The sequence below is a fragment of the Azolla caroliniana genome, unplaced genomic scaffold, assembly GCF_043228905.1.
Source record: "Azolla caroliniana isolate FFs.n. ecotype wild unplaced genomic scaffold, voAzoCaro1.0.p SCAF_9, whole genome shotgun sequence".
NCBI classification, from domain to species: domain Eukaryota; kingdom Viridiplantae; phylum Streptophyta; class Polypodiopsida; order Salviniales; family Salviniaceae; genus Azolla; species Azolla caroliniana.
The window spans coordinates 18,059,523-18,131,611 of NW_028230444.1; the positions used below are offsets into that span (position 1 = coordinate 18,059,523).

A 72,089-nucleotide genomic window follows, 5' to 3' on the forward strand; every position below is an offset into this window, starting at 1 on the left:
AGACAAAATTTGCAATTTCTGTAGTCACCCAAGAATGTTGATAAATGTTGAAAGCATATATACAGGAAGAATGGATCAATGCTACATAGTTTTATAACGACATTTAACTAGTATTTGATTCATAAGTTGTTTTCCCCATGGTACCTAATTTAAGAATTTCCATAATTCATAGATTCTCTCTAGCTAATTCCATAGCTTATGCAACAAAGGAGCAATTTGAGTCTTATTAGATAATTTATCATAAAGGACGTAACATTTTCACAGCAAGAGTTTCTTATGGACATTGTTGTTCTAAGTCTTGTTGATCAATTTCAACTCAAATGCTTAAGATCAATCATAATTCACCACTTAATGGACTTTTCTAATAGTGCATTGGACTACTTAGAGTGGCATCACCCACTTGAAAGGGATACACAAATTCTTTGCAATCCGAAGTGTTTACAAACCTCTCATCTTTTGGAATGGAAGGAAAAGCACTCTCTTTTAGCTGAGTTTAATTGTATGGAATACTTAAGCTTGGTTAACGTACATGATGTCATGTTCAAATCCTTAACAAGAAAAGTGGCTTTTCATGTAGTCAAGAGAATGTCAATATTGCAAGACCCAACACAAGATTTGTTTGAGGCTACATTAGAGTCTTCTTTTTTTTTCTTTTTTCTTTTTGCCATAAAAATATACTCCATTGGTATTAATAAAAAGCCAAATGCAATATACAAATAGTACATAATATTGTTTCCTCTGCACAAATACATATTATCAAAAAACTACATTGTTGCCAATAACACCTTTGCTAGCAGAGCACATATAAACCTTGAGAAAATTCCATTGCTACGTCGAGCTATAAGACGACATATAAACCTTGAGAAGGCCTCCACTTTAGCACGAATAATTACATTAGAGTCAACTTGTGCATTTTCATGTTAAATAAAACACACACACTAAAAACAACTTATATATATCATAAACTAAAATGTATGCTTACATACATATATGGTAGAATGGACAAGTAAAAAATGGGGCTTTTTTTGGGGAAATAAATAAATAAACAGAAACTAAAAAATGGGGCTTTATCTCAAGGTTTAATAGTTTGTGGCAAATTGTGTGCAAATAAGGTGGTAGTCTTATCTTCCTCTCAAAGTTAAAGCATTCATTTAGACGATCACGGAAGGTGGATTACCTCTAGTAGTTGTGTTGCGATGAAAGAGTATCGTGTTTAGAGTGTGTCTTTCTGAATAGTTTGAAAAGAACATAGAGGTTGACGGGAAATCCCCTTGCTAATCGATCTTGTCTCAACTCGAGTTAGTAATGCTTCTCCACATTTTGACTTGTGTTTGAGTTCCTACAGTATTAATGGTTATGGCATAATTAGCAAGAGTGATGCATCCTATCTTCCAAACCATCGCATTCCATCCAAAACTCAAATTTTTGTTGTTTTGTGTCTTTTGGAAAAACAATTACTTGCGATGACATGGTTTGGGCCCAAAATCTTACAAGCATGTATAACACTTGTTATTGACAGGACATTATTGACAAGACAAAGCTTCATAAGGAAGTCATTTAGACCTTTTCAAACTCTTTCCAAAACACGTGCGCTCATTTGTGTGTGTGAGAGGTTAGATTTAAAACCAAGTTTGGTCAAAATGAACCATCAACCACCCATACAACAAAACGGTCTCAAAAGGATTTATCACCATTGGAAATGACACTACAATGACCCTCCATAATGCTACACAACCCACTCCTAGCCCTAGAAGCATCCAAAACTAAAGTCTAGCTAGGTAAAAGACTTGGTCAAATTGATTAGCCATTGTCAATGTATTCACATCACTCAAGTTAAATGATTTAATATTTCTAATACTAATTTCTTTATATATTCTTGGAATACCCTTAGCTTGATATATCTTTTGGCCTTTCTCTTTCCAAATTGTTTACTTTCCCTACCAATTGAGCACCAATCAGCTTCTCCCTCCCACTTCTTTCTCCAATCGAGTTACTTCCTCCAAGACGCTTTGACATTTTCCTCTACCTCTTCCATATCTTATTATTGATATTTACATTTTTCACAACTACTACCTTCACTCTAGCAAGGCATAACCGATTTGCCATCACCATCAACAACTCTTTAGTACAACCTATCAATGAATTGACTATAGACACATGTTCAATGACTCAACTCCACCTCCTACCAATGAGCCAATGATTGGCACTATTGATGACACCTACCCACTTGGGTACACTCATTATTCACCTATATAACATGTATTGGTAAATTGTTGAGAGATGCTTTAGACTATTCCTCATCATTCTTCTTTACCTACTAATGTCGAATCGTTTATAAATCTTAGTGAAAAATCCTCTATAAATCTTAACTCCATATTTTCTATAAATTTTTATGTTGAATCATCCATAAATAATATCAACAAAATTGTCTATTTAAATTATTGATTAATCTTTTATAGAATTGCCGACAATTCATTGATAAGTACTCTCAAAGTTATGCAAGCTCTCAACATCCATAAATCACCCTCAAGATCTGTCAAACCTACCTCATTGTTCAACATGGAGTTGTCTAAGCCAAACCCATGCACTCATTCTGTCATAACTTAGGGTAGGGAACCTCAAGATAAAAGCTCGAGCAAGAATGCAAATCCCAAATGTTTGGATACAAAGAACCAAGAACATTCCAAACATTGGTTGATTTACTTAGAACTTATATGATATATTTTCAAAGGGTATGCTAAATCAACACATTGTGTTAATATGAAATTCTTAACCAACTACTACTCACCTTTCAGTTGCTTGTGGAGGCGATTTGCCAATTCCTTTCCCTACTTGAAAGAGGTGCACCTACTCATGTCAAGAACAACCCTTCCATGATACTAAATATCATACTAAGGTCTTTCGAGGAACTTAAAAAGAAATGAAGAGTAACATCTACTAGAAATACTAATAGAAATCCATGATAATTGTCGTGCACTCGCTCATATTCAGGATCTTGTCACTACAAGAAATTATTCAATGAATAAAATAATGGTTTGTGTTATGGGGAACAAAAGCTAAATTATGGACTAGCCAATACAAATCTTTGCACGAATATAGGAATATAAAACCAAAGGCAATCTCTATTTTGAATTTTGTGTGGTTTATGACCCAATATCTCTACACCAAATTTAATGTGGTTGATGATGGATGATATGAGTACATAATTATGGAGGATAAGAGAGGTGGAACCCAATGCACCAAGATGCACTTACTATGAGCATGTTAAGTCAACCACGAGATGTTAAGTCAAGAAGAAAATGAAACGATACCATAATTACAATAGAGACAAATGGAGTTTCAATTTGTGGGAAAAACAAGCCAACCTACAACGTATAGAAGATGACATTGAGGAGATCCCATGACCTAATAGTATCCAAGGCACACCTATGCCTCATAAAGAAGTTACAATTTAGCTCAACCATATTACATGATGTCATTACCCTAATCAATCCTAGCTCTTCGAACTTTTACTTCCATTTATAGGTTGCATACACGGAAATTGACCTAGCATGACAATTGAAACAAATTAACCTTGCCATAAGACATAATGTACATACACTTAAAGAAGGACGAGAGTAATAGCGTATCATAGTGCCAAACTCGTGAGTAGAGAAAGAAAGAAACACATCACTAGAAAACATGGTTAGTAAAGGAAAAGCCAAACATTATGGACTTCAGAACAAAGTCGATGTGTTGATTGCCTAACATCCTATTGAAGAAAAAAATGTGAAGAATATGTATACAATCGATTGGTAGAAAAGACCTTGTGATTAGCAAAATCCTTCAATCAACCAACCAGAAGTTGGTCGCCTAGCCATGTTTCAACAAGTATGTGACATGATCACAATGCATCATGAAGAAGCCCAAATCACATCAAGTAAAAAGATAGTATGGCTTGAGAAAGGTAGAAGAAGGCTTGGCAACAATATTGCTCGAAAATAAATAAACCAATGGATGGCTTGAAGAACTACAAGGCAAACCATGGCAAACCTAAAGGAGGAGTTCCAGAGCTCAACTTGGAAACATAAACTATAATAAAGATCACTAAAAGGATGAAAGTTCTTCATGTATTTGATGTAATCCCCCTTTTCTCATCCTCCTTTCTCTGTCATCGACAATTATACCAAGCATAATTCATCTTTTGAGCTTGCTTCTTCCATGATATTGATAACCATGACCTAGACACAGCTAAGTAGGATTTAGGGTTAGAAAGAGGTTCAAACATATACACATTTTCCTCCACACACACGTAAAATATAACAAGCATACATACATACATAAAAACATTCATTCATATATTTATACACATTCATACAATTGTTCATTCATAAACACATAGATACATTCATACAATCATTCACACACACATACATTCATACATTCATACAATCATTTATATACATATACACATCCCTTTTTTCCCAAAATAAAAACTCCTTCTGTTAGTTATAAAATTTTACAGATGAGAGTGTTATATACAAATCCTTGTAGGGACGCAATAGTTCCATCTTATATATACACATCCCTTAAATCACATACATATATATATGCATTCATTTATATTTTTATACACATCCATACATTCACACACATTTCAATTCAATCATACACAAGCATACATTCACACACATTTCAATTCAATCATACACAAGCATACATTTTATACAATCATAATATCATTCATTCAAACAAACAAACACACACATTATATATGGACATACATATTTGTACATGCATTCATAGAATTGTTCATTTATATACATATACATATATACAATCAATCGTCACAAAAGAAGTCCTCACTCAAACTTGTGAATCAAAAGTCAAGGCATTTTGTATATTATAATTGAACAATAGCCCCAAATATCTCAAGAACTCGAAAATAATTTGGAAACGGGGTATTACTCCATTGTTCTCCGTATATGCAGAAACCCAATCGAATAAAGAGAGCCTTACTATAGTCAAAGAAATCCACACTAAATTGATACACCACCAAAACATTATAGGCATCAAATATGAAAGAAATTGATGCCAATTGTAATTCCATTGAACAAAAGAAACACATTCCAACTAGCAATCTTTCTTTTGTTTAATGCATCCCCCTATGGTAAAGCTCCAACCACAACTCTCCAAATGAACACTTTAGCTTGTAGCATCAATTGTGAACACCAACCCGTCGTGATCATATGAACAACCATGTAATAGGCTTTTTTAAATCCACTTATGTTTGTCAACCAACTTGTGATAAGCTACATTTGTTGATACCATAGTCAAAATCTAATTTTCAACAAACGCCCAATCAAATTCTTGGAATTTGGTCATGCAATGATAATAATCCTTATAACTTATCCCAAATATAGTTGTAACCTCTTGAATACGAAATGTTGATCTTATTGTTCACAAGGGCATTGATCTTCTTTGTGGCACCAACATAACATCCTTCACTATTACTAAACCTAATCTACCCATTCCATTAAATTGAAGGTTAAGAAGTTGTTTATCTCCCTACCCCAACAACCTTGATGTCGTTAAAACCTCCATTTGTAATAAATTGGCACATCCCCTTTCTAATGAACGATGCCATTGCTCAACATTCTCTATTAACATGTCAACAAATGATTAACTATAATAGACATTGCACATTCTACATGCATTAGAATTAATGAGATTCCACCTGAAGTAGTTTCAACTGTGATGTTTCCAAGATAACTTGTCTTCTAAATAAAAGATGTCACCATTTCCCTCCAAGAATGTACATCACCAAACATTAATCGAATGAAGATAAAGCAACGAGCTACCATATACTCATAACTTTATATTAATGCCCCACCAAGACACTTAGAAATACAAACATGATCCTATGCTAACCACGATATAGCACTTCCCCTAAAGACCATAATTGATTTCAAGAGCTTTCTTCAATCATGGTAGCAAAGTAAGATAATAAGATACCATAAGGGCCATAATCGATTGAACCACCTTGAGCCGTACATAAAAAGGTTAGAAATCGAAACATCCAATACATTAACTTATCCTCCAATTTTTTAGATACCCACTAAAGAAGCTTCACATGAGAGATTTCCTCTGGATTGGATATCCAAGGTGGTGATGACAAATCATACTACAATGCACATCCACCCTAACCCCAACATATCTTGTTCTATCCATGAAATTAGGAAACATTTATCCATGATTTCAAGAGAGACCTTTAATTTCGCCTTACGTCGATACAAAGCTCTTCAATGCCAATACGTTGGAGTTTGAGAAGTGTCAGGTAGCATTGGTGCATGAGATCTTGAGCATGACTTTGGAGAATAAGATTTTGTTTGACTACCTTCTTCACTTCAGGAAAGAGTATCTAGATTACCTCAAAACCTTTTGGCCATGGTTATTTGGCACAATTCAATATTCTACATGTCGAGAAAAGGTAGCCGATTTGTCGTTTTTCTGAAAGAGGCTTATGATGGGACTAATTTGCTTCACAAGAATGAATGGATCCTTCTCAAAGAGGAGTATGCTGGCTTAATGGATGGCAAAAAGCCTCCAAATTTTGAAGAAAACAGGTTCATAGAATCAAGTATTTGTTTACATAAGAACAATACTAATGTTGCAACCACGAAAGTGTTGTCGCCTGCTGATGAAGATGCTGAACTTCATGCTCTGGTGAGCCTCCTTAAGAATATGAAGGAAGAAGATGTGGATCATTACTTTTACATTTATTTTTCTGTTTTAGTCAATGCTGTCAAAATTGCTTTCCATCCATTCTTAAAGGAATCTTTTGGACGTTTGTAGTTACAAACATGTTTGGAAACTAAAAATCTTATGGAATTCTTACCAGATAAAAAAAAAACACTGTGCTGTAAAGCTGGAATGTGTACCAAAAATTGCACTTCAATCCTTCGGAGGCTGGGAAATTGTCTTCTTCTCAAGCCCTTTGCATGCATGTATGCAAGAAGAACTTACCGGTTACCCTCCACTAAGCTGAATTACATCTGAAACCAAAAATGAGTTGCTCATATGCTGGAATGTCACTTCAAAACTCAACCCATGCAATAAGGGCCACCTGGGGGGGTGGGGCTATGCAAATTCAGAAGGCTCAATCAGATGCATGTTGTTGGCATTCATTACTTTACTTCTTGGTATTGGGTTGAAAGCCAAAAGAACAGGATATGCCTCACAAACAGATGAGATTATCAATAGTGTTCTGTTTGAGTTGGAAACCTCATCATACTTCGTCTCTCTTGTGGTGTTTGTCAACCCATTGGCTAAGTTTCTGACATTCAACCATGCTGGCTAGAAATTTAGCCAAACTAGACCCCACTATAATTGTCAAAAACCAGCCTATGAAACAAGTCAAGGTTACAAATATGGGGGATGTCAGTTTATCGACATTTTTCAAAAACAAAAGCTCTTAATGTATGAGATGGCTTTACATTGTGAAACATTCAAGATGGTTTTACAAGATTGAACTGCATGACTATTCCATATGGGTTGAATGGGTGGTAAGTGGATGTGGAATCTATTGTTTGTTGGTGTCACGGTGGAGTGAGGCCCGTCAACTGTTTTGCATTTTGGATGTCCGAGGGTAGTGTATTTGGGAAAGAGTGTGGGATACTTCTGTTGAGTATGTTTATAGAGTATACTCTCAGCATATCTATACAGTGTTTCTTGCTCCCGACCTCAATGCCAATTAACTTGCAATGTTTGTCGCCCCTAGGTATGTGGACATCTCATTATGCTTCAGTCTCTAGGTGATGTGAGGAAACTTTGAGCTGGCCTGTATTGCTCTACGAGCAACCATGGGTTATAAGCACATCAATGTACTGCAGTTTCTACAGGAATCAATCCTTTGAGAAGCTCAAGAAATGATCTTTGTAGTAGGCCATGTGATCCAAGTCTTTTGGGGTGTGGAATGACCATAGATCTTGTCGCAATACCATGTTTTTCTCATTATCATTGAGAAGCATAAATTATTGGCTGAATGTTTGATGTTTGGCTCATTATTGTCATCATTTTCCATTGATACATATCAACTAATTATTTGAGGTGACATGGTTCGAATGTGATTGATTGATTGTCGAAGAATAATCCTTTTTACCGTTGTATAGAATTCAGGAAACTCTGTTTGAATGATCTTTGTGGGATATACTTTGCAATTTATCATCCATGACAACATGATGGAATAGATGCTGTAGTTTGATAGTTTTTGATGCGGAGGACCTGAAGCCCACATGAAGGGGTTTAAACCATAGTGATGAGTAACCATACTTTGGCATCCAGTTAAGAAGGAAAAGGATTACATAAATCGACTTGAAGTGCTTGAACATAAGTGCTATCTAGCCATGTGTTTGCTACATTTCCACCCAGCATATTTTTCCACTATTGTCTGCATCATTGCAGAGAATTGTCTTAATTATTTATTAACCTGGTCTTGTTGGTGAAATATTGAAGGATTAAAGTTAAATGCATAGGAATTTTTAGATTAGGAATAGAATTTATATTCATTTTAGCATCTGATGAGAGATTTATATTCATTTCAGCAGAGCAGAGACTAGATGAAAAAGAAGTGGAAGACATAAGAGAGAAGTGATATATAAGAGTTATTCTGAGAGGGAAACCAAACCCTAAAATGCTATTTCAGGAAAGAAGAACGCACAGAGAGAGAGAGAGAGACAATGAAGAGAAGCCCTAGAGGTTTTGCTTGATAGTTTGCTTTAATCCTTTGTAGCAGAAGAAGGAAGGCGCGATGGAGTCTCAAAATTTTCTAAGGTGTTGGGTGTTGTAAAATTATTTATATAGGAACCCTAATTAATTAGGTTTATTAAAACCTGTAAATTATATATGTATAGGTCGCGAAGCGCCTACCAGAAGCAAATGCCCAACCTTCTCTTCTGCTCTGCTCTGTTTGTGTTCTGTCTCTCTGGCAGCCCAAGTGAGAAAAGAAAGGAAAACACACAGAAAGAAAGGTTTCCATTTCCATCAATAAATTATGGGCAGCCATCCCATCCCATCGCATTTCATTTGTCCCACATACAACGGCAGAATGGGGGGGGGGGCAGGCATGAAGAAGAAGGAGAAACCCACAATCATATATGTATGTATGTATATGTAATGGACACACAAACTTTGGGCCTAAATGTCACGATACATGTGGAAATGGGCAGCCATATGCCCATCCCATATGTCCCACATACAAATGGCATCTATCCCATATGTCCCACATACAATGGCATATGACCACGAACCCTATAAATAGGGACTAGGGGGCCACTTGTGCTTCACATACAAAAATCATGGCTAAGAACAAAGTCCTCTTAGCTATGAAAAAGGCCATGGCTTGCATTGAGCAAGATGTGGCTTATTGCCTCTTAGTCCTCTCCGTCCTCTCAGCCTTCAGAAAAGTGGAGCAAGAAAGAAGGGAAGAAAGGAGTAAGAATAAGGCCAAAATATGGCCTCTCCCATAAATCGGGAGTGGCCATAACTGGTATAACGCCCATCAGGTGTCCAGGGGACACCACCCCCCCCAAAACCCTAAACCCAAGGAGGAGTAAAAATATGGCACCCTCCCATAAATCGAGAGTGGCCATAATTGGTATACCGTAGTAGTTCTTACCATAATTTTCTACACGCGAGGACAAGAAGGTTAATTAAGAATATATAAAAGAAGGGAGGATTAGTTTTACATCCTCGAGATTGGGACAACCCTTAAGAGCCAAGTTTGAAATTGCGTAGGGGCCAAGGGGTCAAGCTATCAATATGACTTTGACGTGTGGCTGACCTCATTAGGGGATCAGACAACTACATTGAGATTGTGATCTTGTGGTGAACAGACTCTTGTGGCAAGCACACACTAGTACTAGTTGAAGCCCATAATAGTAGTGGTAATTTTCTCCTACTCCTCTTTGTGGTGGTCAGGCATCATTTTCTTGTGAATATAGTTTCTTGTTTTTTGTTTATCTCTAGCTCTGTCACGGTCAACTCTCTCTCTCTCTCTCACACACACACACACACACACACATCTTCATTCCCCCACATAGAATCATACACTTGATTCTTTACAACAATTATGAGCATAATTGCCCATTCTCAACAATATTTTTAACACACACTTTGCTTTCTTTCAATTATGGACCCTACGGTTGAGGTTTTGTGTAGAGTCTTAACTCTTGGATGTACATAAATCCATATACTTGGTCCCATAAATGTCTTGGGTCCTATAATAAGAAGATAATGCATTGATGCTAACAACCACTAAATGTACCACCCACCGCCAAAAACATTCTTAAATCCCTTTTTAGCCTTTCAACATGTCATGTATTGGTAAACTCTTTATTAACTTTTGATTGTTTGCAAGTGACAAACAATCAAGAGAGATTGTACAAGAGAAATTGTCCTATGGCGTAAAATGTACAAGAGGAACTGTTACAATCAATAACTTAAAATCGATATCGTAAAGAGGGTCCAAAATTTACAAAATTTACTATGATATTGTTTGAGTGTAGTTGGATATCATAAAATCTGAGAAAGGCTCGTTATCAACATTACTATTATTATTATTTCATTGAGAGAACAAATTATGGGTAGCCATCCCATTCCATTTCATTTCAATTGTCCCACATACAAAGGCATATGTCTATGAGCCCTACGCATGAGAATTCAAAAAGATTTTATAGGTTTATTAAGAGGAGTGAAAAGAAAGGAAAACACAAAAAAGGTTTCCTAAATACACCCACCCAAATCCTCTATCCATGCAAATAACCCCCTAATACATATGCGGAAATCACATGATTTCTCAAATCAATCCATGGTCCTTGTCATGCAATCCCAACGTCTCTAGATATGTCTCTAGATATAATTGTTTGTTATCTTTGTCCATTTGTTTCTCATGACTTTAGCACATGGAAAGCCAAAACTAATTCATCTTCCACACGAAAACGGATTGGCGAACCTCATGTTCCAAATCCTTTGCAAATTGTGAGAACGTCATTGATCTTCTCGTGTGTTTACAATAGCTTTGCATAGAAACGATGCGATCTTCAATGGTTTCAGATGGTCTTGTGGAAAAACTATCGTTGAATATATTGGGTTGTTTCAACCAAACCTAACCCACCATCTCATCTCATCTATGTTGAATCACTCTTCAGTTCGGGAGGTACTTACATGAAAATTATTTCACTATGATCCCATTCATCATAATTTGACCTAAAACTATGAAGATAAAGCCTAGTATTATTAGAATGGTCGTCGCGAGGTGGCAATGATCCTTCCCTATGAATATCCCATCAAATTCCACAATCTCTTTGATTCTCCTCATTGAAATTCTTGGCACAATCCTTCGTCACTTTTTGAACTTAGAGTCAAAACAAACCTTCTCCCTCTTGTTCCATATCTTTTCCTCGTGCCTTTGTGTTTCTAGTAGCATAGAATGGTTGCATTCATTAGTCATTGACGTAAACTATGAGTCTAGTTTTTCAATGCCAATTGATATGTAATGTATGTTATAATCTACCACAAAATCTAGTTCATCTTCGAATATAATCTTCTTGTTTAAAATCACTGAATAAGGGAGGTCCCCTCAATTGTGACTTTGAAGGCGAGCCTTCCGTTTAGAGACCTTAAGTGGCTTGCAATTTGGTTTGGGCATAATTTTCCTTACAAACAACCACTATGGACATAAACACATAGGAGGTAAAGCATTGGTGGTTTTTAGGGTTGGGTGAATCCCCCAAATTAATAGTCTCCTTGATCCAATTGTTGTATGCCTATTGTGACAACAATTTGTCATTGAGACTTGATGTTTGTAAGTCATGCTCATTTAGCCATGATGAAAATAATTTAAAACGTTATAAAGATTATTCAAATGTAAAAAACGTGCAATATTCCTTATAGTCAATCGTGACAACCAACACGAACAAACAAAGAAAAATGGGGGATGTTTAGTAATGGGGCATTAACTACATACAACTTTTCTACACTATATTTTTGGAAACAGAACAAAATGATGAAATGGATTCACCCATAAAACATGATTCAACCAAAATCTGTACAACAACTCTAGAAATATAGTAGAACCATACATAACATAAATCCAATAGTTAAGTTTAGAGTCACAAATATTGCCCATCATCAATTCAAAAGCCCCAACTTAATTTCTAATAACAAAGAAAGAAAGAAAGAAAAAACGAACATGACACTAACATAAAATTTTGCCATGACATAGGCAGTAGTAGCATAACAACTTACTACTAGGGTGAGCTAATTTCTAATAACAAAGAAAGAAAAAAGAAGAAGAAAAAGGAACATGACACTAAGAAGAGGATATGAGAAAGTTGGGAATTGAACCCAAGACATAACTTAGAATAACACAACAATTTACCACTAGGTTGTGCTTAGTTCTAATAACAATGACAGAAAAGAAAAATAAAAAACTATTATTACACTAATCACATGGTACTAATGAGAGAGAGATGAGAAAGTTGGGAATCGAACCCAAGACATAAAAGAAAATAACACAACTCCTTACCAATAAGGTAAGTCAAATTTGTTATAATTGCAAATGAAAAGAAAGATAAAAAAAGGAGCACATATTTTTCCCTTTTCAAACGTGTTCGTTTCCAAACGTTGGAATGCTTGCACGAACACTAATATTACGTTCTATGACTAGCATTATGTATCTAGTATATGCCTTACATCCCTCAATACGAGTTTACAACCCATGTCCGAGAGACCAAGGCTACATCCCCTATGCCAACAGCCTCTGTCACAACGTGGTTGGCCATTTTGACTTTACCAAAGTCACCACCGGTATATGACTCAAACATCTCTTGATACGGGGTGATGTGATATGAGGGTCCCAAGTCAATGACCCAATAAGTTTGTTGGCATGCTAAACTATCACAACGATCATCACAGACAATAATAATGTCACCATCACATGTGGTTGTTATAAGGTCATTTTTCTTGTCATTAGTGGTTCCATTCTTTTGGTCCTTGTTCTTCTTTTCTACAATCTCTTTCGTAGTGATTTGGACCACCACAATAAGGACATGAGAAATCTTTCTTGAAGTCTTTCCTACTTCTAGATTTTGACCTCCCCTCAACATTATTGATATTGTGGACCCTGGGGATGGCTTCTTCCTCTATTGGGGTTGTTTTCTATGACCAAGGCTTCACACTCATGGTTGAACTCACTCTCCTTTCACCATGCTTCTTCATGTTAAAGACTCGACTTAAGTATGTCCATTGTCAACTTTTTTTATTGTGTTGCAGTCCCAAGTGTCACAACAAGGGTTTCCCAACTATTTGGGAGAGAGCCTAACAATAACAAGGTCAACGCCTCATTTGCTAGAAGTATATCTAACTAGATAGTTTGACTTATTAGTCCTTGAAACATGTTTAGATGCTTTGTCATACTAGAGCCATCATGATATCTAAGTCTTACAAGTTTCCTAAACACAAAGACTCTATTTAAAACATTTTTGGTCTGAAACATACTTTTGATTTTCCCCCATAACTCGTTTGCTTTGGTTTCATCACCAAAATTGTTATATAAACTCATGTCTATAAAACAACGTATATATGTTGTTGTTCTTGTTGTTGTTGGTGCTTAGGAAGAGACTGTTGGTTAGGGGGCGGCTTAGATGCATTGCTTCCCAAGTCAAAGCATCTATGTTCTCGGGTTTGTTTGTATCATGTAGTACGGGCAACCACAAGTCCTTGCATACTAGCATGTCCCTCATTTTGGACTTCCATATGGGGTAGTTAGATTCGGTCAACTTAATCATCCCCTTAGTGCTTCATCCATATTCCAAGTTTCGTGGAGGGTATGAACCTCGACTCTGATACCACTTGTAGGAATATGGGACTGAATCGGAACTAGCTTGGATTACCAACACAATTAACAATAGATGAAACCACAAGAAAAAAATGAGAGTACACCAAAATTTTAACGTGGAAAACCCAAAATAGGGAAAAACCACGGGAACCATAGGTTCCGAACAACTTCACTATGTTTTGGGTACAACCTCTCTAGATTTTCACTAGAGGAATGTATCTACCTCAAGGCAATGGCCTTGGTTACAACCTTCACCCAACCGGGTGGATAGAATAACAAAGATTTCAACTGAGTACAACCTCTCTAGGTTTGGACTAGAGGAAATGTACTAGCCTCAAGGCAATAGCCTTGGCTACAATCTTCACTCAATTGGGTGGATGAAACAACAGTAAGTACAACTGAGTATAGTCTCTCTAGGTTTTGGCTAGATAAAATATATTAGCCTCAAGGAAAATTTATCTTAAAATAAATAGCTTTTCCCTAATATGTTTTCTCACTTACGCAATTACGATTGTTTTTTCTGGAACTACGACTACATGTGCTTAAAATATGTTTAGGAACTATGTTGCCTTTAAGAATGACCCTTCACAAGTCATCTTTATTAAAACAAGGATCCACGGTATCTGGGATTGTCTTGACCAAGACCAAGAGGTTGGGGCAAAGCATATTAATGAAACCGAAATGTCCCAGTTGACCTCCAAAGAACCGATGGAACCTATAGACGAAGGAGGGGACCTTCTTATCTTGAGGATGTACTACAGTTTGAACATATGCTTGATTAAGCTGATATGACACAACAGTTAGCTGATCTTGAAGAGCAACTAGTTCCAAAATTACTAATGAAATGAAACATATATATATATAGTGCTTCGTATATGAATTGTAACAACTTATAATTTCCTAATAACATTTTGGCTTTACTCTATCCTTTTGGTGTCTCTTTTCAATGTGTCTTTAAATGTGTTTTAACTTGTAAAGCTCATGGTTAAGTATAATTTTCATTGAACATTTACTTTTTGCTCTATTATTTGTTTGACAATGGTTGGTTATTATTGTAACTTGGTTATTTTCAACTAGAATGGGCGACTCTTGTTAATGTGTAAATTAGGCATTACATATGATTTGTTGAACTTATTGTTTAAGCATATTTGATATCCTGGCAATATGATTTATGTTGTCATAATTCTCAGCACACTAGTTTTGGGTAATCACAATGATATTAAGCCAAGACGGTTGTTCATATGATTATGTGTTGACGTTTTTTCATATGATTGAATCATATGATTATGTGTTCACGTTTTTTTATATGATTGAAATATAATTTTCGCAGTGGTTTTTTGCAATCAAGGTATCTCGTGAGATTTACTTTTACAAATATTTCTCTAGTTATAACCTTAAACCCTAACTACAAACACGACTTATCCCTCTTTATAAGTCTTAAGAGACAAATATACACACAAAATTGCATTTCAAAATTTGTTAAGTGGGATTCGAATTTAACATTATGTACAATGAAGCATAATACAATTATAATTGCATAGATTCCCATTATCTTATCTAAAAATCAGATAAATTTATCATAAATTAAATACATTAATTAGATTGAATACATTAATGTTGATTTTGCAATCTTAAGATCATTAACTGCAGATTTGAGTGGTGTCCTAAAAAATCATGTAGGCATGCGTGATAAAGTTCGCAAAAAAAGGTATTTCTTGACATCTAACTTGAGTGGTGTCCTAAAAAATCATTTGGGCATGCGTGATAAAGTTCGCAAAAAAGGGTATTTTTCTTGACATCTAACGTAAATACAAAAAAACTATTACATGTTCAAAATGTCTCGATGTTTAAATACTTCATCCATTAATTCCATTTCTTGTTCGGAAAAAGGCTCTATCATCACGGTCATTGAATGTTCATTGAAGTACGGTGTAATATAACCAAGATCAGATAAATCAAAAGTATCTATATCTGATTATTTCCCCACATGCCACACAGTAGCAAGGTATAGATCCGACTTGCATGCATTCACATTCATTCAAGGAACGACACTCTGTAGATACTCTTTCCAAGAGATTTTTAAAAACAATTTAGATGTTTGTATTGACAAATCACTAAAACTTGCATTTCATATTTCCAAACATGGTATAAGATAGAGTAAGGTTACAGGATTCAGTCTAGATGATACATGGTATTAAGAAGTTTTTGAAGCAAACACATAGACAGAAAAAGAGTACTTGCTTATACACAAAAGGCAACTCTTTTACAATTCCTGATTCAACGAAGATACATAGGATTATAACAAGGAGTAACTCGGGACACTTTTGATTCACTGTTGCCACTAATGACTGATATTATTCCTCCACTGAAACAAACGATCTCTGGTGGTGATTGATAACAATTAATTCACCCCGACGAAATGTCAATGGTGCGAACCTCAGATTTTGGCTCAGGCGGTGCAGCCTTGGGGACAGTGACGGTGAGCACACCATTCTCCATGGCCGCCTTCACCTCCTCCAACTTAGTGTTCTCAGGGAGCTTAAAGCGTCTAAGGAAACTCCCCTGTGATCTTTCTACTCGGTGCCACCTGTCTGAAGAAGATGTCTCCTCTTTCTTACGCTCCCCACTGATCTGCAGCACACGCCCTTCCTCCACCTGGACCTTCACTTCCTGCTTGCTCAGACCTAAACAACAGATGTGTTGCATCATAAGTCAGATACCACATACATTAGAAGAGACGAAATCGGATGAAATCAGGTGTTAATTAAAAGTACTTTAGGAGTAGGAATGAAGCATTTAGATAACTTACCAGGCAAATTCGCCTTGAAGATGTGGGAATCGGCGGTCTCCTTCCAATCCACCTGAGTGTTAGCAACAGCGGCAACATCTCGGGCAAAGCCGGGATGGTCAGGGAAAGATGAGATTGTCCAAGCAGAAGAGAGCGGGAAAGAGGGGAATAGGAGGGAGTCGGAGAAGAAAGCATCGAGGGGATCCTCTGTTGCTTTGCGATTGCCACGTCCAAAGAGAGAAACAGCCATAATTTGGCAATGGATCCGATGTAGATAAGAGGCAAGGAAAAATCGCTCTACTGAACACAGGGAAAGAATTCTCTGTTGTACGTGGAATGGTGAAGATTGGGAGTCGAATGGATAGTTTAGTGATTACAGGAAATATTTGCAGCTACTTGGAGATGGCAATGAGGAACTGTACTGTATATATATATGTATGTATATGTGTCTGTTTGTGCAGGAGAAGAAGAAGTTTCCTGATGTTTCTAGAACATTCGCGACGTATCCATTTGCTGATGTTTCCAGAACATTGTAGAGGAAATTCATGTGCCTTGCTTGAACTCGCTTTCATAAAACGTGCCCAGTATGAAAACCAAGGACAAGTATTGGGATCTTGGAAGTCCTCCTCTAAGGGAATAACCGTGTGCAGTTCAAGTACTAGTAAGGGAAACTTAAAAACACCCACAAATTTAGAAACTAAACAAACATACCAAACCTTTGTTTACCGTCAAGGTTGGCCTGTTTGATTCGGGATTCGTTGCAAACCATCGTGGCGGTAAGAGACACACATGTTTCATACATCATACACATAGACTGACAGGATTAAATGTAATAGATGTTCGCATACAAGCTTTGATTCAATTTAATCTATAGGTTATGGGTTTATCGTTTATGATTTAGGCTAAATATTGGGGTTATGTCATTGCATCAATAAACTTTTAGATATATCGAGGGGTGGTAAAAGTATTTGATTAGGTGTCATCTAAACACATGTAGTATGACCCAGCAGTAGAGAATTCTCATTGAAAGGATTTTGATTGATGAGATTTGGATTTGGATTTGGCTAATGATGTTTTCTCCCAAAAAAACTAATCGTAAAGTCCGACAATCAAAGCCTCTCTCTTATGGTTTGAGAGAAATTTGCTTGAAAAGCCCAAGAGTGAGTCCAAATTTCGCCAAATGAAATACTTGTTGTCAATACTACCTAATATCCTCATTGAAGTATGTGGTATTATGATGTACTTCTCGTTGACTTTATTTTTCTCCATGATATTGCTTATCATTGACCTTTACATCTTTACTTATTGGCAATGGCAAAAAATGAATATTAATACTATAGGTCTATGATTGAGAAGAATCGTCTTCTTAAATGGGCATTCTTGTATGATCTTAACCAATCATAATTTCTTAATTCAACCAACAAGGCCATATTTATATGGTTCATGTCACACATCCTATTTATATTCTTACCATAATAAGTTCTTCTTCACACAAGGACATACATATAGTTTAGATTTAATATTTAGGAAATTTTAATGTTATATAGGACTTTTACATTATTATTACCATGACATCAAAGGAAGAATGTGTCAAGCACATGAAGATGATCGTGATGGAAATTGATGAATCATGAAGTTCACTCCCATGCACCCAAGATCATGCATGGAAATACCAATATTGTCTTCATGGAAAAATGGCGATCATTCACTCTAAGGGCCACAAAGCAACAAGTCATGACCATTTTGGTGTAACCAAAATATAATTTTGACTACTATTATCAATGGCTTGTTGGAAGGTAGGGTGTTGGTTAGTTTGGAGCTAGTTCACTTTTGGCTAGGGAAGTTTGAAAAGGTGTCACACGGTACCAAATTGCCCAATTTTTGTCCCATCTTATTTGACAAGTTATCCATAGTATGTACTATGAACTATCTAGATGTAGCCAAGAAAATATTAGGAATCGACCGATCGCAACCGATTACACGTTCGTATTCGTGTGCAAAAACCAAGAACTAGTACACGGACAAAAAAGACGTGAAGACAGAGAGACCGATATTTTACGTGGAAAACCCGAAATGGGAAAAAACCACAGGGGTCCACAAAACCCGAGAAAACAAATTGATATAGTAGAGAGGAAGTACAAATATGGAACTCAGAGGCAACGGCCTCGAGTTTTCCTTCGTCTGATAGACGGCTATAGAGTTACACACACACTCTCTCTCTCTCACGGTTACTGAGGCAACTACCTCGTTCTAACTTTACAATAATGATAAACTACACTTTACTAATGTGTTGCCCTAGTTGCTTATAAACAAAAGCAACCTTCTGGCTATTTACGAGTATAGCCCGCAAAAGGCATTTTAGACTATTTACAATTATAGTCTTCCAAAATGATTTCGGTTTTCAATTTCGGTTTTGGTTTTGGTTTCGGCCTCAACCGAGTTACTCACCAATTCGATTCTTCTCTTCCCATTCAGAGGGACCTGTTTCCCAACAGAAAACACTAAGGTTCCCCGAAACAAACATGTTTGAACCATATCTCATTGCATAATGTGCAACTTCCCTTGATTGTAAATATAGACAAAAGTTTTTAATTTATCTTTAACCATTGGGCCATAAACCATTAATATCCCATATAGTTTTCTCGGTACTACCTACCCTCTCCCAAGCTTTGTGTGAACTTTATAAACTTTATTTTGTGTGGTCACAATCTATCTCATAACCCCATGGTGCTCACAATAATTGAAATGATTCAACTATGACTTCCCTTGTTCCATGCAAAAACGAAATTTAAGTCACTATAGTGTGGCATCGGCAATATTGTATTGCTTAGTTTATTAAAGAGTTGGTTAATGGGAAGGATCGGCAAAGATTCAATGTAGGCTTAACCGGTTTGGCCTTATCCAAGCTAAACCCGTTAAGCCAAAACCATTTTGGGGTTCTCTAACCTGGAACCAAACCAATCCATAAACCAGTTTGTGAACTGGCTTGGAAACCGCCCTCCCTCCCTCCCTCTCCCCCTCTCTCGTTTCTAACTAATTTCTAACTTTGAAGTTTTTCTTTAACCTAACTAGTAAACCACATAAACGGCTTTTTGGTTTGAGCCGGTTTGGCAAGGCTCAAGTTGAGCCAAACCGAGCTTAAACCGTTTAGTCAAGATGAAGCTTGAGCTGAGTCGCTAAGCCGTTTAAAGCTGGTTTAGTTCAACAGTTTAGGCTTGAGCCGAGCCGTTGCCGATCCCTACCCAAGGGTATGAAGTATTGATATTTACAACAAAACGAGGGAACGAGTGTTAGTATTGATATTTTCCCTAAAATATAAATCCTTTGTGTTTGTGTAGGTTGATAATGTTGGATAATATCTCATCAATTTGTCTTCCCAAGAAATAGTTACCTATAGACATAATAATTGGTAGTGTAAAATATCACCGAAAACCCAACATTTTGGTAAAGTTGAGGACATGGTCAACATTTAGATATTAATTTGTAGGACTCTTATCATATTAAAATGTTGTTCCCTTCTCTGTCTCTATCTCATTCACTTAAATTCGATAAATGTTAAGAATTGTAGGACTCAATCATATTAAAATTTGTTGCCTTCTTCGTCTCTCTCTCTCCATTCACTTAAATTCGATCCATGTTAGTTGTATCTTGATGGATCCTCTCGTTGTATGCGTCAATGTGGTGTGCATGCATACATACATCATTATCCTTACATAATGTCTTTGGGGGATGCACTCTGGGAACGTTCGGGTTGGTCAAATGCTATTGAACAACATGACCACAATGGATGGCTGAACAATGGCAAATGCCATGATGGCCCCACACATCGGTGAATGACATAAGGTATCCAATGATCGCCGCAATGGCTAGAGCCCAATGAAATAGAGGGGCCGGTTTTATTGGATGCAAGCCTAGGTGGAGCCCCTAGAGATCACTAGGTGTCCATGGCCATATATATGGCCGCTTGTGTGACCGGGCGAGGCCAAATAACTCACTATCACAAACACATCAAGGTGGGCATGTTGTTGATATTTATTGTGCATAAAACATATACATTTATATTGAGTGCAAAATATTTATATGGGAGTCAATAGTTTTTTTGTGTTAAAGAAGGACAATGGTTGTGCGTCTTTTGAAACGGGAGTCTCCAGGTTTCGCGAATGTTCCAGAAAGCAGAAGACGTTTCTCGAAACATCTGCCCCCCCCCCCCCCCCCCTTCTTCAAATACCCCATAGCTATTCGATCAGTCATCCATCGCAGAAAATCATCGAATTTCTTCAATCAACATCTATCCATCGCAGATAATCATCGAGTTTCTCACTGAGCATCTATCCATCGCTGCCATTTTCTCTCATCGATCTCTCTCTGTATCCAGAACCTCAACCATTTGACCATGTCTGTTTCGCTCTTTGGACGTAGCAATCGCAGGGGGGGAGCATCAGAGGGCCCTCTCGATGCTTTCTTCTCCGACTCCCTCATCTTCCCCTCATTCCCTGATCATCCGGGCTTCGCACGTGATGCCGCAGCTGTAGCCAACACGCAGGTAGATTGGAAGGAGACTGCGGATGCTCATGTCTTCAAAGCAAATTTGCCTGGTAAGTAGTCAGCCATACGACTAATTAGAATATCTCACTTCGCAATCGCTATTATACTGGGAAGGATCTGCTTCTCTTCTGTATCAGATATGTTTAATCTGACGTTTCCAAATAATGAATCATTTTCAGGTCTGAGCAAGCAGGAAGTGAAGGTACAGGTGGAGGAAGGGCGCGTGTTACAGATAAGCGGGGAGCACAAGAAAGAGGAGACATCTTCTTCGGACAGATGGCACCGTGTGGAACGCTCGCATGGTAGCTTCCTCCGCCGTTTTAAGCTCCCTGAGAACACACAGGTGGACGATGTAAAGGCGGCCATGGAGAACGGCGTCCTCACTGTCACTGTCCCCAAGATTCCTCCCCCTGAACCAAAATCTGCCATTCGAACCATCAATATTTCTTAGGATCAAATTGTTTTACATTTTTGCTTGCTATCTCTCTCAATCAGAAACCATGTTGTAAGGATTCTTATTGTAGCTCATATTGCTAAATATGAGTAACTGCTTTCTAAATCAATTGCAATAGAATCATTTCAGTTTGGCGTCCAACACTTTGTTGTCCAAATCTCTTCTTTAAGCACTTCTGTTTTTTCTTAATTGTAGCGTTGTGATCTTCCGTGTCTCCTTCAATTGGGCAGAAAAAAGGTTTTTAAGATAAACGTCTTGTCCATCATTTTCTTCTTCATGTGGCCCATCGTGAGGAGAACTATGATGTTCTCAATGATCTTCAACTTCTTCTTCACCATGTGGCACATCAAGGCCACAACTATGATGTTATTGATCCTCTTGTTAGCCTCTCACTGTCTTGATCCTCTTCTTAACGCTTTCTCTTACCTCCTCCTCCATCTCAGAGAGCCTCAAAAACTCGCAAACACTAGTACAAATTAGGTGCTGATGTATTATGCCATCTTCGCCCAAATATGAAGATATTCAATGTAAACAATTTGGAATATTTAACAGCATTCACTTATCACATTCTCTATGTATAAGGTAATTTGCGAGAAATGTGTAAAAGTCATACTCAAGTGTCCATCAAGAAGAGTCAGCATATGTGTATGTGTCATTATTTTCACATATGGAGTTTTTATTGCAGAGTAACACCTCTTCTTAAGAAGGAGACAAGATTCTATGTATGTTGGATTTGGTTCCATAAGTCCAAATTGGCCTCCTCATAGATATGATAAAACATCTATTCTATTCCATTCTATTCTTCTACTCCTCCCAAATGAGTTTAGATTGGAGGTTGTTTACAGTGAAAAGTAATAAAGTGAAAAGGGGAGAATGTGTATAGATTGGAGGTTGTTTACAGTGTGTGCCATTTACAATATGCCAATATTGTTTGCCTAGCCAACAAATCTTCCTTTTGTTCATATGCAACTATTGTCAAGGGTTCCAACTATTATGTTAGTCTATTCAAACATATTTTCATTATTCCAATATTGTTCACCTTCATAGAAATCAAGGTAAGAGTGCTATAGAAACTTTTCAATCTTCAAGTTGTAGTTGTGGATAGACATACCAACCTTTTGTTGTATTATTATTCAACCCTTGTCAGTGTTGAAGCTTTGCAATCTTCACTTTGTAGTTGTGGATAGACATAGCAACCTTTTGTTGTATTATCATTCAACCCTTGTCAGAGTTGAAGCTTTGCGGGCATGCAGGTTGGGGACTCACATATTCCTAAGATTGTTCCACTCATCACTTGCTAAGATTGCGGGCATGGGAGTCTTAGCATACCTTGCACTTGGCCGAGCATGTGGTCATGCACATGTGTTTGTTGGCAATAAATAATAGTAGTTTTGCCTCTTGCTTTGAACCCAAGAAATTGATGTGTACCCTAAATTGAACCCATGTCCTCTAAATATTGGTCAAAATGTCTATTATGGCTAAATAAAAATTGGGGAGGTTGGGAGCTAATAGGCCCCCAAAGATAACACAATTGCGTAAAGACTTTGGGTTTTTCTTGTAAAATTTCATTCCAGGTTGGTATATTGGTACATTCTTATATGCAGTACTTTAGGGTTGTAGACAAGCCCAAGTGCAATGGGAATGAGGATGGACCTCTTCTTGAGCTCACATCATGGGATCCTTCTCTATCAACCACACATTTTGGAGATTTGAGCTAGAGAGACAGGTAACTTATTCTTAGGGGTAGCCCTTGTTAAAGATGTATGTCTCACAAATAATACAAACATATAGGATTGATAATACAAACATACATAAAGGCACATCCACACAACCATGCACAGAAATTACAATAGTTGTTCCTTTGAGTTGTATATGTTGATCCCAATGTGGATTCGGGAAAATGTTGTTGTATTCTATTTGCTATCTAATGTGAAGTAGTGTTTTTTCGGAAAAAAAGTATGGATGTGTTCGCATATGTTTTATGTGTATTTTATGTGTTCTTGTGTATATGCAAGGGTGTGTGTGGGTGCTAGTCATATGTGTGACACTCATGCAAGCATGTAGAAGAGAGAATAAAAAACATGGGATCAATATGTTGAGATGTAAAATGTGTAGGATATTGTTAACAATATGGTTAATGGAAACGGTTCGGTTCAAAGTTGCATTATACATGTATGTGGTTATATTGGCACAAGAATTCGAAAAGATTTTATAGGTTTATTAAGAGAAGTGGAAAGAAAGGAAAACACAAAAAAGGTTTACATTTCCATCAAAAACATGGGCAGCCATCCCATTTCAATTGTTCCACATACAACGGTATGAGACCTATGCACGAGAATTCGAAAAGATTTTATAGTATTATTAAGAGGTGTGAAAAGAAAGGAAAACACAAAAAAAGTTTCCATTTCCATAAAATTATGGGCAGCCATCCCATCCCATTTCATGTTATTTGTCCCACATACAAAGGCATATCGATGAAACCCATCCCATTTCATTTTATTTGTCCCACATACAAAGGCATATCTATGAAACCCCTAACACACAACATGTACATACACATAGAAGAACAAGGCAAGCCCACAATGATATATGTAATGGACACACAAACTTTGGCCCACACACAATACATGGGCAGAAATATGCCCATCCCATATGTCCCACATACAATGGCATATGGCCAGGAACCCTATAAATAGGGACTAGGGGACCACTTGTGCTACACATACAAAAATCATGGCTAAGAATAAAGTACTCTTAGCTATGAAAAAAGCCATGGGTTGCATTGAGCAAGATGTGGCTTGTTGCCTCTTGCTCCTCTACTTCCTCTTTGCCTCCAGAAAACTGGAGCAAGAAAGAAAGGAGGAGTAAGAATAAGGCCAAAATATGGCCTCTCCCATAAATTAGGAGTGGCCATACTGGTATAATGCCCATCAGGTGTCCAGGGGACACCACGCCCCCAAAACCCTAAACCCAAGGAGGAGTAAAAATATGGTCCCTCCCATAAATAGAGAGTGGCCATAAGTGGTATAACGCCCATCGGATGTCTAGGGGACACCACCCCCCGAAACCCTGACCCCCCCCCCCCCCCCCCCCCCCTTAATACACTCACCCAAATCCTCCATCCATCGAATGTCATGATTCCTCGAATCAATCCATTGTCCTTGTCATGCATTCCCAATATATTAGGTTGTTTCAACCAAGCCTAACCCACCATGTCATCTATGTTGAATTGCTCCTCAGTTCCAAACATACTTACATGAAATTTATTTCACTATGACCCTATTCATCATAATTTGACCTAAAACCATGAAGATAAAGCCTACTATTATTAGAAAGGTCATCACAAGGCGACGATCCTCCCCGATGAATATCCCTTCCAATTCCACAATCTCTTTGATTCCCCTCATTGAAATTCTTGGCACAATCCTTCGTCTCACAAAGAAGTGTGGAACAAGGTCCTCAAAACTCCCCCCTCCTCCACAAATGGGCGAGATTAGCGTTTGTTTCATTTCATGGTCAATGGATGATTTTTATCATAGTCTAATATACTTGACATCGTCAACAAAATAGAAACTTCACCTAGAATTGATGTCATTTGGGAAGACATATTTGATTTAGATCCTATGGAACGAGCCCTCTTTTTTATATACCGCCACGAAAATGCTCATAGCTTTAATCAAATAAATCTACCAAATATTCTATCGCTAATCTCACTTAAGCCATTGGTTACAAAGAAGGAGATAGAGAGGAGGCTTAGGGCTTTAATCATTAGGAGATTCTTGAGAGTGAGAAGACACTAAAAAGAAAGCACAAGGTGGGTTTTGTAGCTTTTACATCATATGTGTGGTTGCTTCACACTGGACTGCTCACTGGTTTGCCCATCCCCCTATTTGGCTAGTTGTACTCCCTTTTGTATAGTTTCTTGGTTGCTTGGTGTCGTTTGTTGGTGCACTCTTCTTCAAGATCATTGTGTTGTGTGCCATACGTTTACAAGTTCCCATGATTCTCTCTCCCCACTTTCACATACTTCACATAATGTGTTATCATCCATCATTATTTGACATCTACTAGTGTCGCCACACAAATCAATCACAATGGTATTGTAATGTTCCTACAGTAGTTATCCAAAGCTTGAGAAAGTGTGTCTATTGCTAGTAATGCTAATAATGCTTGCTCTTTAAAGTGTCCTTTAATCATGTTTGAAGTGGTCTAAAGTTGTTGATTGATGTGCTCTTGTTATTAAGTAAATGTGCAAATGTGATATTCTTTAACTTATTATGATGTAAATCTGTAAGTTTGATGTTCTTTTAAGTAGATTTAACATGAGTTCACATTAGAACAAGTAAAAGGTCTTCATGACCAATAATGGCCTTTCTCCATTTTCTATATGGCATACTCCACTCGGCTGCTGCCTCATAGCTCACACCCATCTTGTTCACGTCCAAAGCATCATTAGCCGTCACCGTCATCGTCACCATGTTCTTGTTTCTCGTTTTAGAAGATGAATTCGGCCTTGAGGAAGTCTTGTTCAGTAGATCTTTAACCTGTGGGGGTCACCCATGAACATGTTTGCAATGTTGGCGGTCATGAGGGAGTGGTAGAGGATGTTGAGGTTCTCTTGGGTGATCTCTTGGGGTGTTACGGTCGTGGTCACATTGGAGACAACATTGATCCGGACAAGCTCCAACATCGGGACGTGGTCGCGATTGCACTTAGCGTCATAGAGGAGGGTCTCTTTGATGGTGAAGTAAATGGGTGGATTAGGATCACTAGGCAGCTCAGATGGATATGATTGGAATGAAATGGAGTCTTAAAGTGTACTTCTATTTTGAATGATTGGAATGAAATGTGGTCTTAAAGTGTAATTATGTATGTAAATGAAAGCTTTGATACAATAAGTATGGTATAATTATGGTGAGGGAACCAAACAAGTATTGATTCAATAAAATGAATGAAATACTTTGAAGCTTGAGATGTGTGTGTGAGTTTATATATGCTAGCATTCATACATACATGTGGGTGTGGTAGTTATGCACACTTTTTGAACTTTACAAAGAGAAGAGTTAAGAGAAACCTTCTCCCTCTTGTTCCATATCTTTTCCTTGTGCCTTTGTGTTTCTAGTAGTATAGATGGTTGCATTCATTAGTCATTGACATAAACTATGAGTTTGGTTTTCCAATGCAAATTGATATGTAATGTATGTTATAAGCCACCACACTATCTAATTCATCTTCGAATACAATAATCTTGTTTAAAATCACCTAAGAAGGGAGGTCCCCTCAATTGTGACTTCGAAGGAGAGCCTTCCGTTTAGAGACCATAAGTGGCTTGCAATTTGGTTTGGGCATAAACCTCCTTACAAACAACTACTATGGATATGAATATGTAGGAGGTAAAGCATGGGCAGTTTTTAGGTCTGGGTGAATCCCCCAAATTAATAGTCTCCTTGATCCAAACATTGTATGCCTATCGTGACAACAAATTGTCATTGAGACTTGATGTTTGTAGGTCATGGTCATTTAGCGTTGATGAAAATAATTTAAAATGTTATAAAGATTATTCAAATGTGAAAAACGTGCAATATTCCTTATAGTCAATTGTGACAACCCAACACGAACAAACAAAGAAGAAGGGAGGGGATGTTTAGTAATGGGGCATTAACTACATACAACTTTTCTACACCATATTTGTGGAAACAAAACAAAATGACGTGTACAACACCTCTAGAAATATAGTAGAATCAAGCATAACATAAATCCAATAGGTAATTTTAGAGTCACAAATATTGCCCGTCATCAAGCCCCAAACATCAACAGAAAAGCATTTTTAAGTGGATGTTTAACACAAGGATATCTCCCAATAATATTATATTTGTTAAATAACTCCCAAACAAAACCCTTATTCGAAGCCAAATAAAAGGAAAGCCTAAACTATTAAGATGGAAAAACTAGTACTTAGGCATTTGATTGAAGTTGAGAGAGAGAGAGAGAGAGGTTGATGAAAGCTGTACAACCTCTCTTAGGAAAGTGAAGAAGAAGTGAAACAAGCCCAAAAGTTAGCTTTTCTACTTACCTTACATTTACTTGATTTTATATTTGTCTCCTTCACATAATGGAGACAAATGATTCTTCTCTAAGTTATGCATTTTGTCTTTTTTCCATTACATTGTTTCCTCATGTGAATACTCTCATATGAATACCAATGGTCGTGTTGGTGAAGTGTACACAAGTGACAAGGTTCTTAACCATGCGGTCAATCCGCATGGTTGGATATTTGCCAATCATGAAATCATCCAATGAGATCGATAATGTGGTTGGGACATCCTTAAGAAAATGAACCATATAGTTTGTTTAACCGACTTGTCCTTGTGTATCATGCATGAACTTGGTTGTATGGCTCATCACGAACAACAACATGCCATGTGTATCATGCCTAGAGTTGGAAGCACAAATAGTGACTACATGCTATCCATGGCATAAACTCTTCTCCTTTTGACAATTCACCTCCATGTGACAAGGTTCAATACTATACCAACATTATGGATGGATGTGGTGGTTTCGTCTTAATTGCCCCTTGTTCTAAAAAATTATCTTCTAGCTTTTGCTTTCATCTAGAATTTCATAATTTAAGTCTCTTTTGGACGCAAATCTTGCCTCCTTATTACTATTCCATGCACCCAGAAATCATGTGATCATGCATACATGGTGCTTGGCAATAGCAATTGACACGGTTTCATCTCGAACCAAACCGAACCGTTAAGCCATTGTGGCTTAACGGTTTGTAGCTTGGCAATACATGCCATGGTATTATTTTCTTCATCCTAGTAAACCCTAAACCCTAAATTGCTTCTGTTCTTCTTCTTCTTCTTCTTCTTCTTCTTCTTCTTCTTGTGGACCGATATCGTAGGCCAGAATCTAAGGGATTCTTCTTCTTCCTGCATTCAAACGGAACCTACCTTCTTCTTGGTATTCCCAACAACCTCCCGTCTTATGTAACCTAATTTATTTCTTTTCCGTTCATATTTTGCAATATAGGCGTAAGCTTGCTTGTTGGGGAAGCAGAAGACAATACCACTTTTCCACACGGAAGTTAACAAATCTTTTCCCCACTTGTGTTGTAAAATACAAGGTAGTAATCAAAACCAAAACTAATCTTGACAACAATTCAGCAAGAAACTCCATATTTGAACACTAACAAGGTCAAAGAGACACGAGATTTACGTGAGAAACCCCGATATGGGAAAAAAACCACGGAACCCTTCACAACGGTATTAAAACTCCACTAATAAACAATAATATAGTGGGTACAACAAGCTTTATCTCTATTTCAAAACTAGAAGCTTTACAATCTTCAAGGTAAGTCATTGGATTAACAAATCATCACATATAGTGACAAATTTCACAAATTCATAAATTCTGATTAGAGCAAAATCTATGAAGATAGAGAGATAAAAAAAATTCCAATTGTTGGATTTGAAGAAGATAGTATCAGGAACAAGTCATTAAACTTTGGCCACGATCGGAGGGCTTTTGATCATGGATTGGGGCAAGAATAGTAGCTGGCTACCCTACTTCTATATTCTCTCTCTCTCATTTCTTTTTTGTTGCATGTTCTTTTTAGTGTATTCCCCAAAAACAAAACCAGTAATAATAAGGGTTATGTTTCTAAAAAAACCCTTATTACCCCTAAGAAAAAAAACCTATACCCCAAAAACAGAACCAGTAATTTTCTATAAAAAAACCCTTATTACCCCTAAGAAAAAAAACTTATAAGTAGAAACTTTATTTGAGCCCGTTTCATACTAATTTGGACCGGGGCATTACAACATACACATCCACATACTAATGTGGAGAAAAGAAAAAATAGACCCAATGAAATATTTGGACCTCTTCCAAGACTACTTTCATGTCCATTTCTTATCTTTTTTGAAAGATCATCCTAGATTAGTACCTCTCTCCCTCTCATAAGGACAAAATCAGGGTTACTTTCTTTGACAATGGGATGTTGTTAAGTTTAGTTCAATTGCTTTTGTCTGTCACGCGTAGGTAACAATCGACAACGGTTCGGTTTGAACCGAACCGAACCGCGAAACCACGGTTTAATGGCTTAACGGTTTCAACGGTTCTGTTCTGGTTTGGGTTTTTAAAAACGGTTCAGTTCGGTTTCAAGAGTCAAAAACCGCGGTATAAACGGTTTAACAGTTTTTTTTAAAAATTTTAAATTTTTTTTAAAAAAATTGTAAAAATTTTAAAAAAAATCTAAAAATTGTTTTTAAAGAATCTTTTCATTTTTTGACCTTATTCTCACATTTTAGGAACATCTTAAAAAATTAAAAAAATGAAATATTATAAATTTAAAAAAATTAAAAATTAAAAATTAAAAATTTGACCTATGTTGAAAACCGAAACCGAACCACAAAACCGCGGTTTTTACGGTTTAATGGTTTAATGGTTTGAAAAAGGTTTACCGGTTCGGTTTAATAGTTTCGCGGTTCGGTTTGGTTCAGTTCAGGTTTCAAAAAATTTAAACGGTTCTGTTTGGACACTCTCAAACCGAACCGAACCATTGCCGATTGTTATGCGTAGGCATCAGTTTGAATCCCTGCAAAATATTTTCGTATTATGCCCATTGATTTCTTGGTCTAGTTTGGATTAAATTAGTTTCTTTCTCCTGATATTGGTTTTGCCATCTCTGAGGTTCTTGTGAACCGAGATATAGATGTAGTTTAGCGAAAACTAATGAAAGTAAGCAAGCTCGCTTATCGCAAAAGGTAGAAAATTAGAGCATTTAAACCCAACTAACATTGCCCACTGCTCTTGGTAGGGAGATATAATGAACATCTTAACGACATCCACTTGAAGCTTGAGAGAGAATTCATGGAGCTCCGCCATGGCCACGATCCAAGCTCGTGAAGCGAATCTAACCAGAATGAATCTGCATCAAAACCTCTGTATCTATTGTGTGATTCTATTACCCTAAACGCTCTTTACCTTTTTTTTTCCTCCATCCGATATTGCAAAAGTAAGGCTCTTTATTTACCCTTTCGAAATTTACACAACGTATAACATAAATTGATTGATTGAAGTCATCCACGATAAATAGAAATGGAAAAAACTTACTGCAATGAGGCCTACTTCACAATCTTACAACGTGACATAAATCAGTTGGTGGTTTCCAATGTAAAATATATATAAAGAGGCAAACCAAAGGTGAATTAGGAATACATTGTTCAAAAGTGGTTTCAAACGAGGCCTAATACACAACCTTCATATTGAAGTGGCTTCTCTCCCCTTTGTATACATAATTAACACAAAGAAATGGATCAAAAAATACCATTGTGTTTTGATCATTATTTAGGCAACGCCATTAGTTTCCGCCTGTTATTTAATTGAATGCTAGTTTTACTAGCAATCCGTTAGGGTTAACATGAACCAAATAACGATCCATCAAGCATATCGTCCACTTCCAGTAATTGATTGTTGTGATCGTAGCGTTGTTACAAGGAGTGTGAGCGAACTAGCACAACTATTGAGATAATATGTGAAGAGTAAGAAAAGAAATAAAGCAATGATGGAAGTGAAACTAAGCTGAGTAAGATTAGAGGTGAACAAGAGTAAAAGAAAAGGAGACAATGAACTGAAAGAAGAAGAGAAGAGTGAGTGAGAAAAAAGAAAAGCTTAAGAAATTTTCATTAAAAAGGGCTTGTGCAAACTAGTTTTGCTCATCAGTGCCAAGGTCATTTACAACAAGAGGGTAGGTTTATATGTATAGGGGGAAGAGAGAGAGAGATAGAGATAGAGAGAGAATAAGAGTTAATGAGGGGAGAGAGGGAAAAGGGGAATTGTGAAAGGCAAAGGATTGATAAGTGGAGGTGGGTTAGAGGGGGGTTATATGTATGTATATGATAAGTGACAAGAGAGGGTGGGCTCTAAGAAGAGAGGGAATTATAGGGGTGGGATATAAAAAGAATATAGTATTAAGTGGGAGCACAATATGAACCATACGTAATATACGTGCATTTGTGTAAGAAAATCACCCTCAAAGAATGATAAATACCATACTTTTGGATTAACTATTTATTATGAGGTAAATAAGCCTAAAAATAATAAAAAAACATTAAAAAAATGGGGAAAAACAAAACAAAAAACACAAGAATGTTTGAATAACATTCGCATTCATTTTCCAACGTAAGAAAACGAATGTTATGCTAGACAAACATGAATTTTACGTATTATGAGTGGGAGTATTTATAGATTTATATTTAGTTTTGACAAGAAGGGAATCAATGGACTTAGACTTAGTCCAACCTATGAAGGGTCGCGGTAGTTCGGATAGTTGGGGATCAATAATTGATTATCTAACATTATTGTTATTATTGTTCAATTTTTTTAGCCTCTCCAATTTGCAAGGTGCACTAATCTTAATTTGTCCCTCATATTATTTGGCAATTAGAATTAGTTAAAATGAATAAAACAAGACTCACGCAAACTTCACTAGATTGAACATATTTCGAACAATTAGAAAGTTGAGTTTACCGTGCACAAACCCACAACCAAATCAACAATAAAAGTATTCATTCCTGTTTCTGCACTCCTTTGACTAGTCATCACATTTCCCCAACTAGCCTGGTTCAACATCTTTACCGCCTCTATGCTCTCAGATATTGAGTCTATTTTGGTTCACCTACACATATAGCTTACATTTCAGTTATAAAAAGGAATCCAAATCCCACGAAATCCTTGCATATCTAGCAAAAATTTGCCAAACATTGAGCCAAAATCCACCAAATTCACATGCAACCACCATCACACCCCTCTATTCAGCCTCTGTACTGGAAAGAGCGACAATCAATTGCCTTTTACTGCTCCATGATATTGCTCTGTTGCCGATGGAGAAAACAAAATCCGGATGTCGATCGTCTAACGGTGTCATGATGTGGCGTGCTCGAGAGTGGGAAAAACCGGCGAAAGGGGGGGTCAAAAATGTGCATGTGCAATGTGTGTGCACACAAAAACAATTAATTGTGCATATGCAAAATAAAAAGGAAAAGAAAGGGTGAAATGGAGGTATAGAAGCTCGTGCAAAAAGTAAGAGAGAGGAGAGATAAAAGGTAGAGGGGAGACATTCTATGAATTTATAGAGATAGATTTATATATTATATAAGAGAGAGTTAGTGGGCTAGTGGATAGTCACATTGACTACTAGCTAGAGGTGCATGATTTGATTTTGGACTTATAGTGCAACGTGATTTAAGGAATTTTATTCCTTTTTCATTGAAGATAAATTTGGTGACCCCCCCTTCTTTTTTCCCTATAAAAGGAGGTCGAGGGGGGCTCATTCGAGAGGACGTTTTGGGGAGGAGGAGACTATCGCCAATTTTCCTTCGAAGCTCTTCATCTTCTTATTCACATCGCCACATGATTGTCTTCTTCGCGTCGGCACTCGAAATGCTCGTGAGCCCAAGCTTCGTTGGTTCGACGTTGCTCCGCCCCGTTCGTCGTTGCGAGCCCGTGTGCTTGCCGTTCGAGTGGTCGTGGTTCGTTGGGATTGGCATTTTGGTGGTGCTCGTGTGTTCATCTTCGCCGTGTTCAGATTTGCTTTTGTCTCTAAGGGCATTTAATATTTATGTTTTGATTGAGCTTGTGGTTAACTATAAGTTGCCATTGTTGGAATCGAACACGTATTTCTCTCTTTGGTCGATATCATTCGTGTTTCTTTCTCTCCTTCTTTCTTTATTCATGTCTTCCTTGTACGTTCGGCTGTCTTGTGATGAGGGGACCGTTCGGGCTTGCCCATGCACCTCTCCTCCTCATAAAGGCGTACGAGCATTTTGTGCGTGTGTTTGTGTCTTTCTTGTACGTTCGGCCGTCTTGTGACGAGGGGACCGTTCAGGCTTGCCCATGCACCTCTCCTCCTCATAAAGGTGTACGAGCATTTGTGTGTGTGTTTGTGTCTTCCTTGTACGTTCGACCGTCTTGTGACGAGAGGACTGTTCGGGCTTGCCCATGCACCTCTCCTCCTCATAAAGGCGTACGAGCATTTTGTGCGTGTGTTTGTGTCTTCCTTGTACGTACGACCGTCTCGTGACGAGGGAGCGTTCAGGCTTGCCCATGCACCTCTCCTCCTCATAAAGGCGTACGAGCATTTGTGCATGTGTTTTGTGTCATCCTCGTACGTTCGACGTCTTGTGACGAGGGAGCGTTCGGGCGTGCCCATGCACCTCTCCTCCTCATAAAGACGTACGGACATTCGTGTTTGTGTTATCGTCCCCTTGTGCGTTCATGTTGCGTGCTCATCTTGCTTGTACCTATTTGGTCACTTGGCTCGTGCGGTGATCTCGGAAAGTCGACGAGTTGTGATCAACGAGAGCCACCGGCCTCACAAATCAAAGGGCAACGAGACCTTGCTTGGGAAGGGGTCGGGAAGTAGTATTGTCGTAAAGCAAACCTCGGGTCTTCTCTATCCCTTGAGTACTCCCTAGTCCAAGACCCCCGTGGTCCCGCCCAAGTAACACACGTGCGTAAAACTTCGCGACAACGGTGCTATAACTAGCCAAGTCGTCATCTATGTACCCTTCGAGTCGAATTGGCTATAGAGAATGTCGTAGTCCATCGTTCCACTCACGTATCGTAACATTTGCTTAGCACAATCCAATTGAATATCTCGTGGAGTTTGCATTAATTGAATAAGGAGATTGATCGGATAGCTTAGGTCGGGATGAATGATCGTGAGGTAGATAAGACTGCCAATGAGTTGTCGATAATGGGTCGGCTCACACACCGTGGTGCCTGAGTCGGCATCTAGTTTGAGGTTTTGATCGAGAGGGGTTACCATAGATTTGCACTCAATCATCCCAAACTCTTGTATACAAGTTGAGGATGTAGTGTCGTTGGGAGATCATAATGTTGTCTAGAGTCCGAATTACTTCAATACCTAGTGTTGAGCGGCAAGCTCAACTGGAGCCGGATCGGGTGAATAAGCACGAGTCGGTAAGCGAGAGGAATCGGTATGCCGGTGAGCAACCGAGCCGGTAAGCAGTAAGGACCGGTAAACAAGAGGAGCCGATATGCCGGATCCAATCCGTAACCGGAAGCCTAGTATAGATTAGACTACTAGGCAGTTATATTCTCGTAGTTAGTGTCAGATGCTCGTGTGAGCATTGAAGTACGTCGTACTTCAACAGTCCCGTGTGGACTTGTATAAATAGCGTTGATGAGCGCGTTGTAGATACAGAGCACAGAGTATTAAAATAATCTTGGGAAATAGTGTGTTTTGCTCTGTCACTCTCTGTCTCTCCCGCGTACTCTCTCTCTCTCTCTCTCTGTGTGTGTATTGTTCTTTCTAACGCTTCCGCAAGCAATCTTTCACATGGTATCAGAGCGCGTGGGTTGAGAACCTCTGCTGTAGACATCTACGCTTGTGAAGGAAACCCTAATAGATCGGAAAACAGACACAAAAGGAGAAATGGACAGAGGTATGGCTACGTCACTCCCGGTGGAGAAACTCGACAGAACCAACTACGCATCTTGGTCATACAAGATGCACCAGTACCTGCTTGGGCATGGCTACTAGAGTTATGTCGACGGAGTGAACGACTCAACACCGGAGACGACACACAAGGACTTCCTAGTGTGGGAACAGGCGGCAAGCAAGGTGATGTACTGCTTTGCGTCCAGTGTCGGTGACCAGCTACTCAACCATATCCGTGACGCCAAGACACCGAAGGATGCTTGGGGAAACCTGAAAAAGGTTTTCGCCGCAAGCACCACTGCCCGGAAGCTGCAACTCAGACAGGAGTTGAGCAATGTTCGACAGAAGAACATGTCTGTGGCAGATTACACAGACCAGATCAAAGGGATCTGTGACTCGCTTGCCTCTATTAACGTCACCGTAGAGGAAGACGAGATGGTGCAGGTTTGTCTTGGTGGCCTGGCGTCCAAGTTCGGAGCTTTCCGGACTGCGGTTTGTACAAGGGAGAATACACCCTCATTTTTCGACTTACAGTCGATGCTCCTTGTCGAGGAGAACCACGTCGGTGCATCTACTAGTGCATCCCCAGACAACCGGATGTTGTACACGGGAGCGGATCGGTCTCGCGGGCGTGGTGGACGAGGCATGTCGGCACGCAATGGAGGCGGCCAGCAAGAGCAGGAACGAAGGCACAATGAGCGTGCCGATAGCAGTTCCGGGACTTCCACAAGTAGGGGGAGTCAAGGTGGTGCCGGAGGCCGGCAAGACAAACCCGCTACGGAATGCTGGTATTGTGGCAAAAAGGGCCACAGGGAAAGCGAGTGCTGGAGAAAGCGTGCCGATTCGGACAAATCCGGATCCGGCAAGACCGGTAAGGAAGGCCGGCAAAGCTCGCACTATGCAAACGGATCGATGGGATCTAAGAACGGTAAGGGGCTAGCCTTGGTGATGAAGCACAAGGCAAACTCAATGAAGAAGACCACTTCCAAATCGGAGGAAGTGTGGTACGTTGACTCCGGCGCATCAAACCACATGAAGAGCCACGGGGAGTGGTTCTCCTTTTTGGAGAAGCCGGATCAACCGGGAGTTGTCGAAACCGGAGACGACACTCCCCACCCGATCGTGCACGTCGGAGAAGTCCCTTTGAGCCACGTCGGACAGAGGGGGAAGCTGATGAATGTATTACATGTTCCGACGATCACGAACAACCTGGTGTCGGTCGGACAGATCGTCGACTAGGGGATGCAGGTGTGGTTTACGCACCTCGGGTGCTTCATTGAGGATGAAGGCGAAGTTATTGCGCAAGGGCGCAGAGATGGGAGGATGTTTATCCTCAACACCAATGATGTCGGCACCGCACTGTTCGCCAAAGGACAGAAGGTCGAGTCGGATATCGACCTGTGGCACAAGTGCATCGGCCACGTCAACTACCGGACGCTTCAAGACCTGCAAATGGAATAAGTCGTTTTGGGTTTGCCAAAGTTTAGTGGCCGGAGAGCCCAGATTTGTGAAGCCTGCCAACTCGGGAAGCAACACCGACTTCCATTCCCCACTGAAAGAAATCAAAGCCATAACAAGCTCAATCTTATCCATTCGGATGTGTGGGGATCGACACAAAATGTAAGCATTGGCGGGAGTCGATATTTCGTCTCCTTCATCGACGACTACACGCGGCATACGTGGATCTACCTCATTGAGCGGAAGAGTGAAGTCTTCGAGTGTTTCCGGAGCCTCGAGAAGATGGTGGAACGAGAATCAGAGAGGAAGATCAGATGCCTATGGTCGGATGGCGGAAAAGAGTACTTTTCCGGCCAATTCAACAACTATCTGCAACAAAAAGGAATTCGGCGAGAATTCAGCTGCAGATACACACCGCAACAGAACGGTGTGGCCGAAAGGAAGAATCGGTTTCTAATTGACGCGGCTAGGGCAATGCTGGAGGAAAAGAGCATGCCCAAGTTCTACTAGGCGGAGGCGGTCCAAACGGCCGTTTACATCCAGAACCGGATCGGGGACAAGGTGTCAGCTCACGAGCTGTATTTCGGGCGCAAGCCGAATTCATTGTTGTTAAAAAATGCGTATTTTATAGATAGAGTACGTTTTAGAATACCCACACGTATTCTAAACGTATTCAACCTTTTGGACTTGTCATTTTTTCTAAGGCTAAATTTGTAAATAATTTAAAAATTATTTTTCTAGGGTATTTTTTACTAGAGAAAAAGAAAATAATTGGGGGTTTTTTTGTAACAATTTCCTACGTTTTGCAGACACTAGGTTTTTCAGCAGGATATGGAAGCTATCTACAGGAAATCTGAACTCTGAAGCTTCCAACAACCTAGGTTTTTACGCATGTATTATGGTATATGAACTAATATTGCTTCTTGAATCTTGATTATATTATATTAGTATACAGAATACAGTAAACTCTAGCTTTCAATTTTAGTGTTAATTAATCTTACACAGTGCACACATAGAGAGCATAAAACAGAGTTTTATTTTTGGCCTAATTTGACCAAAATTTCATAAAATTTGAAAGCAATTTCGATTTTAAATAAACTATATATAGTAGATACATTTTTAATCTTTGATGACTATTCATATTGACATGGAATAAACATCAAATTGAGCTTAATCTAGCCCTTTTAATGGCTGGTTATGATTGAATAACCAACCATTAAAAGGCCTCCCGATTTGGAGAAGAAAGAAGAGGGAGATGAGGAATGCCTCATCATTGGAGAATGTCTTTTGTGTGAGATGGAGAGGGGTAGAGTAGAGGGATGGGGTCCGGGGAAGAGCTAAAGCTCAGCTCTCGACAACGGGCGGCCATTATCTCATTCTTTATCTTGTGCTAATTTGACCGGAATTTCATAAAATTTCAAAGCAATTTTAATCATAAATAGACTATATACAATAGATACATTTTCAATCCTTGATGACATTCACATTGACATGGAATAGACATCAAATTGAGCTTAATCTAGGCCTTTTAATGGCTGGTTAATTCAATCATAACCAGCCATTAAAAGGCCTCCTGATTTGGAGAAGAAAGAAGAGGGAGATGAGTCTTGAGAAAAACCTCATCATTGGAGAATGTGTTCAATGTGAGATGGAGAGGCATAGAGCGGAGGGATGGGGAAGAGCTAAAGCTCAACTCTCGACAACAGGTGGCAATTATCTCATTCTTTATCTTGTGCCTTCCTTTGGCCACGCAAGAAAGAAAGGAAGAGAAGAAGTGAGCATTTACAATACAATACACACACACACACATATGTATATGTATTGTATTGTATGTATGTGTGTATGTACATGTGTGTGTGCGTGTTTGTATTGTATTGTATACATGTATGATTCATGATGCATACAATTGTGACACTCTTTACATCTATTTCCTAGTCATGATATCTCACTAAATTTTCACTATCACACTTGAGATTTTGGAACAAGTATTTTGGAATTTATAATAGACTATAGTATAATACAACATGTTACATGTATGCTTTGGTTTTATGTGTGTCTATCCCTTCTTTAATACAACAATGTTGGTGGCAGATAGAGACATTGATAGCTTGTGGTGAATTATCAAAGAATAGTGTCTTCATACAAGAGCATACCGACATCACAGGTAAATGTTCCGTGATTATGTGCTCTTTTATAATTCATTTATAATGAATAATAATTTTTTCCTCTTGATGGGGATGGAATGCCATTTTCTTAGGCAAGTATCTTCCATTCGAATTTGCCATTTGCTTATGCTTATCATTTAAATTTTAAACAATTTCTTCTTGTTGGGATTTCGGTCCCTCCGGATGGGATGTCCGGAGATGAATGACGGCGAAGACCCGGCTACGGAGTCGGATGACGAAGACCCGGCTACGGAGCCGGATGACGAAGACCCGGCTACGGAGCCGGAAGACGAAGACCCGGCTACGGAGCCGGATGATGAATGTACCCGGAGAGAGATCCGGATGCGGGGACATACTTATAAATATGTTTGCCAAGGGCCCTTGAGGCTATATTTGTAAATAGCCCGAAAGTCATATGTGTATAAATATGACTTAGGGCAAACAGTTTTATGTTGTTGCTCATTTTTATGTTTTCAGCCGAGAGAGCGAAGTGAGAGCAGCCGAGAGAGAGAGAGAGAGAGAGGAAGAGGTCGACGCCTCTGTGTATTACCGCCGCCTGTGGCGAAGACAGTGAGCTCAAGGTTGTTGCCTTGTAGCTACACCTTTGTACATCTCTGTTCATAGTGATAGTTGGAGTCTGAGGACTCCCGTGGTTTTTCCCGTATAGGGTTTTCCATGTTAATCCCTGTGTTATCGTGTCTTTCTCTGTGTTTCCTATTTTCTGCTGCATTGATTTGTGATTTCTCGGTTGTGGCCGAGGACGGTGAAGGCGAATCAGAGCGTTGATTCTCAAGAAAGTGGTATCAGAGCGACGGCAGTGCAGAAAATGGAAGGCGGCAGCAGCGGGCAGCCGGGAATGATGGTGCTGAATGCGCAGAATTACGCCGACTGGAAGATCAAGATGGAGGATCTTCTGATTGTTCGGGACCTGTACGAACCGATTGACAGGTCGGAAATACCGAAGGGGGTACTTGAGACGGAATGGAGGCTTCTGAACCGGAAAGCCGTTGCAACCATTCGGCAATACGTCGACGTGAGCGTTCTACAACATGTGGCGAACGACACCAACGCATACGAGATGTGGCGGAAGCTGTCGGGTCTCTACGAGAGGAAGAATGCGTTGAACCGGACCTCCCTGATGAGGAAGATAGTGAACCTCAAGTACCACGACGGCGAGAGTATGGTGGAACACGTAAGCACGTTCATGGGATTTGTGAACCAGCTTGCGGCGATCAAGTTCCCGTTGGAGGATGCAATGCAAGCCATCATTCTGATGTGTACACTGCCGGAAAGCTGGGAGAACTTGGTGGTGACTCTCAGCACCTCCTGCACCGAAGATAACTTGTCTCTACAAACGGTAAAGACAAGTATTTTGAACGAAGAAGTGCGTCGGAGAGATAAAGAACCGGCCTCCGACTCGAAGGCGCTGCTTACCGAATCGGAACGGGGAAGACAATGGAACCGGAGTCCGCAAAGACGGGAGAAGTCGGGGACCCGGTCGCAGTCAAGAGGAAGACCCACATGCTTCCACTGTGGGAAGCCGGGGCACTTCCGGAAGAATTGTCGGCATTACCGAAAAGACAACGGAGCCGACGACACCGATTCGAAGAAGTCACCGGAGCGAAACGGTGCATACCGGGGAGCCACGGACCGGAGAGGTCCGGATCGGCGAGGGCAGGACCGGAAAGGAACGACGGCACTCGCGGCAAGTGAAGAAGAGATAATGCTCATTACCGAAGAGAGGGAGCTGAACCTTGCCGGTGAAGAGATGACCTGGGTGGTCGATTCCGGAGCGTCGTTCCACCTGACCCCGGAGAAGAAATACTTCTCATCCTACACAGCCGGGGAGCACGGCTGTGTCCGGATGGGAAATGAAGGTACATGCCGGATTGCCGGCATAGGAGACGTGTGGCTGATGACATCAACCGGATGCAAGATGCTGCTGAAGGATGTTCGACACATTCCGGAGGTTCGATTGAACCTGATTTCAGCCGGGAGGCTAGATGATGAAGGCTACACAGGTAGCATCCGGAACGGCGTAATGAAGTTCAGCAAGGGGAGTCTGATAGTGGCTCGGGCCCGGAAAGTTAACACGTTGTACCTGATGAATGCCCGGTTATGTCCGGAGGAGCTGAACGTGGCAGCCGACACTGCCGGTGAGCTGTGGCACAAGAGACTGTGCCACATGAGTGAGAAGGGGATGAAGAGGCTTGCAGAAGACAACCTCATTCCAGTGAAGCATGTGCACCTGGAGAAGTGCACCGATTGCCTGGCTGGTAAGCAGAACCGAGCCTCCTTCCACTCAAGGCCACCGATGAGACGTAGCGCACCATTGGAGTTGGTGCACACTGATGTGTGTCAGGTAGAAACGAAGTCACATGGCGGAGCCCAGTACTTCGTAACATTCATAGATGACCATAGCCGGAAGCTGTGGACGGCACCGCTGAAGACAAAGGACCAAGTATTGTCCGTCTTCAAAGAACTCCACGCGAGAGTGGAAAGAGAATCCGGCAAGAAGCTGAAAGCGATACGAGCGGATAACGGAGGGGAATACCGGGGGCAGTTCGCGGAGTACTGTCGCTCGAAGGGAATCCGGCTCGAGTTTACTGTGCCGAAGACGCCGGAACTGAACGGGCTGGCCGAGAGGATGAACCGGACCATAATGGAGAGGGTCCGGAGTATGCTGGCGCATGCGAAACTACCCAAGGGGTTTTGGGCTGAGGCAATGTCGACGGCGACATACGTGATAAACAGATCACCCTCAGTACCTTTGGACGGAGACACGCCGCAGAGAGTATGGACCGGTAGGGAAGTATCTTACCGGCATCTGAAGGTGTTCGGGTGTCTCGCATACGTGCATGTGGCAAAGGACCGGAGAGGAAAGTTAGATCCAAAGACCCGGCCATGCATATTCCTCGGTTACGGCGACGACGAGTTCGGCTACCGAGTATGGGACCCGGTCGACAAGAAGATATTCAGGAGTCGAGATATCATCTTCATGGAGGACAAGACACTCGCCGACTGGGAGTCGGAGAAGAAGATGAAGAGCTCCAAGTCGACCGGTGAGAATCAACTCTACGAGGAGCAGTCCCGACCGGCAAGGGACCGGTTAGCACTCGAGGATCCGGCCGAAGACGGGGAAGAAACAGAACCGGCCGAGGAAGATGAAACAGATACCGGAACCGGCCCCGATCCCGAAATGGATTCGGATGAAGAGGAAACGGAGGAGCCGGTTACCGAAGCTCCGGAACGGAGATATCCTCTAAGAGAGAGAAGGCCCCCCCGGAGATTTCCGGAACCAGAGCACGTGCTGCTAACCGACGAGGGGGAGCCGGAGAGCTTTGAAGAAGCGAAGCATGACACCCATAGCCGCAGGTGGCTAAGTGCCATGCAGGAGGAGATGGATTCCCTGCATGAGAACCACACATATGAACTTGTGGAGTTGCCGAAAGGAAAACGGGCACTCCGTAACAAGTGGGTGTTCAAGCTGAAACCGGGAGATGCCGGAAACCCCCCGAGATACAAAGCCAGGATCGTGGTGAAGGGGTTTCAGCAGAAGAAGGGCGTCGACTTCGACGAGATATTTGCCCCGGTAGTGAAGATGACCTCCATCCGGACGGTGCTGAGCATAGCGGCAAGCATGGACCTCGAGGTAGAACAGATGGACGTGAAGACGGCATTCCTTCACGGTGACCTCGAAGAAGAGATCTACATGCAGCAACCGGAAGGATTCGAGAAGAAAGGGAAGGAGCACCTGGTATGCCGGTTGAAGAAGAGCCTTTACGGTCTGAAGCAGGCTCCCCGGCAATGGTACCGGAAGTTCGACTCCTTCATGACAGACGAAGGGTACCACAAAACGCAGTCCGATCACTGCGTGTTTGTGAAGAAGTTCGAAGGAGGAGACTTTCTAATACTCCTCCTGTACGTGGACGACATGTTGATCGTCGGACGGGACCAGGTCAAGATACGGATGCTGAAGAAGGCTCTTCACCGAACCTTCTCAATGAAGGACTTGGGTCCGGCGAGGCAAATACTAGGGATGCACATCATCCGGGACCGGAAGAAGAAGCAGTTGTGGCTGTCACAGGAGAAGTACGTGACAAAGGTGCTTCACCGGTTCAACATGTCGGAAGCTAGACCGGTCGGGTCAACACTCCCGACAAACTGCAAGTTGTCCAGCAAGCAAAGTCCCAAGACAAAAGTTGAAAAGGAGGATATGATGAAGATACCATATGCCTCTGCCGTCGGGAGCTTGATGTACGCAATGGTGTGTACCCGACCGGACATTGGATACGCAGTCGGAGTGGTGAGCCGGTACATGAGTAATCCCGGCAAAGAGCACTGGAACGCGGTCAAGTGGATACTCCGATACCTGAAGGGCACGGCAAATGTGTGCCTCCGATTCGGCTCCGGTAAGCCCGAACTCGACGGCTTTACCGATTCGGCTATGTCGGCTGATGCTGATACCAGCCGGTCCACATCAGGGTATGTGATGACGTATGCAGGGGGAGCTGTTTCGTGGCAGTCGAGGCTGCAGAAAACGGTTGCGTTGTCAACCACGGAGGCGGAGTACATGGCGGCTGTTGAAGCCGGCAAGGAAATAATATGGATGAAGGACCTCATTAGAGAGCTCGGTATCCGGCAGGAGGAGTACCGACTCTACTGTGACAGTCAGAGTGCCATCCACCTTGCGAAGAACGCGGCCTACCATTCCCGGACGAAACACATCCAGCGTAGATACCACTGGATCCGGGAAAGGATAGAAGACAAGGAGTTCGTGCTGACGAAGATCCACACGGACGAGAACGGGTCGGATATGCTGACCAAGGTGCTCACACCCGACAAGCTGGAAGCATGCCGGAAGAGGATCGGATTGGAGAGACATCCCATGCCGAAGTGAAGGGGGAGTTTGTTGGGATTTCGGTCCCTCCGGATGGGATGTCCGGAGATGAATGACGGCGAAGACCCGGCTACGGAGCCGGATGACGAAGACCCGGCTACGGAGCCGGAAGACGAAGACCCGGCTACGGAGCCGGATGATGAATGTACCTGGAGAGAGATCCGGATGCGGGGACATACTTATAAATATGTTTGCCAAGGGCCCTTGAGGCTATATTTGTAAATAGCCCGAAAGTCATATGTGTATAAATATGACTTAGGGCAAACAGTTTTATGTTGTTGCTCATTTTTATGTTTTCAGCCGAGAGAGCGAAGTGAGAGCAGCCGAGAGAGAGAGAGAGAGAGAGGAAGAGGTCGACGCCTCTGTGTATTACCGCCGCTTGTGGCGAAGACAGTGAGCTCAAGGTTGTTGCCTTGTAGCTACACCTTTGTACATCTCTGTTCATAGTGATAGTTGGAGTCTGAGGACTCCCGTGGTTTTTCCCGTATAGGGTTTTCCACGTTAATCCCTGTGTTATCGTGTCTTTCTCTGTGTTTCCTATTTTCTGCTGCATTGATTCGTGATTTCTCGGTTGTGGCCGAGGACGGTGAAGGCGAATCAGAGCGTTGATTCTCAACACTTCTTGCATTATTACATCACATTATTTCCTTATTCACACATTTAACATTGTGGATTCATGAATTTAGGACAATATAAAAGGCAACTTCGAGTCTCTAGAACTTGTTGTCCTCAATCAACCATGCCACGCAAGGAATCTCCCTTATGGGATAAATATTGTTTGAACAAACAAGCTGGGAAGTCATCTGGGAACTATTATTGGGATTGCAAATTATGTGGTTTTCATGGGTCTGGGACACTAACACGTTTAGTTGCTCACCTTGCTAGAATTAAAGGTGAAGGTATAGACAAGTGTGAGCAAGTAACTCTAGAGGCATATCAAGATGCTATAGCAGTAGCACAAGGAAGTGAATTGACTCGCAAGAAGCTAAAACGCATTAAAGAAGTAGAAGCCATGGAAAAACAAATTGAGCAAGAAGGCATGGTGGATTCAATGGTTGATTCAATGTTCCAATCACAACCTTCAATGGATAGCATATGTGCCTCATCTAAGAAGGATTCAATAGACCAAATTCCTATTGATATTGAAGATACAGAAGGTTCAAGAAGAAAAAGTCTCACTCAAAGCACAATAAGGAGAGGATCAATTGCCGCTATGTTGATCAAGAAAGACCATGCAAACACAATGTTGGTTAGATGCATTGTGGAAGGTAATCTATCTTTTAATCTTTTGAAAATGTCATGTTGGAGGAACATGTTGTTAGCTTTCTCTGATATTGGGGAAAAGTATAGTGGTATTACCTACAATGATTTAAGAGTTAAATATTTAAAGAAAGAGCATTTGAATGTGCAACACAAAGTGGAAAATGTGAAAGCCCTTTGGCCAAAATATGGAGTTACCATACTTTTAGATGGATGGATTGACACTAGCAAGCGAACACTTGTGAATATTTTGGTCTCATGTTGTTATGGCATAATGTCCCTTAAAACTATTGATTGTAGTGGTGTTTCTACAAGGGTTGATGGTCCATGGTTGGCTGAAATGCTATCAACTGCGATAAAGGAAGTAAAAGTAGAAAATGTGGTGCAAATTGTCACAGATAATGCATCTAATTGTGTTAGCATGGGTCACATTCTAGAGACTGAATTCCCAAGCCTTGTATGGACTCCTTGTGCATCACATTGTTTAGATTTATTGCTAGAGGATATTGGGAAGTTGAGTTGGGTTCGTCAAGTGCACAAGAGAGCAAATTGTGTGGTTAGACTATTCTCCAAGAAGAGGAATGCACGAAAAATTTTCAGCAACTATTCATCTCTTGTGCTCCTTAGGCCAAGTGCCACTCGATTTGGCTACATTCTTATTGTCCTTGAGAGGCTGGCAAGAGTTTGGAGAGCCCTTGAACAAACTGTGGTTAGTAACTATTGGGAGGATTGGAATGACTCCAAAAAGCCAGATGCGGTCAAGGTGAAGTCCATTGTGCAAGATAACTCTACTGTGCCGTCAATTATGATTGTAATTTCGATTATGCGTCCACTGTTTTCTGTTTTGCGGCTAACTGATCATGAAGGATCTACAATGGGCTTACTTTATGAGTTCATGAGGAGGGCTAGAGACAAATTGCAACAAGGCGCGAGAGAGAATACATTAAACAAGGACAGGTAATATGTTTCTATGTACTATGTAGTATGTACATTTGTTGTTTATTGCATCTTTTTCATTTCTTTAAATCATTGATATCAACTACGTTATGCATATTTTGGTAACTGTTTACGAGTTTTAATTCAAATTCAAATGTTAGTGCAGATATAAAGAGGTTTTGGAACATTTTGATTGTCGTTGGTCGTGGTTCAAAAAACCAATTTATATTGTTGCACATATTTTGCATCCTTTATGGAAGCCCAAAGATCAACCAATAGTTATGAATGAAGAGATGACAGATGGATGGCTTGCATATATTCAAAAGGTATATTCTATAGATGAATGTGAAATCTTGCAAGATCAATTTGACATGTATAGGAATGGTGTGGGCTGATTTAGCAATGAACTATCAAAATCACACATTGCAAAATGTAAACCTGTCTCATGGTGGGAAAGATATGGGGACAATGTGCCCTTACTACAATCGTTAGCTTGTAGAGTATTGTCTCAGGTATTATATTTCATTTTTTATTAATGTTTCAATTTTATTAATCTTCTATATAGTACAATGACATATATTGTTTTCTTAAAACTTTGTTTGTTTTTTTTTTTTTTCCAAAAAAGAATATACTCCATTAGTTAAAATATACATGAACACGATCCCTTTCTCAGGTAGGCCGTGCCAAGATTATCCTAGCCTACATACGAGATCTCACTTATTTATCTTACACTTTTACATATGACTCAAGCCATCCTTTCAGATACATCACCTACCTTCACTATCCCACTTGCCATGTCTTTCACGCCCCTCGTTCAACTAATGGGAGGGGAAACAACCATCTAGGTACATCATACTTCCATAGTATATCCATTCCATTTGCTGCGGCCATCGGTGTCGTACACCATCTTTTTCGAAAATTCAGCCTCATTAGGTCTGCAGCATCATTAGTACCATTAATCCGCTCATATTGAGCTCTTAGTGTAGTTATGAGTGTGTGCCAAATTAGCTTAATCGATTCAGCTCGAGGGCGTTTGTGTGCGGAAAATACCCTGGTACACCTTGCTGTCCATATATGCCATATAGTAATGGGGGCAAGCAACATCCGAAGATCTTCAAGTTTTTGATTCTGTACACAAGTTGTAGGTACCCTGTTGTCAGGGATCAGCCGAACAATGCCATTCTCCCCTCTGTACTTAGCATTGCATGTGCTATCGTATGTCGCCACATCAACGTCAAGACACATCCAACAAGCATGTCCCCAGTTGAGGGTGAACGAACTAGAGGCATGGCAAAGCAAACGAAGTGCCCTTCCCCATACAGCCATTGCATCACGACATTCCCATAGACAATGGGAGATGCTTTCTATCTGTCCACATGCAGTACATCTAGGGTCTACATTGGGGCCTTTACCCCATGTCCCTACCGGCAAGGCTCTATGTGCAATAAGCCATAAACACATCATTATCTTGCGGTCATATTTGTCATGCCATATCATTTTCCAGAATTTATCTAGTCTCCTTTCACTTATGCCCTCCTGCATCCAAAATTTCCTTGCCGCAACCTTGTCATGTTTTTGTTCTAGAAGAATTTGCCTCCCAATCTTCGTGTTATACCTGAAAAATTGAACCAGCTTTTCCCCATCAGTTTGTCCTTGAGTTCTCCAAAAATACCTGGTTGGGTCCCATGATAACTGATCCAAATGCCCTTCTATAGGCCAACACACTGTCGCCGGTGTGATCTCCCTTGGCTTAGGGTCAATAATCATATTCTTGCCAGTTTTTACGATCAGCCTAATCGGCTTTTCTCTTTGAAAGACTGGTTGCTCACCTCTTGCCCTTCCGTGCTCTAGTTTGTAGTAGCATACCTCGTTCGATTCTACTTTCATTCCCTTAATGCCAATTAAACAGTTTTCAGCATCTATAAGACCTGTCCACGCAATTTCAGAGGTTGTTACTTCTTCCTCTTCCAATGTATTCTTGTAGCATGCAATGGCATCTGTAATTCTCTTGAGCATGCCTTTACCCCTGCTTATTCTCCATATTCTAGCCTTTTGAGTGCCCACCTCATTGGACAAAAACCTCTCCCACTCCACTAATGCATTCCCTTGGGCATTGATTAACTCAGCCCATTTGAAACCTGTTTTTTGGCCTATCATCAGCCCATCCACATCTCTAATCAATGGGTTCCACACAATTGGCATGTATATCCGCGCATATGCATCATTTCTCCACCTACATATGATCCCCTTTCTGATTTCTTGCCATGCTTTCATAATTCCGATAGCACAAAGACTCTGCATACTTCCCCAATATTTGGGCCTCATATCTGGCACAAAGCCCCAAAATGGGCTGCTAGGCCAACATCCACCTTGTCTTGGCAACCACATCTTCCATCTACTCCGCCATAGAACTTTCCAAGGTGCCTCAGGAGGTTGTAGGCTCCGGACCACTAGTTTGCCTAACAAGGCCTTCGTTTGCATCACGGGATCTATCAATCCCACCCCCCCTTCACTTTTCCTTTTTATAAGTGTGGTCCAAGCAATCTTTGCAACGGCTTGTTTTTCCTCTGTGCCCCCCCCATAAGAAATTTCTAATGATCTTTTTTATCAATTTCATCGACTTGGGCACGATTATCCAGCATGCAGCAGTGTGCCATATAGTGGCCATTAGAATCTGATTTGCAATCACAATCTTTCCCGCAAAGGATAGTTTTCTTGCATTCCACCATATTAGCTTCATTTTTATTTTATCCACTAGTAGATTGTAGTGTTTTGCCCGATCAATGTCCATACCAATTTTGAAGCCCAAGTATCTAGTAGCTTCTCCTTTCCTCAACCATCTAAAATTGGGGTCGGGGACCCAGTTTAACATGGGTTTATTACTGATCCAAATGCCCACATATTTATTCCAATTTATTTTAGCATCAGATCCCCTACAAAACTCATCAATTGCATTTTGCAATCTGCCCAAGTTGTGTGCATCACCTTTGACATAGGTCATTGTGTCATCAACATATGTCGTATCAAGCACCATAACTTCAACATCGGGTAAGGTAAGGCCTTGTATTTGCCAAGATCTATCAGCAATTTGATAATGCAAAGCTTCTGCTGCAATTATGTATAAATACGGGGCTAATGGGCATCCTTGGCGTACCGAACGTAGCATCTTAAAGCTCTTCCCCATACTTCTAGCCATTAACACTTGGCTGGATGCACCTCTGTAGAAGGCACCCATTCCACGGATCCATTGTTGTTCAAAACCTAGGGCTGCCATCATTGCTTCTAGGAAATCCCATGAAATCCTGTCATATGCTTTTTCGAAGTCAAGTAGCATTACTGCTAGGTCCACTTCTTGCTCCTCAGCCCATGTTGAGTATTCCCAGAATGTTATCACATTGTCCACAATACTCCGGTTTTCCAAGAAACCAGTTTGCGTTGTATGTATAATGTCCCCAAGTACCATTTTCAATCTCTTACTTACGACTTTGGCCATTATCTTATATGTATTGGTAAGGATCGTCAATGGTCGCCAATTATCAAGCGTTGCTAGGTCTTTACCAGCCTTGGGTATTAAATAAATCATGCCTCTACACATTGTTGTGGGCATTAGTCCTTCTACCATAATGTGTTGCATCCCTGCCAGCATGTCATCCTTAATTAGATCCCAATACTGGATGTAAAAGTATAGAGGAAGTCCATCAATTCCTGCACAACTTTGTTTGTTCATATCCCCAATAACATCCCACAATTCATGCATACTTATAGGGGTATTTAGTTGGTCCATCATTTGAGCCGTAACTTTCCTTGGTATCCTCTTTATTATATTTCTAAAGGCAACCTGATGAATCAGATCCTTATTGCATACATTTAGTAGTTGAGTATAATAGCTTGTGGCTATTTCAAGCATTTCCTCTTTGCATGTGGTCATTGTGCCATCTGTCTTTTTTAAGCATGAAGGTTGAAACCCAGATCCTTTGCATTTAACACCTTCAAAAAAACCTTTAGTAACCTGATCTCCTACCCTCATCCAGCTTGCTGCCCTACTTCGATAGGCATAGGTACTCCTAAGTTTTTGGTACCTCTCTAATTTGCTTTTGGCCTCCTCAAGTTGCGCCTCAATCCATACATTATGTGGGTATAATTCTCTTAGTCGTTGCATAGAAGCGAGTGACCATTGCATTCTTTGCATTTTCTCTCTTATCTCTTTTCTAATTTCAATCGCTTTTTGTTGAAAAAACCCTGCACATGCCTAAAGTTTCCCAGCTAGCCTATGAGCAGGGTCAAGGTACCTCCATCTGATATCATACCATATTTTCCGTATATCATCGGTTCATTTAGTATCCATAACCAATTCCTTACAAACCTTCACATTATGTGGCTTGCAGCGATTGTTTTCTTGTATGTGTAACAGAACTGGGGCATGATCAGAGAACATTGTACCCGGGCAAATAATGCATCTACCTTTCCTATCCATGAGTCAAGGGTCCAAATACCATCTGTCCAGCCTAGACATCGTCCTCCCGTGCACACTTCCTCCTACTCCAGAGTAGCGAAGAGATTTTTCTTTTTGCATTTGAAAGTTAGGGGCATTCCAACAATCTATCACATTATATGCTAAACAAAACTTATCCCATGCATTCTTCTCTGCCCCCTGTACCATTCCATTTGCATTGCCTCTTCTATCTTCTGGATGCTCCACCATATTAAAGTCTCCTCCAATGATCCACAACTCAGCATCTAGTTTCTTGGCCACTAGTTGCAACCAGAATTCTTGTCTTTCAGTAGCTGAATTTGGGGCATAAATGTTCAGTATGCCCAAGTGCCCACAACTGTGTTTTATCCTTATGTAGATAGCACGACCCTCTATTAAACTACCCCTGCCTGTACAGTCAGCAGTAAACTTAGCTTTCATAGCTATAAGTACTCCCCCCTGAATCTGCCTATCTCCCGTAGCTGCTGACCATGTATTGGTCCAGTTTCCGGGGCAAATGCTTCCTATTTTATCGATCTTGTCCCCATCTAGATGGTGCTCCTGCACCAAGATAATATTAGGCAACACTGCCTCAGTGCATCGCTGAATTTCAGCAGCCAACACATTCTTTTTCATCCGGAATTGGGTGCCACCAATTCCTTGTATATTCCAAGTTAGCAAGTTGAGATTCATATAAGCTGCACCTTCTGAGGCCCAGCCAATGCATTTTCCGCTTCCAATATGGTAGCTAATATCCGATCTTGGAGATTTTCCTCTTCCAACTGTGTCAGCATTTCAGGGATGTATACCATGAACTCCGTTATCAGATTAGGAAGCTTCCTAAATTTCACATTTATGAAGCTAAAACTTTGTGTCATAGGATTGCTCTTCTGGAGCTGCTGAAAGAAATTGGAATGCACATGCATCAGCACATACAAAAAGGAGGAACCGTTTGAAGGTGAAACAAGTGGAGAGATTAGTATATGTTAGAGAAAACTTAAGGCTTGTTCAAAGCTTTCAAACTCATGCAGGTCTTCCAATGTAGGTCTACATCTTTCTTATTCATGTTTGATATTTGATGTTTAGAAAACCATTTGAATTTTGTAGGTTAATTAACAAGCCTTGTTAATTGGTTGTGGTTTAAATATTGTAAATCATTATTATGATACCAAAATATTATTTGATTTCGGTAAATCCAAATGAGATAGACATTGACAAGACTCCTGAAATGCCTCCATCAACAACCAATATTGATACTCAATTCGCACAAGCATATTTTGAGGAAGCTGAGGCTATGCATATTGGTCGGGTTACTCGAAGTAGATCTAAGTTTACCGATATGATAGTGGATGAAGGATTGGTGGAATCAAGTTCTAACACTATTAGAAAGGGTCGTGGATATGTTCGTAGTCATGCTTGTGCAAGAGTTGCAAGTACAAGAAGGATAATTACTCGACAAACTACAACTGAGGCTTGCAATGCTGAATTTGGTAAATGATGATGGAGATAAAGAGGATGAAGACATTGACAATGCCATAGTTGATTCATCTTCTGATAGTGATTATGTGGACAACTATGATGATACAACAACGGAATCTTCTAATGATGATTTAGAAGAAGAAATATAATCGAAAATTGCATGGAGATATGTATTGTTGGTTTTAACTTTTACATATCTATTCTAATTTTGATTCAAACTTCAAACTTCAAACTTCAAAGTTTAAACTTCAAACTTCAATTTTGGTTCAATTTTGATGTGTTTTGGTTCAAACTTCAAACTTCAATTGTGTTCTCGAATCTCAAATCTCTAGTGTCCACTTTCATTTAAAAATATGTAAATCACGTGTATAATGTATAAATGTATTGAAACATAGATAACTATTTATCCAAATTACAAGTATATAGTATTCAAGTTACAAGTACCTTTGCAAATTGGTTTTTAAGTATTTGATGTTTTTAACGTATTCAAAACATACTCAACGAACTCAATGAACTCAACGTATTTTACCTTTAAATACGTATTCTAAGAGCTTATAAATTATTTTTAGAATACTTATAAAATACGTAGCATACGTATTATACGCGTACGGTATGCTATGTATGTTACAACCATGGCTGTCATGAGATGGCAAGACTCGAACCCATGACCTTATGGTATATGGGTCGAGCTCTTAACCATCACACCATCTATTGTAATTCATAGGATATTATTTTCATTTATGTTTTATTATAAGAAAGTAATGTATATTCCAGATTTCTCTAGAACATTCTAGAAGTTTCAGGATTACTCCTGACAACACTATAAAAGAAGGCACTAGGCATTATGTTGAACCAAATTGGTTCAACACCAGTCTTAAGCCTCTTAGCCGATTTGTACTTATCTTTCATATAATATAAGAGTTGTTGTCATCATCCTCTCTCTCTCTCTCCTCTACTCACTTCCTCTCTCTCGGGAATCTTACGCAGTCTCGTCCTCTTAGTACTAATAGTACTGTTCTTCTTAGTACTAATTCCATCTCTGCTTTAGTACTATTCCTGACAGTTTGAACCAATTTTCCTTTCCTCCAGCCTACTTGTCGTTCTCCCTCATCCTCCTACCCTTTTCCCTATACTATGGCTACTGTTAGCGCCCAAGAATATCAATCCGTTTTCTCCGAGTTACAGTGCCTAAAAGAAAAGTTTGTTGCCCTGGAACAAGAAAACCAACGGTTGATAGGGGATCTGCAACAAATCGCTCTCGAAAAACAACAAACGCAACAACAACATGGGGAGTTAGCATTACGGGTACAACAACTCGAAGCAGCGTTGCAACAACAAGGATCAAGTCCCCAAGGATTTCATAAAGAGCCCAAGATTGGACTTCCTGTGAAATTTGATGGAGCGTGATCGCAATTCCGGGGATTCCTTAATCAGGTACGCTTAGTCATCCAGATGCATCCTTCCCGATATCCCACTGATGCATCTCGAGTCGGCCTAATAGGCACGTTACTTAGCGGTTCAGCCTTGGCATGGTTCGCTCCGCTTCTAGAAAAACAATCCCCCTTGCTTAATAACTTTGAAGATTTTATTGGTGAGTTTAAAGCCTGCTTTGGAGACATCGACAACATCAGGACGGCGATCAACAAGATCCGGCGATTGCGTCAAGGCGATCGTCCAGCCTCTGCCTACGCGGCGGATTTCCGCCTACTCGCTTCCGACATACCCTGGGATGAGCAAGCACTAATGGAGCAGTTTCGCGGTCCGATGTGACAACCGCCTCTTCGAACGGCGTTCGGAACGTCAATTACAGATACCACGCGCTAGGCCGGAGCCCACTTACGCCGCAGTCGCGGCTAGACCGTTTGCACGAGACATACCTCAAGCAAATACTTCGACACCAATGGAGATCGATACCATGCGTCGACGCGGCCCGTTATCAGAAGAAGAAAAGCAACGACGACATGCAAATCGATTATGTCTTTATTGCGGTGGACCAAGGCATATCGCAATCAATTGTCCCCATAGGCCAAGAAGACAGGTAAATCAAATTGTAGCCTGTACTAAACCTGAGTCAATTCTTCCCTTAGGAGTGTTTGATAGTATCAATAGTACTAATAGAGTGTTTGATAGTATTCATAGTACTAATAGCCCAAGTATCTCAAATAAATTTGAAATCCTTGGTCAATTAGATGAAGAGTTAAATGATTGAGTCCAGCCAAAATAGGAGCCGTTTGGTTGGACAGCAGCCCTAGATCTGTACAGCCCATTAGTGGTTCCATTCCTTCCAAGCAAGTTAGCAATGTGTTCCTAGCCCAAGTCATTGTTAGTACTAAAAGTACTCCCCCAGTACCCGTCCTAGAACTTTTAGATTCCGGAGCTAATTCTTGTTTCATGGATCGAAATTTTGCCCAAGCTTCTCAGATATCCCTAAGAAAACTTCCCTGTCCCGCATCTGTAGTAGTCATTGATGGTCGTCCCATTGCTTCCGGGAATATTGTAGAAGAATCAGAACCCATTCAAGTTGTCCTAGGTAGTTTTGTGTGTGTAATATCATTTAATATAATTAGTAGTCAGCCATAGATTGGAGAACAAGAGAAGTCCGCTATCGACCACCCCAAGAATCTACTCACCGAGTTTCGACCATTTCACTCCATCAATTACGCGAAGAAGGACACAAGGAGGCAATGTTCCTATTTGCAATATCAGTACATCCTTCCAGCACTATTAAGAAGGACTCCTTAGTACAACTTCCGGCAAAATATCATCCTTATGCCGATGTATTTGACAAGGTAAAACCCAGTACCCTTCCTCATCACCGTCCCTATGACTGTCCCATCGATTTACAACCAGGAACCGAGCCACCATGGGGACCAATTTACAACTTGTCACCCACCGAGTTAGATTCAGTCCTTCGAGCCTACATAGAGGAGAACTTAGCAAGCGGGTTCATCCGTCATTCGAAATCTCCGGCCGGTGCACCCATCTTCTTTGTCAAGAAGAAAGATGGCTCACTTCGTCTCGTCGTTGATTACCGCGGATTGAATAAGGTCACCATCCGGAATAGGTATGCACTTCCTCTTATATCAAGTCTTTTGGAGCGAGTTAATGGTGCCAAGTTTTTTACCAAAATCGATCTACGAGGAGCGTATAACCTCGTGCGGATCTGACCGGGAGATGAATGGAAGACCGCCTTTCGCACGCGGTATGGGCATTTCGAGTATACTGTTATGCCGTTCGGCCTAACCAATGCACCCGCAGTCTTCCAACACATGGCAAATGATATATTCAGAGACCTCTTGGATATCTGTTTGATCATCTATCTTGATGATCTATTGATTTATTCGAAGACCCAGCAAGAGCACGATTCTCATGTACTATTAGTACTAAAGCGATTCCGTGAGAATGGTCTTTATGCCAAGCTAGAAAAATGTAGCTTTGATTGCAAGCAAGTGGAATTTCTAGGCTACGTCATCTCCTGAAAGGGCATCGCCATGGATCCAGCTAAAGTCCAAACTGTACTAGAGTGGCAAATTCCACGGTCGGTACGAGATATACAATGTTTTCTAGGTTTTGCTAACTTCTACCGTAAGTTTATACAGGATTACTCGAAGATTATCTTACCCCTCACACAACTTACGAAGAAGGGCCAAGCATTTCTTTGGTCCATTGAAGCAGATATGGCTTTTCGGCATCTTAAGAAAGCCTTTACATCAGCACCGATTCTAGCTCATGTGGATACTAGCAAACCATTCATCATGGAGGCCGATGCTTCAGATTTCGCCCTCGGTAGCATCCTTTCTCAACAAGGAGATAAAGAAGAGTTGCATTTGGTGGCTTTCCATTCACGCAAATTCGATGTTGTGGAAATCAACTATGAAATACATGACAAGGAGTTATTAGCCATCGTGGATTCATTTGTGCAATGGCGGCATTTCTTAGAGGGCTCTCCACATCAGGTCATTGTCTTTAGTGATCATAAAAATCTTGCTTATTTCCAGAACGCTCGCGTACTAAATCGACGGCAAGCTCGGTGGGCGCAATTCCTCACGCGTTTCGACTTCAAAATCACATATCGACCGGGGAAGCAGCAAGGAAAAGCAGATGCACTATCACGGTGTTCATATCTTGCACCTCGTCCTGGTGATCCAACATTTGATAATCAAAAGCAAGTAATCTTGGGACCAACACGATTGCACATGACGCGGATTTTTCATACCCTGATGGATTCACGGATTACCGACGACATACGTGCAAACTTGAAGACGGATAGTTTTGCTCAAAACATCTTGGCGCACATTGATACTTCTCGGGCATCCTGTTCTCAATCTCAACAACCAGGTATTGACTACCGACAATTCAAATATCATGATGGTTTGTTATTCTTTAAAAAGCGTGTATATGTCCCCGATTGCTCCTATCGCCTTCAAATCGTCCAGCATTGTCACGACACCCATACGGCGGGACATTTCGGTAGTACTAAGATGTTGGAGCTAGTGCAGCGATCTTTTTGGTGGCCCCACATGCGCCGTTTTGTCGATGACTACGTTCGGACCTGTGATGCTTGCTGCCGAGCAAAGATGCCACGACACCATCCATATGGCTTGTTGGAACCGTTACCGATTCCAAGTAAGCCGTGGCAATCTATTTGCCTTGATTTTATCACAGATCTGCCGGTCTCGCAGGGGTTCGATGCTATCTTAACCGTTGTCGATCGATATACGAAGATGGCACATTTTGTTCCATGTACTAAGGCCATCACTAGCGAGGAAACCGCCGCCCTAGTCATGCGTGAGGTATTTCGGCATCATGGCCTCCCAGACAGTATCATTAGTGACCGAGGACCGCAATTTGTCTCCAAATTTTGGCAGCTTCTCTTCAAGATGCTCAAGGTCTCTTGCAACCTCTCCTCCGACTACCATCCTCAGACCGATGGGCAGGCAGAACGAGCAAACCAAACGTTAGAGCAATATCTCCGGTGTTTCCTGAGTTATCAACAAGACGATTGGGCCGAGATTCTCCACTTTGCGGAGTTTGCGTATAATAATGTTGTTCACTCCTCGACTCGAGTCTCCCCATTCTACGCTTATACCGGTTCTCATCCTCGCTGGTCGGTGATCGACACCCCGGAGCTACCTACCAATCCTCGTGCCGGGGATCATTTGGAGAGACTACGCAAGATCCAGACAGATCTCTCGACTCATCTTCGTCATGCGCAACAGACACAGAAGACTTACGCGGATCGTCATCGGCTTCCCTCCTCTTTTGCCATCGGAGATCGAGTATGGCTCTTACGTCGTCACATCAAGACTACTCGACCGTGCGACAAGTTGGATTATCGACGACTCGGTCCTTTCCTTATTACGGGTAAAGTTAATGATGTCACATTCCGCCTTGATCTCCCTCCGCAGCTTCAGATACATACGGTTTTCCATTGTTCTCTTCTTGAACCTTATAAAGCAAACACCATTCCCGATCGTGTTACGCCGCCGCCGCCGCCGCTGGAGTTGGACACCGGCCCGGAGTATGAAGTTGCTGCCATCTTCGATTCCAAACTTATTCGCAACAAACTTTATTATTTGGTCGATTGGGTTGGTTATAGTCCGAGCGAATGCACTTGGGAACCTGTCGAGCATGTTGCCAATGCTCAGGATTTGCTTGCTGATTTCCACCGAAAGTATCCGGACAAACCCGGTCTGCAATCAGCGCCGACTCGTTCTACTCATCGTCTTTAAGGGGGAGATAGTGTCATGAGATGGAAAGACTCGAACCCATGACCTTATGGTATATAGGTCGAGCTCTTAACCATCACACCATCTATTGTAATTCATAGAATATTATTTTCATTTATGTTTTATTATAAGAAAGTAATGTATATTCCAGATTTCTCCAGAACATTCTAGAAGTTTCAGGATTACTCCTGACAACACTATAAAAGAAGGCACTAGGCATTATGTTGAACCAAATTGATTCAACACCAGTCTTAAGCCTCTTAGCCGATTTGTACTTATCTTTCATATAATATAAGAGTTGTTGTCATCATCCTCTCTCTCTCTCTCCTCTACTCACTTCCTCTCTCTCGGGAATCTTACGCAGTCTCGTCCTCTTAGTACTAATAGTACTGTTCTTCTTAGTACTAATTCCATCTCTGCTTTAGTACTATTCCTGACAATGGCCGAATTTGAGACACCTCCGGATATTCGGCAACATAGCCTATGTACATGTGTCGGATTAGAAGCAGCAAAGCTGGATACAAAATCGGAAAAATGCATCCTAGTCGGCTATGATCAAGAGCAAAAGCGGTATAAGTGTTATAACCCCCGGACGAAGCAGGTCCGAGTCAGCCGAGATGTCGAGTTTGATGAATCGGCATCGTGGTATTCCTTACCGACTCCGACTTCCGATCTTGACCCGATGTCGGAGGATGGGGCTAGTGAGCCCGAACCGGCCTAGGTAGAGAAAGATGAAGTCGGGACTCAAGATGAGAGTCCGGAATCGTTCCGGTTAAGCGGACTGAATGAGAGACTGGATCAGTCCAACCAGTCGGATGATGGGACGACAAGTAGTAGAGACTCTGTCATGCTCTCCCCGCGCAGGGAACCGAGGAGACGGTTCACATGCAAAGAGAAAGGGAAGCAGAAGATGCTGGAATTCGAGACCGGCAATGATGAGTCGGATCGGTGCGTATCTGACTTCGACAAGGACATAGGCAGATCTTCGGGAACGAAGACCGAACTGGCCAAGAAGGGTCTCATACCGGGTAACGGTGAGTTACGCCGGTCCACCCGCTAGAAGGATCCCGTTAAACGGTACGGGTATAACGAGTACATGGCGCATCATTATGCGTACATGACCAAGGTCGCGGAAGTGCGTGAGCCGGAGAGCTACACAGAAGCGGCAAAGGAGGCAAATTGGCGTGCCGCTATGGAGGATGAAATGCGGGCACTAGATGCCAACGGAACTTGGGACCTGGTTGACCCTCCCCGTCACTGTAAACCGATCGGATGCAAGTGGGTGTACAAGGTAAAGTACAATGTCGACGGTACAGTTAACCAGTACAAGGCTCGGTTAGTGGCGAAGGGATATGCGCAGACCCACGGAATCGACTACGACGAGACCTTCGCCCCTGAAGCGAAGATGACGACGGTTCATGTGGTACTGGCAGTTGCAGCGGCAAGGGGGTGGCATCTTCATCAGATGGATGTGAAGAATGCCTTCCTTCAAGGAGATCTTGAAGAAGAAGTCTTTATGACTCAGCCCCCCGGATTTCAGTCGGAGATGAACAAGTCGGTGATATGCCGGCTGAGGAAGTCGTTGTGCGGCTTGAAGCAAGCCCCCCGTGCTTGGAATGCTAAGATCACGCACCGGTTGCGAGAGATGGGGTTTGTTGCCTCTAAGTCAGACTCTTCCCTATTCATCCGTCAAGGCTTAAACGGTCCGGTGTGTATCTTACTCTATGTTGACGATTTAGTCATCACCGGCACAGGTCTTCCGGAAATCAACCGCGTCAAGTCCCAGTTGTTGGACGCATTCGATATGAAGGACTTGGGGGACCTTCATTATTTTTTGGGGATCGAGGTGATCCGCACCCCCGACGGCATATTGCTTTCTCAACACCATTATGTGTTGAATATGTTGTACAAGTTCGGCATGACGGAATGCCGACCTGTCTCCACACCCTTAGATCGGAATCAGAAGATCCGTCCCAACTTCGGACCAGCCTGCGATGAGAAACGGTTCCGACAAATAGTCGGAAGCTTGATCTATTTGACCATCACCCGACCCGACATTAGCTATCCGGTCGAAGTGGTAAGCCAATTCATGCAGAAGCCGACCGTGGAGCATCTTCAGTGCGCACAACGAATACTGAGGTATGTAAGCGGCACTAAGGACCGGGGGCTCTTATACCGGCAAGGTATAACCGAAGAGCTTGTCGGCTACACGGATGCCGACTGGGCTGGCGACGCAACGGATCATTGCTCAACCTCTGGCTTTATGTTCTCTCTTGGGAGCGCGGATGTTGCGTGGAGCAGCAAAAAGCAGCCAACAGTAGCTCTATCCAGCACTGAGGCTGAATATCGGGGCGCGACCGTTGCCACCTGCGAAGCCATTTGGCTTCGGTGACTACTGCAAGACCTGCGGATCGAGGTACCGACCCCGATCCTAATCAACTGCAATAACCTCAACAACATGCAGTTGGCCAAGAACCCTGTATTCCATGCTCGCACAAAGCACATAGAAGTGCCTTATCACTTCGTGCGTGAGCGGGTCCTGAGCGGTGAAGTTGAACTACGGTATGTTCACACGGATCGGCAAGTTGCCTGTTATTCGCTAGCCGGACAAGGCCTAACACAAGGTGTCACGGAGACACTTCACCAAAGGGTGATTACGGCATAGGATTAAGATTCAACGATTACACCGACTTACGTAGGTTACACGATTAAAGTGCTTTGGTTAATTACACGCGTAAGATATAACAGTAATTACAGAACGGACATCAAGACAGAAGTATAAACATCATAAGCTCTATTAATTATCCGCTGTGATTATAATGGGGTCCGGGCCTTTAAATAGGTTTCCGGCCCGTAGTACAAAACGGTGCCTCTCGCACCTATTCGGGATCCGTCCGGATCTGGAACGGCATACCGTTTCCAGTCCGTCCGTCCACACTATCCTCATTTACAACCATATATAATTAATTCCTTCACTCCGTATTTTGGACTCCTTGCCGGCCGGTAACACATGGCACGCCCGTGGGACAGTACCTTGTACGTCGAACCCTTCTCGGCCCCTTCATTGTTCACCCAAATTGTCCAAAAGACTTTGTTCAAGAATTTCCACTTGTTCTTCCGGTTGTGGTTGTTGCGGATGTGCTTGCTGCTGCTGTTGCGGTTGGGACTGCGGCTGTTCCGGCTGCTCTATAGGCGGCTGCTCCGTTTGTTTCTCTGACTCCGGCTGCTCCGTTTGACTGCTTCCGGTCCGGTCTCCTTCCAGTAACGGTTCCTCATCACTGAGGTTGACCGTAACCGGTTCTCGTTCTTTCTCTCCCCGGATCCGGGACCTCTCGTAGCTTTCAAACTGGATCTGCGCCTCCAGCCTGTCGTCGTCCAGCTGAGCTACAAGTTGCCTGACTTGCCCTAGTTGGTCGTCTGCCAAGGCTTGAAAGTCTTCGGCCAGCTCATCTCTTATGCCGGTGAAGTCTTCGGAAGTCAGCATATAGCAATCATCTCCCTCCTTCCGCCGGTTCTCTACGTCGGCCCGGAGCAGTTGGAGTTCCGCCGCGTTCGTGGCCCACTTGGTCCACCATTTGACGGAGCCGTTGTCAATCAAGCTCTTGGTCTGGTTCAACCAGGCCCGCATGATATCCTGGATGCGACTTGCTCCCATTTGCGCTCTGCTTTCCACCACTTGTCGCTCCTCCTTCAACTGCTTGATGAGATTTGCCGTATCTTCCGCCTGCTCTCTGTAGCGCGTCAGCTGCCCTTGATATGTCGTTTGCAGCCTCTGCAGTACCTCCGTCGCTCTTTCTTTTTCCGCCTGCTGTTGCCTGAGGAGCTCTGTCCGAACCTTCTCCGCCTCTTCCAACCGTCTTCTGGTTTCCGCTTGTTCCTTGGCGAATGCGGTTGCGGTCCGATCAACTGCTTGCCGGAGCTCATCTGTCCGTTCCTTGTGCTCCGTTTGCAACCGTTTATACTCCCGGTGCAATTGCTCAAATTCCTCCGTTTTTTGTTTGAGCTTGCCGTTGATCTGGCGATGGTTCTGGTCCTCCCGGTCCTTTACCTGCCGGAGTTCCTCTTTCAGGCGCTCTACTTCTGTTTCGGCATTTCTCCGGAGCCTCTCCTTCTCTTGCAGCATTTTCTCCTTCTCCTCCTTGAGCCGGTCGTACGCTTGGTGGCCTTTCCGTAAGCTCTCCTCGGCCCGGCGTAGATTCTCTGCAGTCTTTTTGAGTTCTGCCTCCGCTGCCGTCTTCAATTCTCTTTCGCGGCTCCTCAGCGCTTCTTGGGCAGCTAGCTCATCCTTTAAATCCGCCAGCTCTTGGGCTTGTGCCGCATTTCTCTCCGGAACGGTTTCCGTTGCCGGGGTCTGGTTGCTATGTACAGGTTGATCTGACGTCTTATTCTGTACATTGCCCGGAGTCACCGGTGCTTGGACTTGTGTTTTCAAAGCCAATTGAGCCATTTCCCTTGTGACCCTGTCCAAGTCTTGCTCAAGGCTCCGGATTCTGGACCGGGCCGTCTCAAGATCTACGGTTGTGACGAGCAACCGTTCGTTGTGCGCTCTCTCCTCCGCCTCTATGTACTCGACCGCTCCGGCGATCTGCTCACCTACCCACCGTAGCCACATGCTACTGGTGCCTTGTTGATGTACCGCTCCTACTCCTTGGCCGTCGTGTGTGCTGGCTGGGCTCGCCGGCTGTTGAGTTCCGGTTCTCGCCGTCTCCGGAACCGTTGGAATGACTTCTTCTATAGAAGTCGACAAGGCCGGTTCCCTACGCACCGGTTCCGGTTCCTCCCTTGTGGTTTGCTCAGGTTGAGTTGGGGCGTCTCTGCCTCTCGCGAGTACGACCGCTCCCCCCCTGTCTCGGCGGTCCTACTTCTTGACCGTCGTTGGAGGTGCTCTTCTGGCTCCTCCGTTTCCTCTTCCTGTGTAACGGCATGTTTCTGTGCCGTCAAGGGTTCCGGTTCCTTCTGTCCTGGTCGCCGTATGGTTATCTTAACGGGTCCCACCGGTGACACCTCCTCCGGTTCTGGGAGCCGTTTCTTCCCTTTCGTCGCCTTCGACGCCAGCAGCTGCTGTCGTTTGGACGCCGGCTTCGAGGTGCTTCCTTCCGATACTCTTGGCCGCTTCTTTGGCTGAACGGTCTCGACCGGCGGCACGAGCAATGTTATCCACTGAGCTACGGCATGCCACAGCTTCTGGCCCTCCTTGCCGTCCTTTCCTCGTACCATGTCGATTGCCACGCACAACCCGTCTGCAATCAACACCGGCCAATCCACCTTGGTCCCTTCATAGGTGGCTATGATCATCCCTGCCCGATTTTTTGGCATGACAGGGGGTCGGGGGTACACGTGGCCGTACTCATGGAGCACTCGAGCTATCTCCCTGAATAGCGGATCTTCGCCGCCCTGCGTTCGATAGCCTTTGCCGGCAACAGAGTACTCACTGAAATATCGGATGAGTTGCTCCGAGGATGGGTTATCAATCTGAAAAATACCTCCCTCCGGAAGGCCTGTTAGCGCACGGATCGCTTCTTCTGTGATGACTTCCGTGTCGAGCTCCTTGATGACCCGGTCGGCTTCTCTGTGCGGCGGTGCCTCCATGATGGCCAAGAACCCCTCCAGTCCGTGTTGCCTGAACCATTTCCTGGCCGCTTCCGACAGCGTTTGTGGTTCCATGTCTGCTTCGAGGTCGAGGGAAGATGGCGAGGTAGAGTGGTGATGAGAGTGAGAGCGAGAGCGAGAGCGTTCCGAACGTGGGGGTTCTCTGCGTGCAGGTTCGCGTTTGCTCAGCTTCCACTGCTTTGGTGCTTCTGTGCTTCTTGGCTCGCGAAATGAAAAGGTCTCCATGCGTTCTGCTTCTTCTTTGTGCGTTTTGGCGCCTTTTTCGAGCATGCACACGTCGTGTACCAATTTAGTATTAAGTCGCGTGGCGGCTCTTAAATGCCCACTTCGTACCTTTTCGCTCCTTGCTTTCACGTCCGTTCACACCTCGATTTTTAATGATTTCTTTTCTTTTCTTTTTTTTCTTTTCTTTTTTTTTTTAAATGACGGTATGTGACCTTACATATCCGTAGGTCCCTTCGGACCCTTACCGTTTTCCTTACGGGTTGCCGTGTCTTCCTTCACCTCTGCTACGGGTTCCCCGTTGTCTTTTTCTTCCATCCGTACCGTTCCCGGTATAGTGCCGGTGGTCTGCATAAACGGGTTCTTTGGCATCGGTCCTTTATAGGGCTTTAGTCTAAATCCGTTCACCCACTTGCCTAGTACTTCACCGGTAAGTGTCCCTATCTGATAGGACCCGTTGTATTCCCGTGTCAACCAATACGGGCCTGTCCATCTGAACCGGAGTTTACCCGGCATTTTACCCATCCTCGTTTGGAATACTAGCACCGGCTTTCCGATTTCGAACATCTTTTCATTACCTTTCCGGTGACGGTCAACGAACGCTTTCCGTCGTCGTTGCTCCAGTTCCATGTGTAGGATGCTGGCCAGCCGTTGCTCCTCCAGTTCGCATAGTGCTGCTAGCCGCATTTCCTCCGACTTCTTTTCATTCAGCCGTTCCCGTAGTTGGATCTGTAAGCTTGGTACCTGAAATTCCACCGGCATGACCGCTTCTAAGCCGAATGCTAACCGGAACGGCGTTGTCCGGATACTTGTTTTGTATGCCGTTCGGTATGCCCATAGCGCGCTATGGAGCTTTGTATCCCAGTCCGTCCGGTTTTCATTGACGATTTTGCGGAGAATGTTCTGCAGCGTTTTGTTGGTGGACTCTGCTAACCCGTTCGCTTGTGGGTAGTACGGTGTGCTCCGTTTATGGACCACGGCATAGAACGTTGTTAAGCTTTCCACTACCTGGCCGAGGAAGTGCCCTCCTTGGTCGCTGATTAATTCAATCGGACATCCATATCGGCACCAAATGTTCTCGTACAGGAATTTTGTTGTGGATGACGCGGTATTGTCTCTCAAGGCCTTAGCCTCTACCCATTTAGTGCAATAATCCGTTGCCACGATGACATAACGATTACCCGTTCTCATTGCCGGTGGCTTGAACGGTCCGACAAAATCCAACCCCCACTTTTGGAATGGCTCTAGTGGAAGTACTGGTTGGTGTGGCATCCGTGCTTGCTCCGTAGGCTGGCCCATTCGTTGGCATAGGTCACATTCCTTAGCATACTTGACGGCGTCTTTTAACGTCGTGGGCCACCATAAGCCGCTCTGCCATACTTTCCTTGCCGTCGCTTCCCCGGCATAGTGTCCTCCGGCCACCCCACAGTGTGCTTCCCGTAAGATTACTTCTTTCTCGTCACTACGGACTGCCCGTCTCCATATTCCATCTGCTCCTTTGTGGTAGAGAGTGTCCCGTAACAGACAGAAATTGCGGCTCTACACCGCCAGTCGTTTCCTCTCGTCCCGGTTCATTTCCTCTGGTGGCAGGCCCGTGCTTAGGAACTGGTGCATGTTTGTCAGCCACCTATCTTCTGATGCCACCGTGTCGTCCGCTGCCGTTTCCGGGGTGATACGGAATAACTCTGCGTCCGGGAATTCATCCGATACTCCGTCGCCTGCTTCTCCGGACTCTAACCGGCTCAGGTAGTCTGCTACGACATGCTGGATACCGGGCTGGTGGAAAATCTCGAATTCGAACTCCTGCAACAGCAAGGTCCAATGAGCCAACTTACCGGTCAGGGACGCCTTGGACACTAAGTACAGGAGCGCCGAGTGATCCACATGAAAGGAGAACTTCCTTCCCAATAGGTAATGCCGAAACTTTGTGACACTGTAGATCATGCCCAGGGCCTCCCGTTCCATCGTCGAATAGTTCTTCTCCGCTTGGGACAGCTTCCGGCTGGCGTAATAGACCGGCCGGTACCATTTAGGCTCCGTAAGTTGCATTAAGGCGCTGCCGATAGCGATGTCGGACGCGTCAACGAACACGTGAAATTCCTTGCTCCAATCCGGAGGCTGCACGACGGGTGCTTGCGACAAAAGCACCTTCAGGGCATTGTATGCCTTATCCTCCGTATCCGTCCATTGGAACGGTGTCCGATGTACCGCGGTGTGCAATGGTGTAGCCAAGTCAGCCAAGTGACGGAGCATCCGGCTGTGCCACCGGATCTGTCCTAAGAATCGGCTTAGTGCTTTGGCTGTTTTCGGCGCCGGTGCCCCTAGTATCGCGTTTACTTTGTCTGGGTCGACCGCAATGCCCTCCTTGCTTACAATGTGTCCCAGCAATATTCCACTTGACACTCCAAAGATGCATTTTGCTGGGTTTAAGCTTAGCCGGTATAACCTACACTTTTCAAGGCATAACCGTAGGTGCTGCAAATGGTCTTTTCCCCGGCTATAGACTGCAAAATCATCCAGGAAAACCTGCATGAAGGCAGGAATGTATTCGCCGAAGATCTCCATGATGATTCGCTGGAAAGTTGCTGGTGCCGTTTTTAGGCCGAACATCATTACTTCGGCCACAAACACCCCCCATTCGGTGACGAACGTTGTCTTCTCCTGGTCGTCAGGGTGCATCCGGATTTGATTGTAACCGCTGAACCCGTCTAGAAAGCTATAAACTTCATGGCCGGCGACGGCATCCAGTACTCCATCCGTGAACGGAAGAGGGAATGCATCCGTAATTGTGGCTGCATTTAGTTTCCGGTAATCTACACACACACGGATTTTACCGTTCTTCTTTGGGACGACGACGATGGGGCTCAGCCACGTCGCTTTCTTTACCGGCCGGATGAAGCCCACTCTTAGGAGTTTGTCGATTTCCTCCTTCACTTTGGCGGCGTAGTTGGGGTTCATTCGGTAACGTCTTTGCGCCACTGGTTTCGTGTCCTTGCCTAAGTGGATCTGATGCTGATATAATTGAGGGTCCAGCCCTCGCATGTCTTCGTATGACCAGGCGAATACGTCGCGAAACTCCGTGAGAAGTTTGATCATTGCCGCTTTATCTTCCGGCTTCATTTCTTTGGCGATGTGTACCGGCTTTGATTCGTCATTGCTTCCCAGGTTCACTTCGTCGAGCTGGGATGCTTTTACCCGTTGGGAAACGGCCATTTCCCGTTCCAACGCTTCCTGTGCTTGCCGTAATTCCCGAATCGCATCTTTGTCTGGTTCGGCTTCGGTTTCGTCCCGCTGCGGCAAGTATGGCGCTACGGCTTCAGCTACGTCAATCTCGAAGAGTGGTACGATCTTCGGGTGTTCCTCTAAGTACTGGGCTTCTTCGTCGTCTGCCAATCCTTCAAGCATGTTCACGCATTCCGCATACAGCGGTGTGCATTCCTTACCGTTGCTCGTCCGTGGTTGTGTCGGAACCCGGACCTTGGCTTTTCCGCGCCGGAAGGTAATCATATTTTTCCGCCAATTTTGCTTGATGTGTGCTGTTTTCAACCATGGTCTGCCCAGCAACAGTGGATACGCGCCTTGCGCCTGTAGCTGCAACACTACAGCCGAGATGTGAAATGTGTGACCTCCTATGGTGACCTCCAATTTCCGTATTAAGCCCGTCGGCCGTACAGAGCTCGTATCCGCCATCCGTAGCCAGAACGGACATGGCTCCCATTCATGTATACCCAAGGCATCACACGTGCGGAGGCTTAATACGTTCACTCCGGAACCTCCATCGATTACGGTGCCGGGGAGTTCGTGCCCTTTGACAATAGCTGTAATCACCGGACTACTAGTGTCCACCACCGTCGGTCCCTCCTCCGGATTCGAGAAGAGGACTGGTGCCGGTGGGGCTATACCGTCTGTCATGACCGTTTTTAGTCCTTCCGTAAATCGCGGCACGAGCTGCAAGAGTCTTCCTAATGGCAACGTGATCTGACATTCTTGCAGTGCTTGCCATGTCTCGTTTTCTGGGTGGCCAGCGCCGACACTCCCTATGGTATTCGCCTTTTGCCGTTCCGCGTCCGCGACGTTCCTTTCATTGGCTTCCTTCACCCATTCCGTCGCCTGTTTTCGTATGGCCTCTTGTGTTTCCCACTCCTTGGCCATGCCTTTCGACCGTGTGGTTACTTGCTGTATATCCGCCACTTCCGGAACTACCATATTAACTGCTGGTCGTTTCTCGTAGCTCTTTACCGGGCACTGGTTACTGTAGTGGCCTTCCTGCCTGCAGTAATAGCAGTACTCTTTACGGGTATTGCTGGATTCAGCTTTGCTGGTATCCGGAGTCGGTCCCGTAGTGAGTGGTGCGTTCTGTGCCGGTTGGCTCCTTGGGGTTCCCTGTTCTGGGTCCCTAGTGTGACCACCTTTCTTGAAATTACGTTTCTTATTATTCTTATTTTTATTTCGGTAGTCCGGTCGTGGTGGATCGTAAAATCGGCCGTAGTCCTCCTGGTGCCTTCGGTAACCAGGGGAATGGTCTCTGTCGTATTGCTCGTGTCGTCTGTTGGGCTCCCGATAACGGTCCGATCGCTCATACCGGTCGTAGTTATCACGCCGATTCCCGTACCGGCCATCATTCTCTTGCCTGTCTCCGTACCGGACATCCTGTGCCGGTGGGTACCGGTTCATTCTTTGCCAACGATCGTCATCTTCGTCTCGGCTGTTTCTTGGTTCAATCCGTCGGACGGGTGGCGCTTGTCGGTTTAACAGGTTATACTCGCACCGGTCCGTTGTATGACTCTTGGATTGACAAATCACACACTGGGTTCGCATGGTGCACTCCACTGCCGAGTGTCCGGCATTCAAACAGATTGTGCATTGAATTGCCTGCCGGAACCGGAGATCTTCCTCGGTGGGTAACGCCCGTTGCAGTGTTCCCAGCGTAAGCCATGAGCTTGACTTTTCCATTTCTCTGACCCGGTCAATGACCTGGTCGATGGTGCATCCTCGAAAGTCGATCACCGTACACACCGTGCGTAACGGTTCCCGGAGTGCGTTTAAAAATATCGTCCGTAATTCCTCCTCCGGGGGTGCACGGGCAAGCTGGCTATGCATTCGTTGGAAACGGATGACGAATTGGGGAATGCTTTCCCCTGCCTCCTGTCGGATCGTATAAAACAAGCCCACCATTGTCGTCTGGTCGACCTCCTTGTGGAAAAAATGCAAGAATTTTGCTTTTAATTCTGCAAAGGTTGTGATGGTCGCCGGGTCCTGCGTCCGCCGCCATCGTGTCGCTGGTCCCTCCAACGTGACTCCGAATTCCGCTATCTTCGAGCGTTCTTCTTCCTCCGGTGTCATTCGCTGGGACGTGTGATTTGCTTCCCATGTCTGCTCGAAGTCATGAACATGCGCTTCCGCGTCCGGATCATCGCGATACTTTGAGTATTGGAACGGCATGTCGTCGTCCAGTATTAGGCCGCGGTTTAGTGGCGTTTGTTGATATCTTTCCGGTTTTCTCTCCGGCTCCACTTCCGGTTCTTTTGCCGGCGCTTTTTCCGGTTCCTTTTCCGGTTCTTTTTCCGGTTCCTTCGCCGGCTCTTCTTCCGGTACCTTTGCCGGCTCTTTCGTTGGTGTCGGTGGCTTTGCTTCTTCCACTTCCGGTGTTGGTGGGTTGACGGCTTCCGTTTGCGGTTCCGGATAGCCCTGGTTGAGCAGTTCCGGTTCTGGAGTCGGCACGGTATCCGACCCGTCGTCCTCCGGGCCGCCGGGGGTATCGTTGCTGCTCCGGTAGTTCGTGTGCACGCTGTATCCCCCTTCGGAATCCGATTCGTAGGCTGAAAAGGCTTCTGCCTCGTTTTCTCCGCTTGCCAGCGCCTCGAGGAGGCGTTCGGTTTCCCGGAGACTACTTAGACTGCTTCCGTCGTCCTGGTCGCGAGTTTGCCGTAACCGAAGAGATTCCTCCGCGACTCTCCGGATCTCGTTGGAGAACGAACGATCCGAGCGAATTTCGTTCGCTGCTTGCTGGAAAGTCTCACGCCGTCTTTGCCGTTCGGCGAGGCGTCGAGCTCGGTCTGTAACCAGGTCGTGCGTTGGTCTAGTCATCCATTACCGTCGTTCGCTGCGAGAAAGCAGGAATCGTGGTCGCCAAAACTGTGTTATTCGCTAGCCGGACAAGGCCTAACACAAGGTGTCACGGAGACACTTCACCAAAGGGTGATTACGGCATAGGATTAAGATTCAACGATTACACCGACTTACGTAGGTTACACGATTAAAGTGCTTTGGTTAATTACACGCGTAAGATATAACAGTAATTACAGAACGGACATCAAGACAGAAGTATAAACATCATAAGCTCTATTAATTATCCGCTGTGATTACAATGGGGTCCGGGCCTTTAAATAGGTTTCCGGCCCGTAGTACAAAACGGTGCCTCTCGCACCTATTCGGGATCCGTCCGGATCTGGAACGGCATACCGTTTCCAGTCCGTCCGTCCACACTATCCTCATTTACAACCATATATAATTAATTCCTTCACTCCGTATTTTGGACTCCTTGCCGGCCGGTAACATTGCCGACATCTTCACCAAGTTGCTCGGGTCGGACAAGTTGCAGCACTTTACCGAAATGCTTGGTGTTCAGCATCTCGACGTGCCGCACTTGAGGGGGAGACGCAAGGGAAAAGACACTACCGAAACGGGCAAAGGCAAAACTGTTGAACCTGTAGGTAAGAGAAGAACCGATAGAGGTGGAGACAAGAAGAAAAATGAAGCCGAGTCGACGAAGGAAGTCGACCCATCCGAACAAGTCGGTGAACCGGTTTAAGAAGCCAAGGGAAGCATGGAGAAGGCCAAGACCCGGACGTGGTCCCATGTGGTGAGAGGCCTGAAGCCGAAAATCGAATCGGAGGATACCGATTTGGACAAGAGCTGGAACGAGTCGGAGACAACCGATTCGGATCAAGAGACGGATCCGGATGAGTCGGATCAACGAAAGGCCAAGGAGACACGGACACAACGGAAGTCGATGCCATCGCGGTGGAACCGACGGATCAGCAAGCGTCGGAGTCATAGCAACGAAGGAGCTGAGATGGGCCTATTGAGCCGACATGCCGAAGGTCGAGGCACGCAGAACCAAAGGGGTCGCGGCAAACGGAACCAGACCGGACAAGGAGCGCGAGCAAGGCGAAGCGACGCCAACAGAAGTCGGTTGGAAGAATCGGCTGCCACAAAGGTTGACACTACGACCCTACCTCAGGTTGAGCTTGAGGGGGAGTGTTGAGCGGCAAGCTCAACCGGAGCCGGATCAGCTGAATAAGCCTCAGCCGGTAAGCGAGAGGAATCAGTATGCCGATGAGCAACCGAGCCGGTAAGCAGTAAGGACCGGTAAGCAAGAGGAGCCGATATGCCGGATCCAATCCATAACCGGAAGCCTAGTATAGGTTAGACTACTAGGCAGTTATGTCTTGTAGTTTGTGTCGGATGCTCGTGTGAGCATTGAAGTACACCGTACTTCAACAATCCCGTGTGGACTTGTATAAATAGCGCTGATGAGCGCGTTGTAGATACAGAGCACAGAGTATTAATATAATCTTGGGAAATAGTGTGTTTTGCTCTCTCACTCTCTGTCTCTCCCGCGCACTCTCTCTCTCTCTGTGTGTATTGTTCTTTCTAACGCTTCCGCAAGCAATCTTTCACACCTAGGCAGTAATGAAGCTCTTTCTAGTTCGTCATCTTGATTTTGTCGGAGAGGAGGGACTTGACCTTGTTGATGTCAATTAGAGATTCACCACCAATGACCAGATCATCTATGTAGAGCATGACGATAATCAGGCTTCCAAAATCGTTTCTTACGTAGAGGGAACTCGATGAAGATACTGAGTGATCTTCCAGTGCCAAGCACGCGGTGCTTACTTGAGTCCGTACAATGGCTTCTTGAGACGACATACTGCTTTTGGACGGTTGCTAGATTCGAAGCCAGGTGGTTGTACTATGTACACCTCTTCTAATTTTCCTTGAAGAAAGGCGTTCTTGATATCCATCGGGTGGAGGTGCCACCCTTTTGCGCTACAAGTGCAATCATGGTTTAAACAATCTTCATCTCTGCCACCACGACAAAGGTTTCTTCATAGTCGACTCCATGTGTTTGTGCATATCCTTTTGCTACGAGTCGGGCTTTATAGCAATTGATAGAGCCATCAACATTATGCTTCACCTTGAATATCCCTCTATAGACGTTTGCCTTCTTGTGAGGTGAGTGGAGGACGAGATCTCATGTCTTGTTCTTAGAGAGAGTTTGCATCTCGTCGTTCATCGCCTCAATTCATTGCAGATCTTTAGTGGCTTCGGTAAAGCTCTCCAGTTCACGAACAACTACCACCTTCATCACAAAGGCATAATGGTATGCCATGTAATCATTATAGCCGAATCGACTGACTTGGTTCTTCTCTTGGGTGGAGCGACGACATTTTTCGTTTGTTGTGGTAATAGTTTTCTTCACTCTAGTGTCCTCATGATAGGCACATCAAAAGCACCAAACTCACTGTCAAGTGAGTCACTTGATTTGTTGCCGTCAGATTGTTTGTCTTCATATTCTGGCATTTCAGTCTTCCCTTTGCCCATCTTTGGACTCGGCGAGATGTGTGTTGACCGGTCAGAAGAGCAAGGACAAGTGGGAAGGCGGAGTCGGATCGGATAATAGGAAGTAAATAATAGTATAATTATTATTCGGAGGGACGGA

The 72,089-nt window shown here is 42.9% G+C and overlaps 3 protein-coding genes across 3 annotated transcripts; 2 read left to right on the forward strand and 1 right to left on the reverse strand.

The window, feature by feature from the left end:
• Positions 1 to 16,263: 16,263 nt before the first annotated feature.
• Positions 16,264 to 16,934, reverse strand: LOC147860372 (18.1 kDa class I heat shock protein-like). The gene is made up of 2 exons (XM_087324239.1): positions 16,686 to 16,934; positions 16,264 to 16,560 (listed from the first exon to the last, which is right to left on the reverse strand). The coding sequence occupies exons 1-2, from the start codon at positions 16,912 to 16,914 to the stop codon at positions 16,283 to 16,285; spliced, it is 507 nt and encodes a 168-aa protein (XP_087180365.1). The 5' UTR covers positions 16,915 to 16,934; the 3' UTR covers positions 16,264 to 16,282.
• A 4,049-nt stretch (positions 16,935 to 20,983) lies between these two features.
• On the forward strand, positions 20,984 to 21,789 carry LOC147860373 (18.1 kDa class I heat shock protein-like). The gene is made up of 2 exons (XM_087324248.1): positions 20,984 to 21,259; positions 21,389 to 21,789. Exons 1-2 carry the CDS (start codon positions 21,058 to 21,060, stop codon positions 21,658 to 21,660), a joined length of 474 nt encoding a protein of 157 aa, XP_087180374.1. The 5' UTR covers positions 20,984 to 21,057; the 3' UTR covers positions 21,661 to 21,789.
• A 22,607-nt stretch (positions 21,790 to 44,396) lies between these two features.
• Positions 44,397 to 46,248, forward strand: LOC147860374 (uncharacterized). The gene is made up of 2 exons (XM_087324561.1): positions 44,397 to 45,874; positions 46,020 to 46,248. Exons 1-2 carry the CDS (start codon positions 44,397 to 44,399, stop codon positions 46,246 to 46,248), a joined length of 1,707 nt encoding a protein of 568 aa, XP_087180687.1.
• Positions 46,249 to 72,089: the final 25,841 nt, after the last annotated feature.

What these genes read in the sequence shown, in the direction of transcription:
- LOC147860374 (XM_087324561.1), top strand. Translation starts at nt 44,397, where the DNA reads ATGCCACGCAAGGAATCTCCCTTATGGGATAAATATTGTTTGAACAAA. An exon ending in AATACATTAAACAAGGACAG is followed by an intron (nt 45,875 to 46,019) that starts GTAATATGTTTC and finishes ATGTTAGTGCAG; the next exon opens with ATATAAAGAGGTTTTGGAAC.
- LOC147860373 (XM_087324248.1), top strand. Translation starts at nt 21,058, where the DNA reads ATGTCTGTTTCGCTCTTTGGACGTAGCAATCGCAGGGGGGGAGCATCA. An exon ending in CTTCAAAGCAAATTTGCCTG is followed by an intron (nt 21,260 to 21,388) that starts GTAAGTAGTCAG and finishes AATCATTTTCAG; the next exon opens with GTCTGAGCAAGCAGGAAGTG.
- LOC147860372 (XM_087324239.1), bottom strand. Translation starts at nt 16,914, where the DNA reads ATGGCTGTTTCTCTCTTTGGACGTGGCAATCGCAAAGCAACAGAGGAT. An exon ending in CTTCAAGGCGAATTTGCCTG is followed by an intron (nt 16,561 to 16,685) that starts GTAAGTTATCTA and finishes TCTGTTGTTTAG; the next exon opens with GTCTGAGCAAGCAGGAAGTG.